General features: G+C 38.5%; 1 protein-coding gene across 1 annotated transcript; it reads right to left on the reverse strand.

Moving 5' to 3' along the window:
- Positions 1 to 8,810: 8,810 nt before the first annotated feature.
- Positions 8,811 to 39,477, reverse strand: UPRT (uracil phosphoribosyltransferase homolog). Its single transcript, XM_081223197.1, has 7 exons — positions 38,803 to 39,477; positions 19,881 to 19,923; positions 17,086 to 17,155; positions 15,966 to 16,028; positions 13,819 to 13,980; positions 12,187 to 12,285; positions 8,811 to 10,020 (listed from the first exon to the last, which is right to left on the reverse strand). Exons 1-7 carry the CDS (start codon positions 39,180 to 39,182, stop codon positions 9,914 to 9,916), a joined length of 924 nt encoding a protein of 307 aa, XP_081079323.1. The 5' UTR covers positions 39,183 to 39,477; the 3' UTR covers positions 8,811 to 9,913.
- Positions 39,478 to 71,344: the final 31,867 nt, after the last annotated feature.

Here is a 71,344-nt window from a genome sequence, read left to right on the forward strand (position 1 = left end):
ACACAAAGAGTACCAGTAAAGGTAATTATAAATATATGTAATATAAATATATACAATTAAAATTCATAATATAATTATAAATGTATAAATGCATTTTTTTTCTTTCTTAACTGATAAAAGCAATCGTACAAAACAATTTGTATACAATGTACTGTTGGACCTATAACATATAATAATATTATATATTTGGCAATTGAAGCACAAGGGAGGTAGGAGAGAGCAAAGCCATATCTGAGTAAGGAGATGATACAAGATAGTAAGTTGATCTATACAAAACAATGAAAAAAAAAGAAATGATAAATAGGAAGATTAATATAACAAACTCTGTGACTATATATTTATTCTTTCTTAGTTTGTTTAAAAGACATAAAATTATACAAAGTAACAATTGTAACTATGAACTTCTGGGTTTGTAACATTTAGATGTAATATATATAACAATAATAGCACAAAGAGGGGGAAGAGGGAATAGAGCTATACAGGAGTAACATTTCTATATGTCATTGGAATTAAGTTAGTATGAATATAAAGTAGATTCTGGTAAGTTGAGATGTATATGGTAAGCCCTGGAGTCTAAAGTAACCAATAAGAAAATAACACAAAAATATAGTGAATGATAATTAAAGTATAATATTATAAAACTTAATGCAAAAGAAAGTAGGGAAGGGAGAATGGAGGAACAAGAAAGATATAAGACATATGGAAAAGAAAAAGTAAAATGGCAGACATAAACCCAAGTATTGATACATCGATAATAATATTAAATGTGAATGAATTAATCAATACAATCAAAAGGCAGAGATTGTCAGAATGGATAAAATAATATCAAACTACATGCTGTCTACAGGAGAGACAGTTTAGATTCAAAAATAAAAATAGGCTGAAAGTAAAGACATATCGTGCAAAGAGCAACCTTAAGAAAACTGAAGTGAGTATACTATTATCAGCCAAAATAGACTTCAAACAAAACATGTTAAGAGAGATGAAGAGGTATACATTTTATAATGATACTCAATGATGAAATTCTGAAATTATCCCACCCTAAGATCAGGAACAAGACAAAGATGTCTGCTTTCACCACTTTTATTCAACATTATAATGGAAGTTCTAGCCACAAGAATTTGGCAAAAAAGAAATAAAAGGCATTCAAATTGAAAAGGAAGAAGTAAAATTATTTCTATATGCATATAACATAATCTTATATATAGAAAATCCTAAAGATTACACACAAAAACAAAAACCTTTTAGTGCCAATAAACAAATTCAGCAAAGTTGCAGGATATAAGATCAACTCAGGGACTTCCGCGGTGGTCCAGTGGTTAAGGCTTCGCCTTCCAATGCAGGGGTTGCGGGTTTAATCCCTGGTCAGGGAGCTAAGATCCCACATGCCTCATGGCCAAAACACCAAGACATAAAAACAGAAACAATATTGTAACAAATTCAATAAAGACTTTAAAAATGGTCCACATCAAAAAACTTTAAAGAAAATAAAAAGATCAACACAGAAAATCACTACTATACCTATACAGTAGCAATGAACATTCTGAAAGGAAATTAAGAAAACAATTCCATTTACAATGGCATCAAAATGAATAAAATACTTAGGGATAAATTTAACCAAGGAGGTACAAGACTTGTACAATGAAAACTACAAAACATTGTTGAAAGAAATTAAAGACACAAATAAACAGAAAGATCTCATGTTCATGAATTGGAAAACAATATTGTTAAGATGTCAACATTACTCAAAGTGACCTGCAGATTCAATGTAATCCATATCAAAATCCCAGTGGCCCATTTTGCAGAAATGGAACAGCTTATCTTAAAATTCATAGGGAATTGCAAGGGATTCCAAATAGCCAAAATAATCCTAAAGAAGAAAAAAGTAGAACTCAAACTTCCTGATATCAAATCTTACTAAAAAACTACAGTAATCAAAACTGACATAAGGATAGACATATACAACAATGAAACAGAATTGAGAGTCCGAAAGTATACTCTTACATTTATGGTCAATTGATTTTTGACAGGGTACCAAGACAATTCAGTGGGGAATAAATACTTTTTAACAAATGGTGCTGAGATAACTGGATAAACACATGCAAAAGAATAAAGTCAGGAACTTCCCTGGCAGTCCAGTGGTTAAGACTCTGTGCTTTCACTGCAGGGGGTGCAGGTTTGATCCCAGGTTGGGGAACTAAAATCCTGCATGCCACGCACAGCTCAGCCAAAAAAAAAAAAAGAGAATAAAGTCGAACTCCTTCCTTACAATATGCATGAAAATCAACTGAAAACGGATCACATATTATACGATTACGTTTATATCAAAGTTCAGAATAGGCAAATCCAAAAAGACAGGAAGTAGATTAGTGGTTTCCAGGGACTGATGGAGGGAAAATGGAGAGTGACTACTACAGTAAGTCCCCTACATACAAACCTTCAAGTTACGAACTTTCAAAGATGACAAAGCGAGAGAGTGGCATGGACATATATGCACTACCAAACGTAAAATAGCTAGCTAGTGGGAAGCAGCCGCATAGCACAGGGAGATCAGCTCGGTGCTTTGTGACCACCTAGAGGGGTGGGATAGGGAGGGTGGGAGGGAGGGAGATGCAAGAGGGAAGAGATATGGGAACATATGTATATGTATAACTGATTCACTTTGTTATAAAGCAGAAACTAGCACACCATTGTAAAGCAATTATACTCCAATAAAGATGTTAAAATAAAAAAGATGTGAATGTATGTTTGCATGTCGAATCACGTAAGTTAATTCACGTGTCTGGCATACGTTGTCACATGTGTGCATCCTCTACAAGTGGTTGTGCTTTTGTGTAGTTTATTGTACAGTACTGTATAGAGGACAGTAGTACAGTATCTTTATTTCAAGCCCAGGATGACGAGAAAAAAAGAGCTACTACCCAGACATCACTGGATTGTTTTTTCAAGAGAGTAGATAGAATTGAATCCAGCAAGGAAGCAGAACCTGTGCCATCAACATCATGTGTGAGTGAAATTGCAGCTTGCCCTCTGTCTCCTGTTGCTGACGATCCTTCAGCTCTACCATCTCCCACCTCCTCTCCCTCCTCCAGTCAGTAACTCTTCTTGCCTGTTCACTCGATGCCTGCCCCTGTATGCCAGCTGTTGTATTGGACTACTGTACTTTTCAAGGTACTGTACTGTAAGATTAAAAATGTTTTAATTTTTGTGTTTGTTTTTATGTATTATTTGTGTGAAAGGTATTATAAACCTATTACAGTACAGTACTATATAGCCTATTGTGTTAGTTGGGTACCTAGGCTAACTTTGTTGTACTTTGTTGTACAAACAAATTGGACTTATGAACAATGCTCTTGGAATGGAAATTGTTCGTATGTAGGGGACTTTCTGTAATGAATACAGGGTTTCTTACTGAGTTGATGAAAATGTTCTGGTAGGCTTGTATCCCCACAGGAAATGACCCTACCTTGAGACAAGGAGGGCCTGGGGAGGCCTTTATGGCATACTCAGAGTAAATTACATCTATGTGTGACTACTACCCATACAACCTTAGTATGGGGGAGCCAACATTTTTGGGTACAAAACATGTATCCTAATCAAACTCAGGCAATTAGTATGCAATGGCAACAACATGCCTGGTAGATTGGTCCATGAGATAGAAGACATTGGTCATGATATAGAAGAGAGCTGTAGGAGAGATAGGTGCCGGTTTAAGCATCAAAGGGCAAACTCAATTCACTTTTAATGAGTGGCAATCAGAAGAAAAAGTTGTGTTAGTGAGAACAGACCAATTAGAAGGGATACTCTTTCAGAAGAAAGGAAAAGAATGGGAATCAGCCTGGGAAGATGATGCTTTAGTGAACTAGACCAGGCAGATTCAATGAATAATGCTGGACAATGCTAGGCCTTGATGTTGGGAAAGGGCTTGTACCCTAATCCCCAACAGGGTCTCTTGACTATTTTAAAACAGATTAAGCCTGAAGTAGCAATGGAGCAATGACTCTTCACCTAGGGCACAATTATGGAAACTTTTGGACCTTCAGACGTATGGAAGTTCTCTGGGGGCAAAGAGTAATTTGCATTGATGCAACTCTGCTAGCCCTCATCCCAAGAATGGATCAAAATCAGATATACCCCGTAATGCAGTCAGCAGGAGTAAGAACCATACTGAATTACACTATTGTCCTTGCCATAGGAAAGAGATGGGCCCTGCTACACAACAGCACATAATGGAAACAGTCTCAGTAAAATCATGTAAATGCCAAAAAGATGACTAGCTTTGTCTCCCTATTAGGGACAAAATCATATGTTGAAGCCTTAACCCCCAGTAACTCTTAATGTGACTGTACAGGAGACAAGGCCTTTAAGGGGGTGATTAAGTTAAAATGGGGCCATTAGGGTGGGCCCTTATCTAATATGACTGGTATCCTTATAAGAAGAGGAAATTAGGACACACAAGGGGAGACCAGGGATATGTATACACAGAGGAAAGACCATGTGAGGACAGAGAAGACAGACATCTGCAAGCTAAGAAGAGAGTCCTCAGAAGAAACTAAACCTGACAACACCTTCATCTTGGACTTCTAGACCCCAAAACTGAGAAAATAAATTTCTGTTGTTTAAGCCACTCAGTGTATGATATTTTGTTATGACAACACTAGCAAATTAATACACATGACTTAGAACCTGGAAATAACCCAATCCTGGCCAGTTGCAACAATACCCATCCATAATAACATCTTGTAAATGAGCAAAGGTCAATTATGCTGGGAAGGTATAATAAGTACCTCTCTTGATTCTTACTGGCCTGTGGAATGAAACAAAACTGGACTATAACCATAGTGTGATACAGTTTAATATTGGCATTGCTCCTAAGATTCAATTACCTCATATGTATATTGATAAGTATATGTATTGGAAAACTGAATTAAAGCCTCGTCAGGATGTGATATCAATGGGGAATGGTTGATGTTAAGAGGAATCTGATGTAGTTAACATCAGTTAATTAATGTGCTAAATAGTTCTACACAAGTTTATCATAAAGTACAAATAACTATAGGCCAAAGATAAATTAATACAAAAATATGGAGACTTATATAATGGCTTTATAGGATGGACTAGTTGCTTCTTGTCTATCTCTATCCTGCACTGGCTCCTCCATGCTGGGCATACTCATGTTAATATATTACTACATCTTTTATATCAATATAAATGCTAAACTAAATGTAGGTACTCAGAAAAATACAATAATTTTCCTGTAAGAGAGCTAAAGGCCAAGAGGGTGAATTTTGCAGAAAGAGTTGACTTAGCAGGTCTAAGTTGCTCAAAATTTGCACATTCCCATTAAGAGTCTGTTTTCATAAATGGCCCTTGTCCAACTACCAGGAATTGAGCTCTCAGAATATTTTAATTCATAAAAGTGTTTTTGCACACTTGGAGGTTTGAAACACAGTCTATCAATATGTCTAGATAGTCTGTAACTAATGTAATTTATGGTGAACACTTGCTTTCCTTAAGGTGGTCTGTTTTGATAACTGTGATCAATCATGCAGGCATTGGGTGCCTATGTGACCAAACCTCAATAAAAACTCTGGAATCTTAAGCAAATGAACTTCCCTGGTAGACTACACTTCACACATGTTGTTACAATCTATACATAGAGGAATTAAGTGCATCCTGTGCAGTTCTACTGACAAAGGACTCTTGGAAGCTTGTACCTGATTTCCTCCAGACTTTGCCCCATGTGCCTTTCCCTTTGCTGATTGTGCTTCATATTCTTTTGCTGTAATAAATCATAACCATAATTATAATGAATTCTGAGTCCTAATGAGCCCTGGGAGTGGTCTTGAGGATACCTGACACAGGCACACTAGAAAATATCCAATTAACATAAAAGAAAGCAGTAATGGAGAAATAGAGGAACAAAATAGATATATAAGACATATAGAAAACAAATAGCAAAATGGCAGATGTAAATCCTACTTTATCAGTAATTGCATTAAACATAAATGGAAGAATAACAGCAGACCTATCAATAACATGACAAGAAAGACAGTGAAGCAACATCTTCATGGTACTAAAAGAAAAAAATCTCCCAAGCTAAAATTCCACACTGGAGAAATATCTTTCAAAAGCAGAGGTGAAATAAAGACTTTTTCATACACACAAAAGCTGAAAGAATCTCTTACTAGGAGACCTGCACTATAAGAAATGTTAAAGGAAGTCCTTTGGGTAGAAGGAAAATAATATGTGATGGAAATCTGGATCTACACAAAGAAATAGAAAGCACCCAAAATGGATAAATTAAAATTACTTCTTTTTTTCTTATTTCTTTTTACATCTCTTTAAAAGATAACTGTTGAAAGCAAAATATAATAGCGATGAATTGTGGAGTGTAACATATGTAGAAGTAAAATGTATGACAATAATAGCACAAAGGCTGGGGAGGGGGGAATGGAAGTACAATATATTGTTTAAGTTCTGAAATGTGAAATAGATTGTGATAAGTTAAAAGTGTATACCATAAGCCCTAAAGGAACCACTAAAAAACAAAGCATTATATCTAATAAGCTATTAAAAGAGACAAAATGAAATCATAAATATTCAATTAATCCAAAGAAGGTCGAAAAAGAGGAAAAAGCAAATGGGACTAATAGAAGGCAAATAGCAAAATGGTAGATTTAAAAACCAAACATATCAATAATCACATTAAATTAAAATGATCTAAACATCCCAATTACAAAAGAGACTTGGATGAAAAAGCAAGATCCAACTCTAGGCTGCCTGCAGGAAACCCAGAATAAACATAAAAACACAATAGGTTAAAAGTAAAAGGATGAAAAAAAATACCATACTAACACTATCGAAAGAAAGCTGGAATGTTTATATTATAGATTTCAGAACAAAGAATATTACTAGGGATAAAAGGAGACATTTCATAATGACAAAGTATCAATCCATCAAGAGGACATAACAATCCTAAAAGTTTATGCACCTAACAACAGAGCTTCAAAATACATGAAGGAAAAACTGATAGAACTGAAAGGAGAAACAGACAAATCCAGAATTTTAGTCAGCGATTTTAACACCCCTCTCTCAATAATTGATAGAATAAACAGAAAATTTGTAAATAAATCAAAGACCTGAACAACACCATCAATCAACATGACCTAATTGACATTTATAGAACAATCCACCCAACAACAGTAGTATACACATACTTTTAAAGCACACAGGGAAGATTTACCAAGAGAGACTATATTATGAGCCATAAGACAAATAAATTTAAAATTGAAAAGGACTCAAATTATATGATGTATATTCTCTGAATTAAATTAGGAATCAATACCAAAAAGAAATCTAGAAAATCCAATAAATATTTGAAGATTGAATAGCACACTTCTAAATAGCCCTAGATCAAAGAAGGAATCAAAAGGGAAACGAAAAAAGTATTTTGACCCAAATGAAAATGAAAACACAACATATCAAAATTTGTGGGGTATAACCAAACCAGTATTTATAGGGAAATTTGTATAATTAAATCCTTACATAAGAAGAAATGTCTGAAAGCAAGTTGTGGCCATCCAACCAGCAACATCAGTATCACCTAGGAACTTAGATATGCAAGTCCTTGGGACCTACTCCAGACCTACTGAATCAGAAACTCAGGGTGTGAGGCCCAGCCATCTGTGGCCCTCCATGTGATTCTGATGCACATTCAACTTTTGATAAACACTCATGTATACTGCTTCTTGTTTTTATTGTGTTAGGGTTTCTTTCTTCAATAAGGAATCTACAGTTTATACTGTTGTGAAGTTCATGTCATTAAAAACAATCTAGTTTTGAATAGAATGTTAATTTTGTGTCATTTAGAAAATTTCCTGGGTTCAAAAGAGTCCTGCAATTGATTAACCCTACAAATAATGCCTCATTTGCTAAAAAGATCCAAACTTCAAAAGACATAGTTACAACTGCTCTTGAAATCTGCAGAAGGGTAGAGGACAATCACCAGTGGGAAATATGACCCCACTGAATAATTCCTACTGCTTACAGTAGGAATTCCGTTTATGTGGGAACCAAATGTAGTCAATTCCCAATCATGTTCAGTGATGAAAAGGAACAGAGACACATTAAATTTAAATGGCTGATAATATAAAATTAATTTGCTTGAAATATAATTTTATACCTATACTCAAATATGAATTTGTCTAATGTTCTGGAAAGTCACTTCAAACAAAATATTGAAACCCTAATATAAGCATTAACTTAGAAGCACCGATTCCTACAGTGGTAGACATCACCTTTCCAAACTAATTCAGTGCATCACCTGAAGCAGATCTGGTCTCTATCTAAATTTGCTGGCTCACATCTTTCCTGGGACAAGGAGATAAAGATCTTGGTTTTAATGGGCTTCAGTTAGAGCTTCTGCTCATCAGGAATAAACAAAATCTACATTGTATCAAAATACTTAACTGACAAATACAGATGATAATTTCAACAAGAACATGAGAGCAACATTTGCCTTGGAAGAATTGTAATATGGGTAATCTATCAATTAATCTCAGTTTATTATGACAGTCTTCAAAAATAAAGGGAAAAGTACAGTGAAGTCCTTCTCGGCTCCAAAGGGAAAATGCAGTACATTCTACACCAGCTTTCCTTCCTTTCCCTGAATCTTTGCTGACTTCTGTCAGCTTTGGTTCTTTCTAAGAAACAGGCTTCTGTTCTTTTCTGCTTTTTTTTTTAAACAGAAGCCCACAACAGCTGCCTATGGGGCAGGATTATAATTAATCAAGTAATCAGCCAGCCACCATTGTTAAAATGTTTTAATATCAATGTAAAATGAGATCAGGGTTTTACAAGCAAGTTTCAGAACATGAACATCCTTTCCTAAAATGACTTATCTTCCTTTCAGAAGCCTAAATATGAACACATATAAATCTTAGGGATTTTTTTAATATCATGGTATTTTTCCCATTTTAATACATCTACAATTGACCAACATGTAAAAGAACTAAGTTCCAAATCAAAGGCCTCTAGTAGAAACATCCAAATTAAAAATGAAGCATTTTAATTTACTTATTGGCCATACGCCCAGCAAGAAACCATCCTTTCCCCCACACCTCAGAAAAATCACCACCAATTCATTTCTAGGGCATTGATGGCATTAACAGTATTTAGCCCTTCCTTGTCAGCATCCAGACACCCCTGGTTCAATCTAAGCAAATTAACGTTACAGTTCCAGTTGCTGGAAATGCCCCACCATCATCTTCACTGCATTACACTTGACAAGGCACCTACCAACAATGCACAGGGTAGGAAGTGAGCCATGAAGAACATAATGGCTTGAACGAAGAGCTAACTGTATACCCTGGATCTGCCAACTGAGTGAGGACATTAATGGAAACGTAAAATTCTATGAGGCATTCTTTTTTCATCCTCTCCAAGTTACCAATGTGTATTGTACTAGGAAGTAAAGAGTAGAGGAAGGTGACAACAGCCACATACATGAAATCTCCCTAGAACTAAAAGCAAACTAAACAAAATGCAAACTAGAGTGGGCCAATGAACTGACTCCCATTTGGGTTTTATTTGTGGCTGCAAGCAACCTCTAAACTGAGGTTCATAAATTAGGGAACAGTTTCAATGCACTGATGGATCAGCAATTTGCATAAGAACATTATTAAAATATTTCTGAAGAGTTGCGTGTGCTTCATTGCTGAATTTGGTGCCAACGGTCAAGAAATAACTAAATAAAAAAACAAACCTCAAGTATTTCCTTTTAATATACCTACTTCCAAAATTTACAAAGTATCTTTCACACAATTTTCTGTCATTCCTCAAGTGAATTAGTCAAACAGGTAGAAACTCATAACGGTAATATTACACAGTAGAATAATTTTCCTTCAATAACTTAGTCTGTTCCAAAGTATTTCTGTCCAAAATGTGTAGGTGCAACAGGATGAACTTCAGTAGTTAAAATTGTGATCTCTGGAAACTCTTGAATGATTGATTTGGCACCTTCAAAAAATAAAAGAGAATTGTCATTATGGCAGAATTTTTGATAACATTACTTGGAATTCAGTAATTTTATAATCAGTCACTAGGTCAAATATTGACAGACCAAGAGCAATGACCTTTGGACACATAGTCAGACTTGGTTAATCTCTTAGTTTATATAATGTCTGTATCTGAAAAGTTTTGATAGTAGTCAAACTATGTTTCCACCCACTCACTAATAAATTCTTAGAATCAAATTGTTTTCTATCCAAGATTTGAAAAGTATATTCAGTTATAGAAACTTTTCCCCTGAAGAGTCTTTTTTTTGTTTTATTTTAAAGGCAGCTGGAATACAGAGAATACAGTCCTTTCTGGAAGCAGGATCATACATAAGATGCTGGTTTCTCAACTGGAACACTGTTGAAACAAGTGCAAAGACTTCTTTGTTATGTTAGAGAAAGCTAGCTTTTGAGAAGTTATGACTCTAGCTTGGGTTGGGAGGAGATGGAGGAAGAAAGGAAAGGGACTAGCTAGGATGCCAGTCAAACTAAAAAGCCATAGCAAGGCTGCCACAGAATAAGATCTTTTCATCTATAATGTCAAAGAATTAGTATACTCTTCTAATGTATACTATTACAACTAACATGGTTACTTTTCTACTCCCAAAGACAGAAAACCCAATAATTATTTGGTTATCTCAATGTTTACAATGCCACCTCTGTTATATGGATGGATAACCAAGCAAATTACCCTTTGTCACCATCAACATTTGAACTACAGGTAATTTTTATTATGAATCAGCAAAATAATCAATGGCATACTAAACGCAGCCCTCCCAACTGGTTTCTCTGTAGCCTCTTCAGGGTTGGCTGAGACTTGGAACCTTTGGAAATGAGGAAACGTCCTAACTAGAAGCCACATATTTCTCTTTCTTTTTGATTATGAAACAAATACAAATTCATTGTAGAACATTTGGAAAATAACAAAAAAAAACTTAAAAAAGAAAATGAATCACTTAGAATCCCACCACCCTAAGACAACCACTATTAATATTATGTGATTTAAAATGAAAATTGAAATAGTATTGTGCATCTGTCTAGCCTTTCATGCTGAGGAAAGATTTATTAGGTCCCATCTTAATCCAAGTCTGATTTTGGTAGTCATAATAGTCATAATTTGTATTAGTCATCTCTAAATTTGGTGATGACATTTTATACTATTCTAATGCTGTTGTTTATCCTGCTCTTACATTTACCAGACTTTTTAATGTCATTAAATATATTTTCAAAAACATGATCTAACAGTTATATAATATTACATTCTTTGAATATACAGTTGACCCTTGAACAACATGGGGGTTAATCCACATATATAACTTATAGTTGACCCTCTGTATCTGCAGTTCCTCTGCATACATGAATTCAACCAATGATGGACTGTGTAGTACTGTAGTTTTCAGTATTGAAAAATATCCATGTATAAGTGGACCAACGCAGTTCAAGCCCACATTGTTCAAGGGTCAACTGTATATTTATTTAACCATTTCCAAGTAAGTCATTTATATACTTTCAAATTTTCTCTTACATGAAATACAGCTCTACAGTGACTATCCTAAATGCTGAATTTCTACATGCCTTTATCATTATTTTCTTAGGATACTTTCACAATCATCTTAGATTACATGGCAAAAAAAACCTAGGGTCTTAAATTAGGCTTACCTCTCTCAGGAAATGGAGGACACAAGTTCTTTCACTGTGCCCTTTGAGCAGAAGTCTAACTTTACAAACTTTTGATCTTTGCTTCACACTGCAAAGCTTACTTCAGTAAGACCACAGGGCTAGCTAGAACCTCGAGTTTCTTGCTGTTTGAGAGCAGTTTTCAGGCTCAGGTGGGGAGCCAGGAGAAATAGTGACCTTTCAGCCATTTGCAAGCTCTACTCAAACAGGGCCACCTTGAAAACAACTGCAATCCCCTTCAAGGGAGTTAGTTCATACTTCTCCATTTGAATTTGAACAACAGTAGAATGGTGTAAAGTATTACCAATAAGCTTAGAGATGACAAACACAAGTTATAACTACCAAAATTCAATTTGGATTTAATGTGGAAGCAAATGAACTTTTCCTCAGGATGAGAGGCTGGGCAGATGTACACTTAACCACCCCATGACCATCCAGAGCATGAACTCACCATGAGGAGTGGAGAACAGACTGAGTAGGATAATAACACTAGGTTGAACTCCATGTTCTATGAGAACCTTTACAGCTTCAATTACAGTATTTCCAGTGCCTGAAATAAAATGACAACCAAATGCATTGGCAACTTTAACATTCATCTCAAAATGTCTTTGAGTTTCTTCGAAGTAAAGGCAGTTTAGTAATGTAATATAAGATACTACTAGACACCCTGAGAAGACCATAATTCAAAAAGAGTCATGTACCACAATGTTCATTGCAGCTCTATTTACAATAGCCAGGACATGGAAGCAACCTAAGTGTCCATGAACAGATGAATGGATAAAGAAGATGTGGCACAACCTAGAGGGGTGGGATAGGGAGGGTGGGAGGGAGGGAGATGCAAGAGGGAAGAGATATGGGAACATATGTATATGTATAACTGATTCACTTTGTTATAGAGCAGAAACTAACACACCATTGTAAAGCAATTATACTCCAATAAAGATGTAAAAAATAAATAAATAAATAAAAATTTTTAAAAAAGATGTGGCAGATATATACAATGGAATATTACTCAGCCATAAAAAGAAACAAAATTGAGTTATATGTAGTGAGGTGGATGGACCTAGAGTCTGTCATACAGTGAAGTAAGTCAGAAAGAGAAAAACAAACACCGTATGCTAACACATATATATGGAATCTAAACAAAAATGGTTCTGAAGAACCTAGGGGCAGGACAGGAATAAAGACGCAGATGTAGAGAATGGACTTAAGGACACGGGGAGGGGGAAGGGTAAGCTGGGACGAAGTGAGAGAGTGGCATGGACATATATACACTACCAAATGTAAAACAGATAGCCAGTGGGAAGCAGCCACATAGCACAGGGAGATCAGTTCATTGCTTTGTGACCACCTAGAGGGGTGGGATAGGGAGGGTGGGAGGGAGATGCAAGAGGGAGGAGATATGGGGATATATGTATATGTATAGTTGATTCACTCTGTTATAAAGCAGAAACTAACACACCATTGTAAAGCAATTATGCTCCAATAAAGATGACAAAAAAAAAGATACTACAAGACAAAGTTTCATTTGAAGGTGCCTGTTTTTTATCAATGATGTTATTTTCAATAACAGACATAACCCATATACTTTTCAGTTTTCAAATGCACAACAAGCCCTAAATTCGTTCAGTATTTGAGATATCAAATATAACATGACCCACCACCCCCAACCCCAGGCTCTGAGTAAGCTTTGGAAACAGACTAGAATAGGAAAAAAAATATTACCTCCAAAGAGGATAAATCCTTGAGAAAATCATTGCTATACTCATTGGGCTAGAGAAGGGACATATTTCAATGTATTTTCTGTGTTCTATATATTTTGCCTCATTAAATCCTTTGCCTCAATGTGTTGATTTTAAGATAGAAGTTTTTGGAGCTAATAAAGTTTGACTAATGTGTATTCTCTTATTACACAATAAAAATTCCCCAGAGAACTGCCCAGGGCAACTCCAAATCAAACTGAGAAAAACAAAAAACACATTTAGAAACGGTTTTCGCCTTTATAGAAGGGTACCTAGAAGGCAGGCACTAAGTTGAATTTAAACCCTAACCAAAGGTTACAAATTAAACACAAGCCACTCACTGAGAATCGGATACATCAGAAGGACTTTTCTCCTATAAATGTCTGGGGGGAACTTGGCATAATATACTTTGGCTCTTTGTGTCTCCTCATCACTCTGAATCAGGATCTTTCCAATTCGTATGGATCGACAGCAGTCTCGTAAACCTTGTTCCATTGCCTCACCTTGAAGAAGGAAATAAAAAAGAAGGAAAGAGGGATTAGGAGGAGATACAGTGAAAGTCCAAGAATAGGCCAAAGCAGAGTTTTTGACTGTTATTAATACAATAAATAAAGACATTGTCAAAATGGAAGCAATTCTTCTTAAGCTAACAGCTTTTACTTCTGATATGCTCATATTTTATACTTAGTTCAGGTCAATGAAACTAGGATAAGCTAGTTTTATTGCTGGCTTGCAAGTTTTAGAGCTGTCATTCTTCCATGATTACAGTAAATAAAGTGTTTTATTAAGCTGCTCCTTGAACTTTTCTAATATCAGGAACATTTACTCCTATTATTTTAAAGAAACTGTGTTACTTTCATCTGGCAAAAATATAAAATATTTATGGAAGAATGGGGGCTACAGACAAAAGGCTCTCCATTTAGATTAAGCTGGTGTCAAGAGATATCACTTAGACCCAGCAATGACTTCAGTGGCAGAGGCTTTATTGGCAAACAGTGAAAAAGGAATATATGTTCCCTCTCCCCCCTAGAGAACCACAACCAACACCACCACCACACCCTTGGTTTCTGAACACAGAGCTATTTTTGAGTCTGAATTCCTTTAAGGAAGTGTTTGCCAAAAGTCAACCATTTTCATACCATCGTCAAGATTTTAGGCCACATCAAAATTCTACTTGTATGGTTATTTACTTAATATTTTTCTTTAAATTAACTGTTTTTGTTTACATTTATTTTAAAAGGAAACTTTATATCACTAGTGAAAATATAAAAACGGTTTCTTTCTATTAGGTATGAAAATCAACCAATAACTATTAAGGTTAAAAACACCCTGTCTAGGCATCACCCCAAGGTCATCCTGTATACACTAGGGGTGCGAGGATCATGCTGCTGCCTTTAGGGCAGAAGCTGGACTAAAACAGAAGAAATTGTGCCTTAAAAGCCCATCTCCATTGTCTTCACCAGTTTTAAAAGGTTGAACAGCATTGTCCTGAAAATCCTATCTTTGCTTAAGAGCTACCTTCTATAAAAAAGGGAGCTTAAAGCTCCTATTTTATTGGAGATATTCAATTGTTCACAAACAGAACTTCATAGCCAGAGAAGAAAAGGGAATGTTTATATGTGAAATCAAAATCCTGGGACTTCCCTGGTGGTCCAGTGGTTAAGACTCCATGCTGCCACTGCAGGGGACACAGGTTGGATCCGTGGTGGGGGAACTAAGATCCCACATGCCGCGTTGCATGGCAAAAAAAAAAAATCTGTTTCCAATGCAAGCAAGTGGGGCTTCTACCATACCTTGGCTCTTGTACAAAGAATAATTAAGGAATTAAGCTGCTGAATGGAAATAATCATCTCCATGTAACAGGTATAGGTCCTAATTACAGGCATGTGATTTTGCTGCACAAAGGTTGGTTCAGAAGGACAATCGGTTGGACTCAAACACAAATATTTATAAGACTAGCAATTGGAAATACCTAGAGTTAATCACAGTTAAGTTCTTTTGCCTACATAGTCACATACTCATCAAATATAAAACTAAAAGTATTAAACAAGCCATTCAGTCCAGCTCCTGACAGGTTAGGGCTGTTCCTCACAAAAGAAATTAAAAAAACAGAACGAAGATTTTCTCTAGTTGGGTGCTCAGAGTTCTGCAGGCCTGAATTTGTGCTGTATTCCCTCAAAATTCAAGCTGCCCTGTTCTCTCCAAGATAGCATCATTGCATCCTCTTGTTCTCCCACCCTCCTCTGAATCTTTCAAAGCTGGCTTGCCCATGGGGATAGGCCACTAGGGAAAATGCTCTGCAGTTAAAATTAGCCAAACTCGGCAATACATAGGCTATGATTCCAAGGCACCATGAGGATAGAAAACACAGGTGGTGAGATTTAAGCTAAGGAAGGCTGCAATTGTGACAGACAAGACCGCCTCTCCTGGAAAATAGCAACTGCATCTATGCACGCAAAGAGACAAAGTCACACATATGCAAACCTACCGCTTCTCATTATGCTGACCCCACAGTTTCCCTTCTCAAATTTCACTCCTTCATACTTGTACCCTGTTGGGGAATAAAACCGAAGAATTTATCTTTCAACATTGGAGTGACCTACTTATTTAATAAAGTATCTAAGCTTTAAAGCAGATGGGTACAGAGCAACTCTTGTCCAGACATACTGTATAACATCTTAGGTTCCCTGTGAGAGTAATAAGAAGAGTCATGATTTTTCATATTTAATTTTTAATTCTTCATAAAAAACCTGTGGGAATAATTGGGAGAAGTAGACTTCATCGAGTGGGAACAGGCCTTATGATAGAATGATATTCACATACATGTTCCTCTAACTGAATTCAGATAAGAATTGTACTCCAAGAATGCTAGAAAGCCCATCAATTCAAACTGGGACCCCACTGTGAGCCACAGCAGAGAGCCTCCTCATTCCGGTCCCTTTTTATGAGCCTCCATTCTGCATTAAAAAGCAGAAGAGAAAGGTTGAAGTAATTATCAAGACATGTTCATGCCTTGGTCTCATCCTGAATTTGTATCAATTATGATGCAGCAAGTTCAGCCCCCAATTTTCATAAAATCAACCTTTGGATATAACAGTTTCCATTATTTACTAAAGAACCAAATCAGAATTTCAAATCCCTAAAATAGGGATCCTTGGTTTCTTTCTATTAGAGCAGAACAAAGCCCCTTCTCTAATCCTCATCATTTTTAGTTTTTCTTTTTTACTTTTCATCCTTTTACCTGGTGTTTCAATGCCAAACCAGCCCACCCATTTGTTAACACCAGAAGCTTCCCTACAGAAGTGAAGATAAGCTGCCAGCAATTCTTAGCTCTGGTCCCAATGTGCCATCATCAAAGGCAACACCTGCATACTGAAGAATATTTATTAACCTTTAACTTGAACTGACCAGCAAGCCATTAACAAAAGGTCATCCACATAAATTTCTTTGCTAAATATCTCCAAGTTTATTAAGTTGTTTAAAAGAACAGCTCCACATAGACTCCTCATTTTGCATACTGATTTACTCAGATTGCTTTTTTCCCATTTTCCCCCAATTCTATCTCAGAATTTTTATGAGGTGAATATGAGAGTAACAGCCCTGGTTACCTGTTGGAGTGGTCACCATGCATTCTTTATATGGTAGCTGATTCAATCCCTCTTCCACAACAAGTCTGATCTAGAGAGTCAAAGGAAGAATAAGTTGAGAACTTGCTAAGAATCTCCTGTTAGCTCTTAGCCTCAGGAGCTGAAAACTAGGCAAAAAGTCAGTAACATACTAGGCAAGGACTTAGCTTAAGGCAGTAGGAAGGGGGCCCCTATCATGTGTTAGATACAGAGATAGAAACAAATGCCAGGCTGCTTGCTGCTAGGTATCCAACCTCGGTTAGGCACATGATTGCCACTAAAAGGCTCAAGTATGCTTTCTGATTCTCATTCAGTCAGTCCAGGCTATATTATGAGAAATGCAAAACTACAGCAAGTGGCAAGAGTCATGGCAGGAACACTTGGAAGTAATATACTTCTCGCTACCCCAGAAATAGTGCTCACTGGCAACTTCTTTGCCTCGTTTAGTACTCTGGAATTGTTAAGTTGGATACTTTTTAACAAAGGCCCACCATAATGCAAAATAAAGCCTGAATTTCTTAGAAGGAAATAAATGAGTGGATGGGGCTGAACCAATTTACTGAACTTGAAGAAGGATCCAGTCGAATGCATTGAGACTTCCCAGCTTAAAAAAAAAAAGGCTCCTAATGATCTTAATATGTGGTACAGAGGAAAGAATCCATCAGAACTACTAGGAATAGCCTCCAAAAACCACCAGTTATGGTATTTCTATGACTACCCAGAGCCCACTACAAAAAGGCAGTGCTGAGTCTGCAAAGCACATTTTCTCCAATCAATATTACATTACTGATTAAGAATCAGGAACATCAGGGAGAAATGCCAGGCCCCATGCTCTGTTATCACAACAAAACATCCTGCTGCCATTAAAATGATCAATGCTAAATGGGCCAGCACTTTGCCAACCTGCAGCACCAGAGGGTCAAGGAAGCTCATGAATACTGTGTGTGTGTGCATACTCACCTCTAGCCACCACCTTCTGTGGAGGTTAATGTTTCTTATGAGCAAAAGGTACAAGGGAAGAAGAGGATCATTTTCTTTGAAGAGCCTAGTTCTCCTCCTAGTAACACTCCTCTAAAGAGTCTTACCTCCTGCCCATCTCCTGCAACTCTGGGACAGAAATTAGTGTGTCCAAGCCTTACAGGAGAACATAAAACCAGAAGAAGGGTGACTAAAATATAAAGAACTCAAGATCTGAGCGCCAGGAGAGCCAATCCTGACAAATTCAGGACAAAATTAATGTCCACTATAACAGGACCCTTGTGCTAGAAGAGACAGTGTACTAGAAATCCTCAACACTAGAAACCTCAACAGCTCCTGTCCCTACCACAATCACAACTGACCCTCCACACCCCCCACCCCCAATATCAGGACCTTCAAATCCAACTGCAGAGAACAGAGAGGTCCTAATTACCATCCTCTGAGGTGAATTATGCCCTGGGTCCTTATTATCTCATTTGACTAAGATATAATGCTTGCCCTTTCGGACAAGCATTTTACAATAACCATGAACTTAATTCCTATGTTCTCCAGAAAAATGGCACAAGGAGAGCAAAAGAAAGAGCAATCATTTTCTACCAGTGAACACAAGACCTCTGTTTTCCCCAGAGCAGCCACTGACACAATTGCCTTGAACCTGTCCCTTTGGTTTGATAAAAGCATAAACACAGAATAACCTAACTATCACTCCAAGAATGTCAACTACATTTATCTTGATGCAATCCAAGGATTATTACTGCCCCTGGAAGCTCAAATAGAAGTGGCCTTTGAACCAAGAATACTTAAAGTCAAAAATAGAACAGGAGTTGTCTACACTCTTTTGGAATAAAGATTTCCCTAGGGAAAAGGTAAATAAAGAGTTTCATGCCTGCTCCCACCAACACCATCACATTCCCTTTAATAGTCTATCTTCTACTATCTGATTATACCTATAAGCTTAATAAGTCACTTTTCTTTCTTTCCCAAACTAAATACTGAGAACAGTATTTAGATTGTAAACCCCGCGAGATCAGGGACCATGCTATATGCTTTACCACTGTATCTCCTCCCCCCACAACACAGTCTAGCACAGTGTCTGACTCACATGAGTTTAATGTATATTTCACGAACAGATGAATACTAATAACCACAACAGAATATGTCAACCTCATTCTAAGCACTGAACAAATTTAGATATAAACACAAGAAGTAAACAGGGCTTACCCAAGACAGCCCAATTTGGCCTGAGATCCTCTCAGATGACACTAGCCAAACAGAATTGGGCTTGATCAATCCTTAACAGGAAGTCCCTGAGCGTAGATAGTACAACTTAGTATCTCACGTGTGAGGATACTACAGAAAAGAAGAGGCAAAATAGATATCCAACCCCATGTAAACTACAAGCTAGGTATTAGTTTTTCTGCATTCGATGGATCCCATAAGGGTAACTACTAGGTCTTTTACATCTTTGGTTCCCTTTTAATTTACTTCAGTTCACTGCCCTAAGAGGAGGCATTTAAGGCCCAGGATCAGGTTACCAAGATCCACTTGAAAGGTAGTGAGTGGTACCTCAGAACTACAGAGAATGAGTTCATGGACAATGCTTTGAGGTGAATGGGACTGAAGCAGAGCTTTAATGAAACAGTAGAAACAACACTTGCAAAGCCTAGCAAGATGTGGGTTACTTGGTAAAATCTCTCTCGACCCCAGAATGCTCTAGAACAAAAAAGCCCCTTGGCCTACTATGATTGTATCAATAGGAACAACAATTAAATGAAAATGGAAAGCCTCCATCCACCTACCAAACGATCCGCAGAAAACATGAAGTCCCCTCTACTGGCTGTCCTAAAAAAAAAAGTACAAGTTTTAGTCTAGATTAGAGCTTTAAAGTGAAATATTACTTAATATATATAGTAACTCTGATATTAAAACATATTACATGCTAAAATCTTAAAAGCTTACCTGTAACAGACCATTACTGAGACAAGATATTTTTCACTAGGTGTAGCAGGGTAACTGAGGACATGGGAAAAGACGTGACCCAACAGTCGGCTCACCTAACAAGCTGGGTGCGTGAGAATGTTTCAGGACTGCAAGCAGTACTGATTGCCCTGGGCACTGATCCACGCATGTCCTTGGTATAATTGGAAACATAAGAAAGTAAGGAGGTGCATTGCTTAGATGTTCAAGGATGACACAGCCTGTGAAAGAACCTTTTTGTTTTGGATAAAACTTAAATAAATATGCTATAGTGGACTGAGGGCTTTGCTGTTTTGCCTGAGCGAGCTGCAGCCCGCTACCACTGTGCTTTAATGCATACATCTCATGTGTTGGACTCATTTTCGTCCCTGACTGAACAACTACAACAACTAGGATACAGGAACCTAAATGGAATGACTTGGTAAATATTATTGAAAATGCTCATTTGATATTAACACTAGAGAGAGTAATTGAAAAGATCATGTAGCCTCCCACTGAACTGCCCAAGTATATACTCTTCAACAAGGAGATGAACAAGTTCCCCCTGGAAGATGGCAGCAAGTCCAGAGCTCAAGTTAAGAAAAAAACCTTGCAGTGAGAAAACCAGGTTCTCCCCATTCTTGCGCACCATTCACCTTGATCTAAAACCCTATTACCAATATTAGTAACCCATCTATTGATGCTTTGTCGCTAATCCTTTTTTCTTAACATCTTTATTGGAGTATAATTGCTTTACAATGGTGTGTTAGTTTCTCCTTTATAACAAAGTGAATCAGTTATACATATACATATGTTCCCATATCTCTTCCCTCTTGCGTCTCCCTCCCTCCCACCCTCCCTATCCCACCACTCTAGGTGGTCACAAAGCACTGAGGTGATCTCCCTGTGCTATGTGGCTGCTTCCCAAAAGCTATCTATTTTACTTTTGGTGGTATATATATGTCCATGACACTCTCTCACTTTGTCACAGCTTACACTTCCCGCTCCCCATATCATCAAGTACATTCTCAAGTAGATCTGTGTCTTTATTCCTGTCTTACTCCTAGGTTCCTCATGATATTTTTTTTCTTAAATTCCATATATGTGTGTTAGCATACGATATCTGTCTTTCTCTTTCTGACTTACTTCACTCTGTATGACAGACTCTAGGGCAATCCACCTCATTACAAATAGCTCAATTTCATTTCTTTTTATGGCTGAGTAATATTCCATTGTATATATGTGACACATCTTCTTTATCCATTCATCCGATTATGGACACTTAGGTTGTTTCCATCTCCTGGCTATTGTAAATAGAGCTGCAACGAACATTTTGGCACATGACTCTTTTTGAAATATAGTTTTCTCAGTGTATATGCCCAGTAGTGGGATTGCTGGGGCATATGGTAGTTCAATTTGTAGTTTTTTAAGGAACCTCCATACTGCTCTCCAAAGTGGCTGTACCAAATCACATTCCTACTAGCAGTGCAAGAGGGTTCCCTTTTCTCCACACCCTCTCCAGCATTTATTGTTTCTAGATTTTTTGATGACAGACATTCCGACTGGTATAAGATGATACCACATTGTAGTTTTCATTTGCATTTCTCTAATGATTAATGATGTTGAGCATTCTTTCATGTGTTTGTTGGCAGTCAGTATATCTTCTTTGGAGAAATGTCTATTTAGGTCTTCTGTCCATTTTTGGATTGGGTTGTTTGTTTTTTTTTTTTGTTATTGAGCTGCATGAGCTGCTTATAAATTCTGGAGATTAATCCTTTGTCAGTTGCTTCATTTGCAAATATTTTCTCCCATTCTGAGGGTTGTCTTTTGGTCTTGTTTATGGTTTCCTTTGCTGTGCAAAAGCTTTGAAGTTTCATTAGGTCCCATTTGTTTATTTTTGTTTTTATTTCCATTTCTCTAGGAGGTGGGTCAAAAAGGATCATGCTGTGATTTATATCATAGAGTGTTCTGCCTATGATTTCCTCTAACAGTTTGATAGTTTCTGGCCTTACATTTAGGTCTTTAATCCATTTTGAGCTTATTTTTGTGTATGGTGTTAGGGACTGATCTAAACTCATAGTTTTATATGTACCTGTCCAGTTTTCCCACCACCATTTATTGAGGAGGCTGTCCGTTCTCCACTGTACATAGCTGCCTCCTTGATCAAAGACAAGGTGACCATATGTGCGTGGGTTTATCTCTGGGCTTTCTATCCTGTACCATTGATCTATCTTTCTGTTTTTGTGCCAGTACCATACTATCTTGATTACTGTAGCTTTGTAGTATAGTCTGAAGTCACAGAGCCTGATTCCTCCAGCTCCGTTTTTCATTCTCAAGATTGCTTTGGCTATTCGGTGTCTTTTGTGTTTCCATACAAATTGTGAAATTTTTTGTTCTAGTTCTGTGAAAAATGCCACTGGTATTTTGATAGGGATTGCATTGAACCTGTAGATTGCTTTAGGTAGTAGAGTCATGTTCACAATGTTGGTTCTTCCAATCCAAGAACATGGTATATCTCTCCATCTATTTGTATCATCTTCAATTCCTTTCATCAGTGTTTTATAATTTCTGTATACAGGTCTTTTGTCTCCTTAGGTAGGTTTATTCCTAGATATTTTATACTTTTTATTGCAATGGTAAAAGGGAGTGTTTTCTTGATTTCACTTTCAGATTTTTCATCATTAGTGTATAGGAATGCCAGAGATTTCTGTGCATTAATTTTGTATCCTGATACTTTACCAAATTCATTGATTAGCTCTAGTAGTTTTCTGGTAGCATATTGAGGATTCTCTATGTTTAGTATCATGTCATCTGCAAAGAGTAAAAGCTTTACTTCTTCTTTTCCAATTTGGATTCCTTTTATTTCCTTTTCTTCTCTGATTGCTGTGGCTAAAACTTCCAAAACTATTTTGAATAAGAGTGGTGAGAGAGGGCAACCTTGTCTTGTTCCTGATCTTAGTGGAAATGCTTTCAGTTTTTCACCACTGAGGATGATGTTGGCTGTGGCTTTGTCATATATGGCCTTTATTATGTTGAATAAAGTTCCCCCATGCCTACATTCTGCAGGGTTTTTTTTTTTTTTTGCGGTATGCGGGCCTCTCACTGTTGTGGCCTCTCCCGTTGCGGAGCACAGGCTCCAGATGCGCAGGCTCAGTGGCCATGGCTCACGGGCCTAGCCTCTCCGCGGCATGTGGGATCTTCCCGGATCGGGGCACGAACCCGTGTCCCCTGCATCGGCAGGCGGACTCTCAACCACTGCGCCACCAGGGAAGCCCTCTGCAGGGTTTTTATCATAAATGGGTGTTGAATTTTGTCGAAAGCTTTCTCTGCATCTATTGAGATGATCATATGCTTTTTCTTCTTCAATTTGTTAATATGGTGTATCACGTTGATTGATTTGTGTATATTGAAGAATCCCTGCACTCCTGGAATAAACCCCACTTGATCATGGTGTATGATCCTTTTAATGTGCTGTTGGATTCTGCTTGCTAGTATTTTGTTGAGGATTTTTGCATCTATGTTCATCAGTGATATTGGCCTGCAGTTTTCTTTCTTTGTCACATCCTTGTGTGGTTTTGGTATCAAGGTGATGGTGGCCTCATAGAATGAGTTTGGGAGTGTTCCACCCTCTGCTATATTGTGGAAGAGTTTGAGAAGGATAGGTGTTAGCTCTTCTCTAAATGTTTGATAGAAATCGCCTGTGAAGCCACCTGGTCCTGGGCTTTTGTTTGTTAGAAGATTTTTAATCATAGTTTCAATTTCAGTGCTTGTGATTGGTCTGTTCACATTTCCTATTTCTTCCTGAGTCAGTCTTGGCAGGGTGTGCATTTCTAAGAATTTGTCCATTTCTTCCAGGTTGTCCATTTTATTGGCATAGAGTTGCCTGTAGTACTCTCTCATGATCTTTTGTATTTCTGCAGTGTCAGTTGTTACTTCTCCTTTTTCATTTCTAATTCTATTGATTTGAGTCTTCTCCCTTTTTTTCTTGATGAGTCTGGTGAAAGGTTTATCAATTTTGTTTATCTTCTCAAAGAACCAGCTTTTAGTTTTATTGATCTTTGCTATTGTTTCCTTCATTTCTTTTTCATTTATTTCTGATCTGATCTGTATGATTTCTTTCCTTCTGCTAACTTTGGGGCTTTTTTGTTCTTCTTTCTCTAATTGCTTTAGGTACAAGGTTAGGTTGTTTATTCAAGATGTTTCCTGTTTCTTAAGGTAGGATTGTATTGCTATAAACTTCCCTCTTAGAACTGCTTCTGTTACATCCCCTAGGTTTTGTTGTCGTGTCTCCATTGTCATTTGTTTCTAGGTATTCTTTTATTTCCTCTTTGATTTCTTCAGTGGTCACTTCATTATTAAGTAGTGTATTGTTTAGCCTCCATGTGTTTGTATTTTTTACCAATCTTTTTCTATAATTGATATCTAGTCTTGTAGCATTGTGGTCGGAAAAGATACTTGATACAATTTGAATTTTCCAAATTTAACAAGGCCTGATTTGTGACCCAAGATATGATCTATCCTGGAGAATGTTCCATGAGCACTTCAGAATAATGTGTAGTCTGTTGTTTTTGGATGGAACGTCCTATAAATGTCAATTAAGTCCATCTTGTTTAATGTATCATTTAAAGCTTGTGTTTCCTTATTTATTTTCATTTTGGATGATCTGTCCATTGGTGAAAGTGGGGTGTTAAGGTCCCCTATTATGACTGTGTTACTGTCGATTTCCCATTTTATGGCTGTTAGTATTTGCTTTATGTATTGGGATGCTCCTATGTTGGGGGCATAAATATTTACAATTGCTATATCTTCTGGATCGATCCCTTGATCATTATGTAGTGTCCTTCTTTGTCTCTTCTAATATTCTTTATTTTAAAGTCTATTTTTTCTGATATGAGAATTGCTACTCCAGCTTTCTTTTGGTTTCCATTTGCTTGGAATATCTTTTTCTATCCCCTTACTTTCAATCTGTTTGTGTCTCTAGGTCTGAAGTGCGTCTCTTCTAGACAGCATATATATGGGTCTTGTTTTCATATCCATTCAGCCAATCTGTGTCTTTTGGTGGGAGCATTTAGCCCATTTACATTTAAGGTAATTATCGATTTGTATGTTCCTATTCCCATTTTCTTAATTGTTTTTGGTTCGTTATTGTAGGTCTTTCCCTTCTCTTGTGTTTCTTGCCTAGAGAAGTTCCTTTAGCATTTGTTGTAAAGCTGGTTTGCTGGTGCTGAACTCTCTCAGCTTTTGCTTGTCTATAAATGTTTTAATTTCTCCATCAAGTCTGAGTGAGATCCTTGATGGGTAGAGTAATCTTGGTTGCAGGTTTTTCTCCTTCATTGCTTTAAATATGTCCTGCCAGTCCCTTCTGGCTTTCAGAGTTTCTGCTGAAAGATCAGCTGTTAACCTTATGGGGATTCCCTTGTGTGTTATTTGTTGTTTTTCCCTTGTTGCTTTTAATATGTTTCCTTTCTATTTAATTTTTGACAGTTTGATTAATATGTGTCTTGGCATATTTCTCCTTGGATTTATCCTGTATGGGACTCTCTGTGCTTCCTGGAGTTGATTAAATATTTCCTTCCCCAAATTAGGGAAGTTTTCAACTATAATCTCTTCAAATATTTTCTCAGTCCCTTTCTTTCTCTCTTCTTCTTCTGGAACCCCTATAATTCGAATGTTGGTGTGTTTAATGTTGTCCCAGATGTCTCTGAGACTGTCCTCAGTTCTTTTCATTCTTTTTTCTTTATTCTGCTCTGCAGTAGTTATTTCCACTATTTTATCTTCCAGGTCACTTATCTGTTCTTCTGCCTCAGTTATTCTGCTATTGATCCCATCTAGAATATTTTGAATTTCATTTATTGTGTTGTTCATCATTGCTTCTTTCATCTTTAGTTCTTCTAGTTCCTTTTTAAATGTTTCTTGCATTTTTTTATTCTATTTCCAAGATTTTGGATCATCTTTAGTATCATTATTCTGAATTCTTTTTCAGGTAGACTGCCTGTTTCCTCTTCATTTGTTAGGTCTGGTAGATTTTTATCTTGCTCCTCCATCTGCTGTGTGTTTTTCTGTCTTCTCATTTTGCTTATCTTACTGTGTTTGGGATCTCCTTTTTCCATGCTGCAGGTTCGTAGTCCCATTGTTTTTGGTGTCTGTCCCCAGTGGCTAACGTTGGTTCAGTGCGTTGTGTAGGCTTCCTGGTGGAGGGGACTAGTGCCTGTGTTCTGGTGGATGAGGCTGGATCTTGTCTTTCTGGTGGGCAGTTCCACGTCTGGTGGTGTGTTTTGGGGTATCTGTGGCCTTATTATGATTTTAGGCAGCCTCTCTGCTAATGGGTGGGGTTGTGTTCCTGTCTTGCTAGTTGTTTGGCATAGGGTGGACAGCACTGTCGCTTGCTGGTCGTTGAGTGAAGCTGGGTGTTGCTGTTGAGATGGAGATCTCTGGGAGATTTTTGCCATTTGATATTATGTGGAGTTGGAAAGTCTCTTGTGGACCAGTGTCCTGAAGTTGGCTCTCCCACCACAGAGGCACAGCACTGACTCCTGGCTGCAGCACCAAGAGCCTTTCTTCCACATGGCTCAGAATAAAAGGGAGAAAGGAAAGAAAGAAAGAAAGAAAGAAAAGAAAGAAGAAAGAAGGAAAGAAAGAAGGAAAGAAGGAAGGAAGGAAAAGGGAGGGAGGGAGAAGGAAGGAGGGAAGGAAAGAAAGAAAGAAGATAAAATAAAATAATTAAGATAAAAATAATTATTAAGAAAAAAATTTTAAAAACACGAAAAAAAACGGACAGACAGAACCCTAGGACAAATGGTAGAAGCAAAGTTATACAGACAAAATCTCACACAGAAGCATACATATACAAACTCACAAAAAGAGGAAAAGGGGAAAAAATCATAAATCTTGATCTCAAAGTCCACCTCCTCAATTTGGGATGATTCATTGTCTATTCATGTCCTCCCCAGATGCAGGGTACATCAAGTTGATTGTGGAGCTTTAATCCACTGCTTCTGAGGCTGCTGGGAGAGATTTCCCTTTCTCTTCCTTGTTTTCACAGCTCCCAGGGCTCAGCTTTGGATTTGGCCCCACCTCTGCGTGTAGGTTGCCAGAGGGCGTCTCCTCTTTGCTCAGACAGGACGTGGTTAAAGGAGGAGCTGCTTCGGGGGCTCTGGCTCACTCAGGCCGGGGGGAGGGAGGGGTACTGAGTGCGGGGCTAGCCTGCAGCGGCTGAGGTTGGCGTGACATTGCACCAGCCTGAGGCGCACCGTGTGTTCTCTCAGGGAAGTTGTCCCTGGATCCTGGGACACTGGCAGTGTCGGGCTGCACAGGCTCCCCGGAAGGGGCCGTGTGGGTAGTGACCTGTGCTCGCACACAGGGTTCTTGTTGGCGGCAGCAGCAGCCTTAGCGTCTCATGCCCGTCTCTGTGGTCCGCGCTGATAGCCACGGCTCACGCCCGTCTCTGGAGCTCCTTTAAGCAGCGCTCTTAATCCCCTCTCCTCATGCACCAGTAAACAAAGAGGGAAGAAAAAGTCTCTTGCCTCTTTGGCAGGTCCAGACTTTTCCCTGGACTCCCTCCCGGCTAGCCATGGTGCACTAACCCCCTGCAGGCTGTTTTCACGCCACCAACCCCAGCCCTCTCCCTGCGCTCCAACCAAAGCCCGAGCCTCAGCTCCCAACCCCGCCCATCCCAGCGGGTGAGCAGACAAGCCTCTCTGGCTGGTGAGTGCCGGTTGGCACCCATCCTCTGTGCGGGAATCTCTCTGCTTTGCCCTCCGCATCCCTATTGCTGTGCTCCCTCCGTGGCTCCAAAGCTTTCCCCCTCTGCCACCAGCAGTCTCCACCCATGAAGGGGCTTCCTAGTGTGTGGAAACCTTTCCTCTTTCACGGTTCCCTCCCACTGGTGCAGGTCCTGTCCCTATTCTTTTGTCTCTGTTTATTCTTTTTTCTTTTGCCCTACCCAGGTACGTGGGGACTTTCTTGCCTTTTGGGAGGTCTGAGGTCTTCTGCCAGCATTCAGTAAGTGTTCTGTAGGAGTTGTTCCACATGTAGATGTATTTCTGGTGTATCTGTTGGGAGGAAGGTGATCTCCACGTCTTACTCTTCCACCATCTTCCCCTCATCCCCCTCTAATCCTTTTTGGAATGAGAATGGCACAAACAAGTAAATCCTCTGTTTCTGACATTGCTTTCAAGAACACATAACCTAATTTCCAAGACCTCTTTCTCAAACTATTGATAAATTTTTCCCTTTGCTTATTTTTCAATCAAATAGTTTATTCCATAGATCTTTCTACCAACTTCCTGTACACTTCCTTCTGGTCAGTTCTTTCAAGATCCTGAGGTACCCAAGTAATAATAATCGAGGGTTGTACCTACCCACAAACTGTTAACCAGCCAAAAGAAGAATGTTTATAAGACCGACATTTTTTCTGTACATAAAAACCTAGTATTGTTCCTCCTCTTTCTCTCATGTAAGTTAAATGATCTGACAGATTTACAGTTTATGTACTTAAAAATACCCATCTGCCTATCCATAGCATACCTAAAATATTCCCCAACACAGCATCGAAATGGCATATGCAAGCATATATTATCTCACTACACCATTAATCATGACTCTTTTTCAAGCTTCATTTACTTTCTCTGACAGGGAAAAGTAATGAAATACCCCTGACACAAATGGCATTAGGTTTCTTAGAGTAACCACAGTTCTATCATTATTACAGATACTAACTCTCTAAAATATGGACCATAATTGAGCAATAGGAAGAATATAGGTCTGTATTCTTTATATATAAATGCTCCCTAAACTCAGAAAACTCTATCCACACACCTACACATAGACAGCCTATTTAAAACAGGCTTTACGTACTGTGGTTTTCAAATGAAACTATACTAATGATTTTACACTTGCACCTTTCATTTCTATAATTAATATTCACAACATGCTTGTCAAAGAAATAAAAGTCAGCGAACTACAAAAAAAAAGAGAAAAAGACTGAAGCCTACTGCCCCATTTGCTAGACCTACATAAACTTGTCTAAGTAGCCAGAACACCATTTTTCAATAGGGAAGATAAGTCTGGATTTGTCTTAAAGAAATATCCAGTAGTATATCTTGGGAACACATCTGAAATGTTTGTCTTTAATTTTTAAACAGTTGCACAAATATATTACAGAGAAAAGTTAGGTTAATTGATCAGAGTTGCCCAAATTCATTATTTTACATAGGACGTGTATACACTACCAAACGTAAGGTAGATAGATAGTGGGAAGCAGCCGCAGAGCACAGGGAGATCAGCTCGGTGCTTTGTGACCGCCTGGAGGGGTGGGATGGGGAGGGTGGGAGGGAGGGAGATGCATGAGGGAAGGGATGTGGGAACAGATGTATATGTATGACTGATTCACTTTGTTATAAAGCAGAAACTAATTAAAAAAATAAATAAATAAACTTTAAAAAAAAAAAAAGAATCAGACATTTTAACATCTTTACACTCTCCTCAAAAATGTCAGCCTCATCTGATGACTTCTGCATGATAAGCACTCTCTACATTCCAAAAAAGGTACACACTATGAGAACCTAATGTGAACTGTTATCCCTTGATAGCTATTTGACTTCCAATTAAAGCAGTCACTGCTCCAGGTCATCCCACTACAAACAGTAATTACTAATTTATCCTCTGCTGTTTTTGACAAGCTTCAGACTGACACTGTTTACTTTAAGTCAATTTAGAAATTAAAGTACAGTTAGAATACAGTAAGTTGGTTGCATTTTTTAAAAACACACAGTGGTCTGCAATATCCACATCTAAATTCCTTACACTGTTAACACTAGAGTTTCATAAGGCAGATATTTGCTTGTTGGATCAATCAAGTTGCACATAATCTTTGGGCCCCTACTTTAGGCCCAACACTGGACTAAAGTATGTGCTAATAAAGACGTTTTAATGTAAACCAGACCCCAGGTCTTATTGACTCCATAGACTTTGTTTCAAATCATAACTCTATTCACTTTTGTCTCAAAACCATTTTAAAAAACTCTATCATACTGGAAACAAAGTTTTGAAAGACATTTTAATCATCTTGTATCTGATAACTGTCCCAAATAAAATCTAATGCAAAATTATCACAAAGCAACAAACACACTGACACACAACCCTGGAATATTCTAAAATATATTCAAATATTTAAACAGTGATATCCAGGTGCTCATAATTCAGAGCATAGAAATCAGACTAATGTTAAGCAGAGTATCTTTTAAATTGTGCAAACCCCAAACAGGATTAACAATGCAGACCTAACCATATCTGAGAATACACTTTTCTTGACACTCCCCCCAACAAATGTGTCACACATCTATAGTAACAAAATGAAAGCCAAAGGTAGCCATTTTTAAAAAAAATGATCTTCACACAGAAACAACAAAAGAATGAGAATCATACCAGAAGCCAAATCCTCATTTTAATGTGGATTTGGTAAACCAGACTATTCCCTACTTAAGACTGTCTATAAAGCAGTTTAAAATTTCCAGAGAGGCTACAGCAATTGCATATGTATATATTTTAAAACACGTACATCTCATAGTAAACCCAAACCAAGATGAAATCAAGAGAAATCTCTGACCTTTCTTCCAAAAGGCTAATAGGTATTTACTTATCAACCATAACATATGGAACTATGAGAGGAATGTCTTTATAATATTAAAAAATTAAGACTTCAAGTAGAGATCCTCTCCCCTCTTCTTACTAGACCTCACTACTACTGCTGCTGCTGCTGCTATTACTACTACCACCACCACCATCACCACCACCAGAGGGATTCTCTAGTGTGTTGGAAGACATCCTCTCCTGGGGCAATTACACTTCAATTTCTACAGCAGAAACTTCCATTTGATCACTATCTGCTACTTCTCTCTATTTAGAATAAACTTGACAACCTCTCCTCTTCTTTTTTAAAGAAAATTCATTTAATAACTGTACACACACACACACACACCCAAGAGTACAAGATTTATTTAGTAGGTTTTTCTTAAAAGGTCCAAAAGTTACAGCAGGTATGTAATATTATACATATATTACTCCCTTCATTCCCACAGGTCATCATTTATTAAAAGCTTCCTTGGTGCCAAGTATTAAGCATTTTTCATGCATTATCTGGTCTAATCCTCACATAATCTTAAAAGGTAGATTCTATTCTTACCACCTCTTTAGTGAAGAAAGTAGTGAGGCTTACAGAAGTGAAGTATTCCAAGGTTCTTCCCAGCCTGAAGCTCTCTTAAGTCCCTGAGTAAAGTCATTATCTATATTTTGCTCTAATAAGGGAATGTTTACTAAAAGGTAACCAGTTTTTAGGTGTATTTTAATGACATTTCTCTCCCTGTCAATCAGACTGGCATGTACATACAATGCAAATAATGAAATAAAGAGACTGGCAGGCAAATAAAACATCATTAAAATGTTCCTTCTCAAGATGAAGAAGCTGCTATTATAATGTGGCTTGTAAAGAGTATGTAATTAAGGTTAAAATAAGAATACACCCTTTTCAAGTGATTAAATTAAAACCTCTGACTCATAACTTAAAAAGCGATTTAATTTAAATCAAATCCCAGTAGTACTGAATTAGGTGTCTTTTTTTTTCCTCTAAGTATTTTTTGATTTCCTCTTTGATTTCTTCAGTGATCTCTTGGTTATTTAGTAATGTATTGTTTAGCCTCCATGTGTTTGTATTCTTTACATTTTTTTCCCTGTAATTTATTTCTAATCTCATAGTGTTGTGGTCAGAAAAGATGCTTGATATGATTTTAATTTTCTTAAATTTACCAAGGCTAGATTTGGGACACAAGATGTGACTTATCCTGGAGAATGTTCCATGTGCACTTGAGAAGAAAGTGTAATCTACTGTTTTTGGATGGAATGTCCTATAAATATCAATTAAATCCATCTGGTCTATTGTGTCATTTAAAGCTTGTGTTTCCTTATTAATTTTCTGTCTGGATGATCTGTCCATTAGTGTAAGTGAAGTGTTAAAAGTCCCCCACTATTACTGTGTTACTGTCGATTTCTTCTTTTATAGCTGTTAGCAGTTGCCTTATGTATTGAGGTGCTCCTATATTGGGTGTGTATATATTTATAATTGTTATATCTTCTTGGATTGATCTCTTGATCATTATGCAGTGTCCTTTCTTGTCTCTTGTAACATTCTTTGTTTTAAAGTCTATTTCATCTGGTAGGAGTATTGCTACTCCAGCTTTCTTTTGATTTCCATTTGCATGGAGTATCTTTTTCCATCCCCTCACTTTCAGTCTGTATGTGTCCCTAGGTCTGAAGTGATTCTCTTGTAGACAGCATATATATGGGTCCTTTTGTATCCATTCAGTGAGTCTGTGTCTTTTGGTTGGAGCATTTAATCCATTCACATTTAAGGTAATTATTGATATGTATGGTCCTATAACTATTATCTTAATTGCTTTGGGTTTGTTTTTGTAGGTTCTTTCCTTCTCTTGTGTTTCCCACTTAGAGATGTTCCTTTAGCATTTGTTGTAGAGCTGATTTGGTGGTGCTGAATTCTCTTAGCTTTTGCTTGTCTGTAAAGCTTTTGATTTTTCCGTTGAATCTGAATGAGATCCTTGCTGGCTAGAGTAATCTTGGTTGTAGGTTCCTCCCTTTCATCAAATATATCATGCCACTCCCTTCTGGCCTGTAGAGTTTCTGCTGAGAAATCAGCTGTTAACCTTATGGGAGTTTCCTTGTGTGTTATTTGTTATTTTTCCCTTGTTGCTTTTAATAATTTTTCTTTGTCTTTAATTTTTGTCAATTTGATTACTATGTGTCTCGGTGTGTTTCTCCTTATCCTGCCTGGGACTCTCTGTGCTTCCTGTACTTGGGTGGATATTTCCTGTCCCATGTTGGGAAAGTTTTCAACTATAATCTCTTCAAATATTTTCTCGGGTCCTTTCTCTCTCTCTTCTCCTTCTGGGACACCAATAATACGAATGTTGGTGCATTTAATGTTGTCCCAGAGGTCTCTTAGGCTGTCTTCATATCTTTTCATTCTTTTTTATTTATTGGTTCTGTAGCATTGAATTCCACCATTCTGTCTTCCAGGTCACTTATCCATTCTTCTGCCTCAGTTATTCTGCTATTGATTCCTTCTAGTGTATTTTTCATTTCAGTTATTGTATTGTTCATCTCTTTGTTTGCCCTTGAATTCTTCTAGGTGTTTATTCTTGAATTCTTCTAGGTCTTTGTTAAACATTTCTTGCATCTTCTCGATCTTTGCCTCCATTCTTTTTCCAAGGTCCTGGATCACCTTCACTATCATTATTCTGAATTCTTTTTCTGGAAGGTTGCCTATCTCCATCTAGTTGTGTTTCTAGGGTTTTATCTTGTTCTTTTTATCTCGTTCCTTGTTCATACATAGTCCTCTGCCTTTTCATTTTGTCTATCTTTCTGTGAATGTGTTTTTTGTTCCACAGGGTGCAGGATTGTAGTTATTTTTGCTTCTGCTGTCCTAGGTCTCATTTTTGAAAATGAGGATTATACACAAAGATTTTCTTTAGCATTGGGGGTGGGAGAAGTTAAGTCTGGGCATAAAGTTGCCAGATTTAGCAAATAAAAATACAGGACACCCAGTTAAATTTGTATTTCGGAAGTATGTCCCATACAATGTTTAGGATATACTAAGAAAAGTATGAATTGTTTATCTGAACTCAAATTTAACTGGGTGTCCTGTACTTATCTAGCAACCTAAGCTAAGGAGGAAGAACTAAATGGACTCAGTTTTAGCTCTAATATGTTCTTGTTTGTTTTTTTAAGCAACAGTTTAAAGGGAAGTAAAAAATAAAAGCTTTTCTGGCAGGTTTAAACCAAAGGAATGTTTCACTTAGAGTTAATGTTTAGTGGAAGCTCTGAAAACATAAGCTCTACTTCCATAGCTACTTTGTTATGTGATCATTAAAATAAAGAAGCTCTAAGGTTTGTCATAGTATGCAGATGATTTATAAATGATTTTCCTCCTCCTTCCTTCCCCCTCAAAAAAACAAAACGCAGTGAAGTACTTGCAGCAAACCTAATCTGATGTGAAAACCAAAACAACCAACAAACAAAAATGAAAATAGCTTTTACTGCGTGCCAGGTGCAAGTCATCAGGGCCACAGATCTTCGGCACCTTCTTAAGAATCTCATAAAATAGTGTCATTAATTATTTATTTGTACCTCAAAGCAGAGTTCAATGTAAACATTTGAGATCAGGTAGAAAAAGAAGAGAAGCTATCATTTTCCTTTAGAACCCAGGCCTCAGTCATTCAAGTTGATTTATTAATTTTTTTTCTTTTCTTTTGATTTATTAATTTTTATAATGATTGGAACATTAATTCCCCTATGTGCCAGGTACTGTGCCAGGCCACACTTTCTTTCTGCCTCCCCAGAGTCCAGACTAGCTGGTAAGAGATTACTAGGATATGCCCAATAAATATTATAACAGGAGTATGTATAAAGAGTCGACTTCCTCACTCCTGGCCTAAAAGCCAATTAGAAAATTCACATGGAAAACCAAAACCACGTCCATGATTTATTGATAAATAACTTGCATGTCATAGTGTTATCTGTGGTGGACATTTTGGTTTTGTATAAGTTGAAGGGAACAGTTCTGAGATTCCTCCAGTCTCAGGGTGATGCCAGGCCAGGTTCTCTAGGCTGGTTCTGTTTAGTTTAGAATCCTTGGCTCAGCCTATACCCTAAATCCAAAACTAGCCAAATCACCACGCAAGGGAGTATGGCCATTCTCCCATGGGCAGTGGCCCAGCCTGAGCACAGCACAATCACCTGTGGTGTTTAAAAAGCTACAAGTGCTCAGGTTCCACCCAAGACTACTCTACTACTCCACTCTAAGGATGGGTTCCAAAAAAAAAAAAGACTCCCCAAGCAATTCAAATGTACAGCTTTGGTTAAGAACACTACCTAGCCAAATGACGCAAATCACATCAGGCTACGCTCATATTAGGGCTGCACAGGATGTTCATCCATCCTGAGGTTAATTGTCTCCCCACCAGGTGACTAAAAAAAAGTCACAAGAATGAACGTGTTCTTTCTTTAGTGCTATTTCATGGACTAAAATACTCTAAGATGGCTCAACTTTCATCCAAGCTGCCTGCTGAGGCCATGGTGAAACCCCTTTGAGGGCAAATATACAGGAAACATTCAATAGCTCATGAAAGAGCTTTACTTTAATGTTTCAGAAGACGAAAGAAAACAAAAACTGGGGAGAGGAGATGATCTTTTAAATACACTGCACTGCCTTATATATGAGGTCATGAACTGTGTTCAAGGGAACAGTGCATTACACTCAGATTTTGCTGGGTTTAGTATATAAAGGAGGCAGAAAGGGAAGGATGTGTGGTTTAAATCCACTGCAACAACAAAAACTGCAAATGAAGCAGTCATTTCTTCCTGAGTTCACCAGTGACCCCTGTGTGACAGAGTAAATTATCTGATCATTTGATGTTTAGATTACTGCATACTCAAATAGAGAAAAAAACATTTCCTTGAAATTCAATAATACCATCAACATTTTATGCTGCAAATACAGCACATTTCAAAAAAATAAGTAAAAAGATATTTTAAATCAGTCCAATGTTCTCAATCTTGCCTGCTTTATGTATTTACAACAACATGCAGTCCTCTGGCTCAACCCCATTTCCCCATGCCAAAGTCAATTCAGAAAGCAATCCCTTCACTAGATAGACACTAAGGACCAGGAACAATAAAAGGAATAACAAGTACTTCAATGGCTTCTATCATCAGACAGTTCCATAGTGCACATATATAATGTCACATCAAAATAGAGAAGAGCATAAGGGTACAAGGAAGACAGACTGATAACTGATGGCACCTTCCATAACTAGACCCCTGTAAATATAGCTCCTCTAACCACAAGCACTCCACACCAGTCCCGGATAAAACAGGTCCTGTTTGTGTGAGGGGATGCCAATTTTTTAAGATAAAGGAACAGAGGCCTCCATTAACAGATTTGATTAACAGAAACAAAACTAAAACTCTGTCTCCACCCTAAATAACTAAGCATCAATTAGTTATTAAAAATTGTAGTGAGTTTTTCTATTCTGTATCATAGCAGGATAAAAATAATCTAGGATCTCTCAGTGTTGTTTTTTAAAATAAGAATGTGCATTCTATGTAGTTAAATTCCTTTTACTGTCTCCCAAAAGCTGAAGAAACCAGCATTTATGGATACAATCTGAACCATGCACAAATCTAAACATAAAGGCTTGAAATGCCATAAATATGCATACTGTTCACAGTTTACAACAAATGTTCATAGACAGTATCTTGTTTTAGCCTCCCAGGAGCTTCATGAGATATTAGGAACATCCTCATTTTACAAATGATAAAGCTGAAACACAGAGATGCTAAACATCTTGCCTAAGATGACTCTGGATCCTGCTGTCTCCTTCCAAACTCAGAAAAAAAAAGAAAAAAAAAAGATTTTGCTTACACCCAGGTTTACTACACCATCCAGGCTTTTCTGAGTAATGCAGTAAAATCAGGTATTGATACTGTCATATATGAATGCTGAATGTCATGCCCTCTCCAAGTTATATAGCAACTGTTCACTTTTACATGGTTAGGAAGACCCCTTTGTGAAATCTAATGAAAGCGAAGGAATCCCCACCCCATAAAAAAGCACATATGCAAATGTTCATAGTAGCATTATTCATAATAGCCAAAAACCGTAAACCAAACCACCCAAATGTCCATCACCTGATGAATGGATAAACAAAATGTGGTATAGCCATACAGAGGAATATCATTCAGCCAAAAAAGAAATGGTGTACTGACACAAGATAGATAAAGCTTGAAAACATTATGCTAAATAAAAGAAACTAGCCACAAAAGGCCACATGTCGTATGATTCTATTTACATGAAACGTCCAGAATAGGCATATCAATAGACACAGAAGGTAGATTAGTGGTTGTCTAGGGCTCTTGGTGGGTTGGAGGGAAATGGGGAGTGACTGCTCATGGGTGTGGGCTTTCTTGTTGAGCTGATGAAAATGTTCTAAAATTGTGTGGTGGTGGCTGCAAAGCAATAAACATACTTGAAAACCACTGAATTGTACACTTTAAAAGGAGCATTGTATGGTATGTAAATTATAGCTCAATAAAGATGTTATGGGACTTCCCTTGTGGTGCAGTGGTTAAGAATCTGCCTGCCAATGCAGGGGACATGGGTTCGAGCTCTGGCCTGGGAAGATCCCACATGCCCATGGAGCAACTAAGCCCGTGTGCCACAACTACTGAAGCCCGTGCACCTAGAGCCTGTGCTCCACAACAGAAGAAGCCACTGCAATGAGAAGCCCGTGCACCACAACGAAGAGTAGCACCAACTCGCCGCAACTAGAAAAAGCCCGTGCGCAGCAACCAAGACCCAATGCAATATCTTTGTATTTATTTACAAAAATAAATAAATAAATTTATTTAAAAATACTAAAAAATAAAAATGTTATTTTAAAAAACCGTTAAAAATGCACATACAAATAACATTTCCCAAATAATTTCTGAGGGTTTGCTAAAGCCCAGAAGCCCATCTACAGGTACAGCACAAGGTCCAAGGCAGCACAGGTCCAAAACACAAGGTCAGTAACTCTTGCTCTATAGAAACAAGAATCATTCTATTTTCTTTGTTTTACAGATTAAGTTTTATTTCAGTTCCCCCCACCACAACTACCAAGCCTATGTCTCCTACTTTTTAAGATCACTACTTCATTTATTGGTTCACATGACCACAGTTTTCAATATTGATTCATTAAAAACCATTAAATACTTTCATAAATATAACTTTAACAGCTACAAAGAACTTTTAGTAATTGAATGACTATTGCTTGCAAGGCATAGTTGGAATTCAAAAATGTAAAAGATACAACGTCTGCCCTCAAGGAGCTTAAAATCTAACAAGTGCAATAACAGCGAAACGAATAACAATACACAAAACAGAAGGTGAATCTTGCATTAAAAAGGCCAGGGAAGATCAGTGAGGAAGAATGATTGAAGGAAACCTTCTTGGCAGAGGTGGACATTTAATGCAGACTGTAGAAGAGTAGGTAGTGTTTGAACATGCAGAGGAGTAAAGTGAATTTGAGATGCGAGAAGTAGGGATGTTTCAGAATAGTTCCTAGGAACCACGAAGATGGGACTTAATGTCAAGCTAAGGATCCTGACTTTATTTGGTAGGCTCAGAGAAGCCAAAGAAGGCTGCTGAGTAGGGTAGTTAGCAAATCAAAGCAGTATATTAAGAAGATTAATTGTTCAGTAATGTGTGGGTACACGTAGAAGAGAGAAATGGAGACAAGGAAACAAACTGGGAGTCTATTAAACAGTATGAAGTGAAAGGGCTACGCTCTCTGCTCTGTGTCTGTTCACGTGGTAAACCTACAACCCAGAAATGGTTACTGCCCACGAGAACAGGCACAGGGCAGATCAGCACGTTTACCTAATTGGAATGCCTGAGTATTCCACTCATAAGAGACAAAGACGAAACAGGAGGTTACCTAAAATGCTTCCTCCCTACACAAAGCGATGTTAAACACAGGTACTGGGAAAGAGGGTAGGAGGCCTGAGTCAAGTGACACCGCCCCACAAAGAAAATGCCCTGCCAAAATCTCCACAGACCAGCTTCCCTAGGCCAAGAACCTTCGCCCTTTTACTTCCAATCCCCGCCCACCCCCTGAGAGACCCTCCACCTCCCCTTCCCCTTCCGCTCTGGCTCACTTGTCCCGGATGATGGTTTGCAGCTCCCGGATCTGATCATTCATTGGCAGGAGCTTAAGCTGCGCCCCGATCTGCGGGGAGAGTTCGCAGTCCCCTAGGAGGGAGTAGCTGGCTGGCGCGTCAGAGTTGCCAGTGCCACCGTTGCTCTCTGAGTTGAGGGTTGCGCCGCCGTAGGCCTGAGAGTCCCGCTCAGCCGGTACGCTAGAAGAGCTTACTCTCCCCGTGAGGAGAGTCAGCTTGGCCGCGGAGTCGCTGTTTCCCCCGGCATGGTCCGCGATCAGTTCGCCAGGTTGCTGCGGCTCGGGGTTTTGGGTCGAGGCACAGTTTACTTGCTGGTTGTGACAGGGCATGGAGTCCGGACACCGTAACTCCGTGGCCATACACCGGGCACCGGGCCGTCCCCGACCCCTAAGGATAAAGGAGAGCAGGGAGAACGGACCAAAGCTCCTATGCTCTCCCGGTCGCCCCGCCTCCTCGCAACCTCTAACCGCCGCTACCCTCTCACCCCTTTGGCCTCCATCGCTTCCCTTTCGCACGTTACGTCCCGGCCCCGCCCACACCAGACTTACCGCCCGCCTAGACACTCGATTGGCTTCGCTCCCTGCCACTCTGCAGCGAACGGCCTGTTAACCCTTTGCGTTGCCCCGGCTGCGTGGGGTCCCACACGAACTTGGCAGACAAGGTGAGGCCAGGGATATTTGGTTTCTGGGTCTCCCGGGAGCCGCTAGGGATTCTGCATGCAGAACTTTGAGTGAGTGATAGAGCCGGGAGAAAACTAGGGTTGGAGAGTGCTAAAATGATGACACACAAAGACCCATGTTTTCAGACTTTGTGTCTTGGCAGAAAAGTTAAACTTCAGTAACTGCATCTACTGTATGCTTGTCTGTGTAGCCCAAAAAGGAAGTTTAAAAATGCCTAGCAGCATGCTGAAGAGCCTGCCTTCTACTAGACTGTTGTACCAGCTGCAGCTTCCCAAGTGTGCTTGACTACTAGAGCTTTCCTTATCTTTATTGGTTGGACCCTACACTGTACAGTTACCGTGAGGATTCTGACAGCATTTCAGACCCACTACCGCTTTGCTTCTTTTAAATACTTGGAAAGACAATTTTTTTTTTTTTTTTTTTTAGCGTGCGGACATAGTATAAAGGCTTGAGCTAAGAATGTCTAGGGCAGTGCTTTTCAACACCTTTGTGTATTAGAACAATTGTAAAGTTTGTTAAAATGCAGGTTGTCATGGCCTACCTTTGAGATTCTGATTCAGTAGATCTGAGATGGGACCCAAGAATCTTTATTTTTAACACGTAACCCAACGATTCTGATTTTTTTTAAATGGTAGCTTTTGAGAACAGTGGCTTACAGGCTCCCTTTTGAAGAGCTACAAAGTCAGAAACCTGCAAATTCTACTAAAAACTTATTGAGCAGCATTTAACAAGTTCCCTCCCGTCTCTGGACTTGACTTTGTCCATCCATAAATGAGATGCATTAACTAGTTGACCCCTAGATGTTCTTCCAATTTTGACATTCTGTAATTCTATTTTGCCTTCCAAAAGCCAATTCTTAAAATTCCCTGTTCCACACCGGAACATAACCAGCATATGCAGAGATTCAAACAAATATGAGTAACGGATAACAGGAATATCGAGGCCTTTGGTGAGACTTGAGCCTTGATCTGGCTCTCTTTTCCATTTTTTTCTTTGTTCCTTTGGTTGTTGTTTTGGTATCAGTATTAATGGTATTTTTCTCCCTTTATTCTCTCCCATATTCTCTGCTTTGTGTCTTACCCTCTAGGTCAGTACACTATTAGCTGGAATTATAGAGAGTTTAAATTTGATTGGATGATAAAAATTGCAGCCTCAAACTGTAATCCCCCTCATTTTTGAAAGCCTGTGCATCTTTTCTCCTAGCACACAATGTGACTCAAAGGATCTCTGTGTTTAAAAGCTGAATCTGATAACATGAAGTGGGCAGGAGCAATGAAATGGCTAATTTGCCAAAGAATACTCTAAGGAACACAATGAAATACAGTATTTTTCATTATTGGTACTTTAAATCCAGTAATGAATTTAAAATGGTATTGTGAGACATACCAGGACCAAAACTGTACTGAAGTCATTTTTGTCTAGTGTTTCATCGGGCAAATGACCTAGTTCTCAGTGTCATAGAATATGAATTAGAAGAGTACAACCACCAGTGTGTCTTGTGTTTTCACTCTTATAGGAAGCACCCATGCATATACTTACCTATATTAACCAATAATCATCAGCAAATCTATTTATCTAGTCAATTTAATTATTTAAGATGCTACTGAAGTAAAATTCACTGATGATTAACGATAACACCTTAAATTTGGTTGTTTATTTATTTTTTTACAACTTTATTGGAGTATAATTGTTTCACAATGGTGTGTTAGTTTCTGCTTTATAACAAAGTGAATCAGTTATACATATACATCTGTTCCCATATCCCTTCCCTCTTGCGTCTCCCTCCCTCCCACCCTCCCTATCCCACCCCTCCAGTCAGTCACAAAGCACCGAGCTGATCTCCCTGTGCTATCCAGCTGCTTCCCACTAGCTATCTACCTTACGTTTGGTAGTGTATATATGTCCATGCCTCTCTTTCGCTTTTTCCCAGTTTACCCTTCCCCTCCCCATATCCACAAGTCCATTCTCAAGTAGGTCTGTGTCTTTATTCCTGTTTTACCCCTAGGTCCTTCATAACATTTTTTTCTTAAATTCCATATATATGTGTTAGCATATGGTATTTGTCTTTCTCTTTCTGACTTATTTCACTCTGTATGACAGACTCTAGGTCTATCCACCTCATTACAAATAGCTCAGTTTCATTTCTTTTTATGGCTGAGTAATATTCCATTGTATATATGTGCCACATCTTCTTTATCCATTCATCCGATGATGGACACTTAGGTTGTTTCCAGCTCCGGGCTATTGTGAATAGAGCTGCAATGAACATTTTGGTACATGTCTCTTTTGGAATTATGGTTTTCTCAGGGTATATGCCCAGTAGTGGGATTGCTGGGTCATATGGTAGTTCTATTTGTAGTTTTTTAAGGAACCTCCATACTGTTCTCCATAGTGGCTGTACCAATTCACATTCCCACCAGCAGTGCAAGAGTGTTCCCTTTTCTCCACACCCTCTCCAGCATTTATTGTTTCTAGATTTCTTGAAGATGGCCATTCTGACTGGTGTGAGATGATATCTCATTGTAGTTTTGATTTGCATTTCTCTAATGATTAATGATGTTGAGCATTCTTTCATGTGTTTGTTGGCAGTCTGTATATCTTCTTTGGAGAAATGCCTATTTAAGTCTTCTGCCCATTTTTGGATTGGGTTGTTTGTTTTTTGCTATTGAGCTGCATGAGCTGTTTATAAATTTTGGAGATTAATCCTTTGTCAGTTGCTTCATTTGCAAATATTTTCTCCCATTCTGAGGGTTGTCTTTTGGTCTTGTTTATGGTTTCCTTTGCTGTGCAAAAGCTTTGAAGTTTCATTAGGTCCCATTTGTTTATCTTTGTTTTTATTTCCATTTCTCTAGGAGGTGGGTCCAAAAGGATCTTGCTGTGATTTATGTCACAGAGTGTTCTACCTATGTTTTCCTCTAAGAGTTTGATAGTTTCTGGCCTTACATTTAGGTCCTTAATCCATTTTGAGCTTATTTTTGTGTATGGTGTTAGGGAATGATCTAATCTCAAACTTTTACATGTCCCTGTCCAGTTTTCCCAGCACCACTTATTGAAGAGGCTGTCCTTTCTCCACTGTACATTCCTGCCTCTTTATCAAAGATAAGTTGGCCATATGTGCATGGGTTTATCTCTGGGCTTTCTATCCTGATCCACTGATGTATCTTTCTGTTTTTATGCCAGTACCACACTGTCTTAATTACTGTAGCTTTGTAGTATAGTCTGAAGTCAGGGAGCCTGATTCCTCCAGCTCCAGTTTTCGTTCTCAAGATTGCTTTGGCTATTCGGGGTCTTTTGTTTTTCCAAACAAATTTTGAAATTTTTTGTTCTAGTTCTGTGAAAAATGCCAGTGGGAGTTTGATAGGGATTGCATTGAATCTGTAGATTGCTTTGGGTAGTAGAGTCATTTTCACAATATTGATTCTTCCATTCCAGGAGCATGGTATATCTCTCCATCTATTTGTATCATCTTTAATTTCTTTCATCAGTGTCTTATAATTTTCTGCATACAGGTCTTTTGTCTCCTTAGGTAGGTTTATTCCTAGATATTTTATTCTTTTTGTTGCAATGGTAAATGGGAGTGTTTTCTTGATTTCATTTTCAGATTTTTCATCATTAGTGTACAGGAATGCCAGAGATTTCTGTACATTAATTTTGTATCCTGCTACTTTACCAAATTCATTGATTAGCTCTAGTAGTTTTTCGGTAGCATCTTTAGGATTCTCTATGTATAGGATCATGTCATCTGCAAACAGTGACAGCTTTACTTCTTCTTTTCCAATTTGGATTCCTTTTATTTCCTTTTCTTCTCTGATCGCTGTGGCTAAAAGTTCCAAAACTATGTTGAATAAGAGTGGTGAGAGTGGGCAGCCTTGTCTTGTTCCTGATCTTAGTGGAAATGGTTTCAGTTTTTCACCATTGAGGACAATGTTGGCTGTGGGTTTGTCATATATGGCCTTTATTATGTTGAGGAAAGTTCCCTCTATGCCTACTTTCTGCAGGGTTTTTATAATAAATGGGTGTTGAATTTTGTCGAAAGCTTTCTCTGCATCTGTTGAGATGATCATATGGTTTTTCTCCTTCAACTTGTTAATATGGTGTATCACATTGATTGATTTGCGTATATTGAAGAATCCTTGCATTCCTGGAATAAACCCCACTTGATCATGGTGTATGATCCTTTTAATGTGCTGTTGGATTCTGTTTGCTAGTATTTTGTTGAGGATGTTTGCATCTATGTTCATCAGTGATATTGGCCTGTAGTTTTCTTTCTTTGTGACATCCTTGCCTGGTTTTGGTATCAAGGTGCTGGTGGCCTCGTAGAATGAGTTTGGGAGTGTTCCTTCCTCTGATATTGTTTGGAAGAGTTTGAGAAGGATGGGTGTTAGCTCTTCTCTAAATGTTTGCTAGAATTCGCCTGTGAAGCCATCTGGTCCTGGGCTTTTGTTTGATGGAAGATTTTTAATCACAGTTTCAATTTCAGTGCTTGTGATTGGTCTATTCATATTTTCTATTGCTTCCTGAGTCAGTCTTGGCAGGCTGTGCATTTCTAAGAATTTGTCCATTTCTTCCAGGTTGTCCATTTTATTGGCATAGAGTTGCTTATAGCAATCTCTCATGATCTTTTGTATTTCTGCAGTGTCAGTTGTTACTTCTCCTTTTTCATTTCTAATTCTATTGATTTGAGTCTTCTCCCTTCTTTTCTTGATGAGTCTGGCTAATGGTTTGTCAATTTTGTTTATCTTCTCAAAGAACCAGCTTTTAGTTTGGTTGATCTTTGCTATCGTTTCCTTCATTTCTTTTTCATTTATTTCTTATGTGATCTTTATGATTTCTTTCCTTCTGCTAACTTTGGGGGTTTTTTGTTCTTCTTTCTCTAATTGCTTTAGGTGCAGGGTCAAGTTGTTTACTCGAAATGTTTCCTGTTTCTTAAGGTGGGATTGTGTTGCTATAAACTTCCCCCTTAGAACTGCTTTTGCTGCGTCCCATAGGTTTTGGGTCATCGTGTCTCCATTGTCATTTGTTTCTAGGTATTTTTTAATTTCCTCTTTGATTTCTTCAGTGATCACTTCGTTATTGAGTAGTGTATTGTTTAGCCTCCATGTGTTTGTATTTTTTACAGATCTTTTCCTGTAATTGATGTCTGGTCTCATGGCATTGTGGTCGGAAAAGATACTTGATACAATTTCAATTTTCTTAAATTTACCAAGGCTTGATTTGTGACCCAAGATATGATCTATCCTGGAGAATGTTCCATGAGCACTTGAGAAAAATGTGTATTCTGTTGTTTTTGTATGGAATGTCCTATAAATATCAACTAAGTCCATCTTGTTTAATCTATCGTTTAAAGCTTGTGTTTCCTTATTTATTTTCATTTTGGATGATCTGTCCATTGGTGAAAGTGGGGTGTTAAAGTCCCCTACTATGATTGTGTTACTGTCGATTTCCCCTTTTATGGCTGTTAGTATTTGCCTTATGTATTGAGGTGCTCCTATATTGGGTGCATAAATATTTATAATTGTTATATCTTCTTCTTGGATCGATCCCTTTATCATTATGTAGTGTCCTTCTTTGTCTCTTCTAATAGTCTTTATTTTAAAGTCTATTTTGTCTGATATAAGAATTGCTACTCCAGCTTTCTTTTGATTTCCATTTGCATGGAATATCTTTTTCCATCCCCTTACTTTCAATCTGTATGTGTCTCTAGGTCTGAAGTGGGTCTCTTGTAGACAGCATATATATGGGTCTTGTTTTTGTATCCATTCAGCCACTCTGTGTCTTTTGGTGGGAGCATTTAGTCCATTTACATTTAAGGTAATTATTGATATGTATGTTCCTATTCCCATTTCTTTAATTGCTTTGGGTTCGTTATTGTAGGTATATTCCTTCTGTTGTGTTTCTTGCCTAGAGAAGTTCCTTTAGCATTTGTTGTAAAGCTGGTTTGGTGGTGCTGAACTCCCTCAGCTTTTGCTTGTCTGTAAAGGTTTTAATTTCTCCATCAAATCTGAATGAGATCCTTGCTGGGCAGAGTAATCTTGGTTGCAGGTTTCTCTCCTTCATCACTTTAATTATGTCCTGCCACTCCCTTCTGGCTTGTAGAGTTTCTGCTGAGAGATCAGCTGTTAACCTGATGGGGATTCCCTTGTGTGTTATTTGTTGTTTTTCCCTTGCTGCTTTTAATATGATTTCTTTGTGTTTAATTTTTGACAGTTTGATTAATATGTGTCTTGGCGTATTTCTCCTTGGATTTATTCTGTATGGGACTCTCTGTGCCTCCTGGACTTGATTAACTATTTCCTTTCCCATATTAAGGAAGTTTTCAACTATAATCTCTTCAAATATTTTCTCAGTCCCTTTCTTTTTCTCTTCTTCTTCTGGCACCCCTATAATTTGAATGTTGGTGCGTTTAATATTGTCCCAGAGGTCTCTGAGACTGTCCTCTGTTCTTTTCATTCTTTTTTCTTTATTTTGCACTGCATCAGTTATTTCCACTATTTTATCTTCCACCTCACTTATCCGTTCTTCTGCCTCAGTTATTCTGCTATTGATCCCATCTAGAGTATTTTTCATTTCATTTATTGTGTTTTTAATCGATGCTTGATTCATCTTTAGTTCTTCTAGGTCCTTGTTAACTGTTTCTTGCATTTTGTCTATTCTATTTCCAAGATTATGGATCTTGGAAATAGAATCTTGGATCAGCTTTACTATCATTATTCTGAATTCTTTTTCAGGTAGACTGCCTATTACCTCTTCATTTGTTAGGTCTGGTAGGTTTTTATCTTGCTCTTTCACCTGCTGTGTGTTTTTGTGTCTTCTCATTTTGCTTATGTTACTGTGTTTGGGGTCTCCTTTTTGCAGGCTGCAGATTCGTAGTTCCCGTTATTTTTGGTGTCTGTCCCCAGTGGCTAAGGTTGTTTCAGTAGGTTGTGTAGGCTTCCTGGTGGGGGGGACTAATGCCTATGTTCTGGTGGTTGAGGCTCGATCTTGTCTTTCTGGTGGACAGGTCCACGTCTGGTGGTGTGTTTTGGGGTGCCTATGGCCTTATTATGTTTTTAGGTAGCCTCTCTGCTAATGGGTGGGGTTGTGTTCCTGGCTTGCTAGTTGCTTGGCATAGGGTGACCAGCACTGTAGCTTGCTGGTCGTTGACTGAAGCTGGGTGCTGGTGTTGAGATGGAGATCTCTGGGAGATTTTCGCTGCTTGATATTATGTGGAGCTGGGAGGTCTCTTGTGGACCTGTGTCCTGAAGTTGGCTCTCCCACTTCAGAGGCACAGCACTGACTCCTGGCTGCAGCACCAAGAGCCTTCATCCACCCGGCTCAGAATAACAGGGAGAAAACGTAGAAAGAAAGAATTAGTAGAAGAAAGAAAGAGAGAGGGAAAGAAAGGAAGAAGGGAAGAAAGGAAGGAACGAAGGAAGAAAGAAAGAAAGGAGGGAGGGATGGAGGAAGTATGGAAAGTAAGAAGGAAAGAAAGGAGGGAGGGAGGGAGGAATGAAAGCAAAAGGAAGAGTGAATGGAAGAAAGGAGGGAGGGAGGGAGGAAGGAAAGAAAGAAAGAAAGACAGGAGGGAGGGAGGGAGGGAGGAAAGAAAAAGAAAGTGGAAAGAAGAAGGGTGGGAGGGAGGGAGGGAGGAAAGAAAAAGAAAGAAGGAAAGGAGGAGCGGAGGGAGGGAGGGAGGAAGGGAAGGTAGGAAAAAAAGAAAGAGCAGGTAAAGTAAAATAGAATAAAGTATGAAATATAGTAGCGTTATTAAAATTAAAAAGTAATTATTGAAAAAAAAAACGGACCGATAGAACCCTGGGAGATATGGTGGAAGCAAAGCTATACAGAGAGAATCTTACACAGAAGATTACACATACACATTCACAAAAAGAGAGCGGGGGGAAAATCAAAAATCTTGCTCTCCAAGTCCACCTCCTCAATTTGGGATAATTCGTTGTAAAAAGAGGAAAAGGGGGAAAAGTCTTAAATATTGTCCTCAGAGTCCACTTCCTCAATTTGGGATGATTCGCTGTCCATTCATGCACTCCACAGACGCAGGGCACATCAAATGGACCGTGGAGCTTTAATCCGCTGCCTCCGAGGCTGCACAGAGAGATTTCCCTCTCTCTTCTCTGCTCTCACAGCTCCCGGGTCTCAGCCTTGGACCTGGCCCCGCCTCTGCGCGTAGGTCGCTGGAGGGCGTCCGTTCTTCGCTCAGACAGGACGGGTTTAAAGGAGCCGCTGATTCGGGGGCTCTGGCTCACTCAGGCAGAGGGGAGGGAGGGGCGCGCAGTGTGGGGCGGGCCTGCGGCGGCAGAGGCCGGCATGACGTTGCAGCAGCCCGTGGCGCTCCATGCGCTTTCCCGGGAAAGCCGTCCCCGGGTCCCGGGACCCCGGCAGTGGCGGTGTGCACAGGCCCCCCGGAAGGCGGGGCGGACAGTGACCCACGCTCGCACACAGGACCTGCGGCGGGGGCGGCGGCGGCGGCGGCGGCAGCAGCAGCGGCAGCTGCAGCAGCAGCCCCAGCGTCCCACGCCCGTCTCCGAGGTCCGTGCCTTACCCGCGGCTCGCGCCTGTCTCCGGCGCTTCCCCAAGCAGCCCTCTTAATGCCCTCTCCTCGCGCACCAGGAAACAAAAGGGAAAAAAGTCTCTTGCCTCTTGGGCAGCTCCAGACCCTCTCCCCGGACTCCCTCCAGGCTAGCCGTGGTGCACTAACCCCTTCAGGCTCTCTTCCTGCCGCCAGCCCCAGTCCTCTCCCTGCGCTCTGCCTAAAAGCTGATACCCAAGCCTCAGCTCCCAGCCCTGCCTGCCCCGGCGGCCGAGCAGACAAGCCTCTCGGGCTGGTGTGTGCCTGAGGGCACCGATCCTCTGTTCCGGAATCTCTCCGCTTTGCCCTCCGCACCCCTGTTGCTGTGCTCTCCTCCACTACTCCGAAGCTTTCCCCTCCGCCACCTGCAGTCTCCGCCCGCGAAGGGGCTTGTAGTGTGTAGAAACCTTCCCTCCTTCACGGCTCCCTCCCACTGGTGCAGGTCCCCTCCCTATCCTATTGTCTCTGTTTATTCTTTTTTTTCTTTTGCCCTACCCAGGTATGTGGGGAGTTTCTTGCCTTTTGGGGGGTCTGAGGTCTTCTGTCAGCGTTCAGTAGGTGTTCTGTAGGAGTTGTTCCACGTGTAGATGAATTTATGATGTATCTGTGGGGAGGAAGGTGATTTCCGCGTCTTACTCTTCCGCCATCTTCCTCCGGGGTCTGCTTTTATATCTTGGCTATAGCATTTCTTATAAGGCAGGTATAGTGGGGATGAACTTCCTCAGCTTTTGTTTGGGAAAGTCTTTATCTCTCCTTTATTTTTGAGGGACAGTTTTACTACATATGGTATTCTTGGCAGTTTTTGTTTTTCAGCAATTTGAATAGTTCATCCTACTTGCTTCTTGTCTGCATGGTTTCTGCTGAAAAATCCACTAATATTCTTATGGAGATTCCCTTGTATGTGGCCAGTCACTTTGCTCTTGATGCTTTCGTATTTCTCTCTTTGTTTTGACTTTTGACAATTTGATTATAAAGTGTCTCATGTATTTGGGGGGAATTCATCTTATTTGATGATTTTGGGACTTTTGCATCTGGATATCTGTTTCCTTCTCCATATATGGGGAGTTTTCAGCAACTATTTCTTTGAAGAACCTTTCTGGTACTTTCTCTCTCTCTTCTCCTTTTGGGACTCCCTTAATGTGTATATTGGATGTCGTGATGGTCTCCCATAAGTCCCTTAACATTTCTTCACTTTTTTTCATTCTTTTTTCTTCTCATTACTCTGACTGGATTATTTCCAATGACTTGTCTTCAAGTTTACTGATCATTTCTTTGTTTGATCTAGTTTGCTGTTGAATCCCTATAGTGATTTTTTCACTTAATTATTGCATTCCTTAGCTCCCTAATTTATATTTGGCTTTAAAAATATATTTTCTAGCTCTTTGTTGCAATTCTCACTTACAATTCTCTTGACCTTAGTGATCATTTTTGTGACACCTATTTTGAATTCTCTGTCAGGTAAATCATATAGCTTCATTTTATTAGGGTTGATTTCTGGAAACTGATCTTGTTCCTTTGCTTGGAACATCTTTGATTGATTTTTCATTTTTATTGATTCTCTATGTTGATATCTTTGTGTTAGACAAAGTAAGCACCTCTCCTGGTCTTCACACTGACTTGTACAGGAGACAACTCCTACCAATCAGCCCAGCCTGAGATTCTGGGGTCCTCTATCAACCACTTCCCTCCCCAGGGAGAAGGACGAAGCTGTGGTTTTTGTCAGGTCACTTTGTGGTGAGCCAGCAGGGTGACCTATGGTGTCTTCCAGCCCAAGCTGCCATTTCCATTCTCCCCCCAGGCTGCTTGACTATGGTGGACCTGGCTGAGACTGGCAGGACAGAGGTCTGTACTCTGGGAGTGAGGTCTTGGAGAAGTTGGGGCATTGTACTCAGAGCTTGACTCTTTCCCTCCCCAGGGGGAAGCAGAGAGCTCAACCCTTTTGTCCACATGCTCTGTACTGGGCAGGAGTGGGAGCTATGGTGTCTGCAAGCTACAAGGATCATATACCATGACTAAGTGGGATTTATCTCTGGAATGTGAGGGTGGTTCAATATGCTAAAATCAAATAATACATCACATCTAGAGAATAAGGGATAAAATCAGATGACCATATCAATAGATGCAAGAAAAGTATTTGTCAAAATTCAACAGTTTCCTGTTAAAAACTTCCAGCAAAATAGGAGTAGATGGAAAATACCTCAACATAATAAAGATCATATATGAAAAACCTACAGATAACATCATGCTCAATGGTAAAAACCTGAAAGCTTTTCCCCTAAAATCAGGAACAAGACAAGGATGCCCACCTCTCACCACTTCTATTTAACATAGTATTGGAAGTCCTAGCCAGAGCAGTTAGGCAAAAAAAGAAATAAAATCTATCCAAATTGGAAAGGAAGAAGTAAAATGATCCCTGTTTGCAAGATGGTATGATCTTATATATAGAAAACCCCAAAGACACCATTTTAAAAAAACTATTAGAACTAACAAATGCGGACTTCCCCGGTGCTTCAGTGGTAAAGAACCCACCTTCCAATGCAGGTGACATGGGTTTGATCCCTGGTAGGGGAACTAGGATCCCACATGCTGTGGAGCAACTAAACTCGCACGCCACAACTACTGAGCTTTTGTGCCTCAACGAGAGAGCCCATGTGCTGCAAACTACAGAGCCCACACACTCTGGAGCCCACGGGCCACAACTACAGAGCCCATGTGCCCTGGAGACCGTGCAGAACAACTAGAGAGAGAAGCTACATGCCACAACTAGAGATGAGCCTGTATGCTGCAACGAAAGATCCCACATGCCGCAACTAAGATGCGATGCAGCCAAAAAAGTAAAGAAAATAAATAAATTAAAAAAAATAACCATAGGTTCCTTTAAAAAAAAAGTAACAAATGAATTAAATAAAGTTACAGGATACAAAATCGACATACAAAAATCATTTGCATTTCTATACATTAGCAACAAACTATCTGAAAAGGAAATTAGGAAAATAATCTTTTTTTTTTTTTTTTTTTTTTTTTTTTTTTTTGCGGTACACGGGCCTCCCACTGCTGTGGCCTCTCCCATTGCGGAGCACAGGCTCTGGACATGCAGGCTCAGCAGCCATGGCTCACTGGCCCAGCCGCTCCATGGCATGTGGGATCCTCCCAGACTGGGGGACGAACCCGTGTCCTCTGCATTGGCAGGCTGACTCTCAACCACTGCACCACCAGGGAAGCCCGAAAATAATCATTTTTTATAACAGTACCAAAAAGAATAAAATACTTAGGAATAAACTTAACCGAGGAGGTGAAAGATTCATATACTGAGAACAACAAAATATTGATGAAAGAAATTAAACAAGACACAAACAAATGAAAAAACAACTTGTGTTCATGGATTGCAAGACTTAATATTGTTAAAATGTCCATACTCCCCAAAGAAATCTATGAATTCAATGCAACCCCTATCAAAATTCCAAAAGTATTTTTTAGAGAAATAGAAAAAACAATTTTATAATTCATATAGAACCACAAAAGACCATGAATAGCCAAGCCTATCCTAGAAAGAAGAAGAAAGCTAGAGGCATCACACTTCCTGACTTCAAAATATAGTATGAAGCTACAGTAATAAAAACAGTATGGTACTGTCATAAAGACAGACATATAGACCAATGGAACAGAATAGAGAGTGCAGAAATAAACCCATGCATATATGGTCAACAAATCTTTGAGAAAGCTGCCAAGAATACACAATGGAAAAAGGATTGTCTTTTCAACAAATGGTGTTGGGAAGACTAGATATTCACTTGTAACAGAATGAAATTGGATCCTTATCTTATACCATACACAAAAGCCAACTTAAAATGGATTAAAATCTTAAATATTTTTAATAACATAAGCTACAAGTATATATTGTACAACATGGGGAATATAGCCAATACTTATAATCACTATAAATGGAGTATAACCTTTAAAAATTGTGAATCACTATATTGCACATCTGTAACATATAATATTGTACCACTATACACTTCAATAAAAAAATAAAATTTAAAAAACCTTAAATATAAGACCTGAAAATGTAAAACTCCTGGAAGAAAATATAGGAGAAAAGCTTCATGACATTGTTTTTGGCAATGATTTCATGGATATGATACGAAAAGCACAGTCAAGAAAAGCAAAGGTAAACAAATCATACTACATTGAATTAAAAAGCTCCTGTACAACAAAGGAAACAACAGAATAAAGGCAATCTGTGGAATGGGAGAAAACATTTGTAAAGCATATATCTGATAAAGGCTTAATCTCCAAAATATAAGGAATTCATACAACTGAATAAACTAATAACCCCATTTAAAAATGAGCTAAGAAATTGAATATACATTTCTTCAAAACACGACTATGACTGACCAACAGGTATATGAAAAAAATGTTCATCAGCACTAATCATCAGAAAATGCAAATCAAAACCAAAATGAGATACCACCTCACACCTGTCAGAATGGCTATTAAAAAAAAAAAGACAGGGCTTCCCTCGTGGTGCAGTGGTTGAGAGTCTGCCTGCCGATGCAGGGGACACGGGTTCATGCTCCGGTCCAGGAAGATCCCACATGCCGCGGAATGGCTGAGCCCGTGAGCCATGGCCGCTCAGCTTGTGCGTCCAGAGCCTGTGCTCTGCAACAGGAGAGGCCACAACAATGAGAGGCCAGCGTACCGCAAAAAAAAAAAAGACAACGAATGTTGGTGAGGATGTGGAGAAATTGGAACCCTTGCACACTGTTGGTAGAAATGAATAATTGTGTAGCTGTTATGGAAAACAATATGGATGTTCCTCAAAAAAAATTCAAAATAGAACTGTATGATCCAGCTATCCCACTCCTGGGTATATATCCAAAATAATTGAGATCAGTATCTCAGAAAGATATTAGCAATCCCATGTTCATTGCAGCATAATTCACAATAGCCAAGATATAGAAGCAACCTAAGTGTCTGTCAATGGATGAATGGATAAAGAAAATGTGGCATATACATACAGTGGAATGCTATTTAGCCTTAGAAAAGAACATCTTCATTGGAGTATAATTGCTTTACAATGGTGTGTTAGTTTCTGCTTTATAACAAAGTGAATCAGCTATACATACACATATATCCCCATATTTCTTCCCTCTTGCATCCCACCCTCCCTATCCCACCCCTCTAGGTGGTCACAAAGCATGGAGCTGATCTCCCTGTGCTATGTGGCTGCTTCCCACTAGCTATCTATTTTAAGTTTGATAGTGTATATATGTCCATTTTTAATTGAAGCATAGTTGATTTACAATGTTGTGTTAGTTTCAGGTGTATAGCACAGATTATAAAACTGAATCACTGTGTTGTACACCTGAAAGTAACACAGTGTTGTTACTCATTAACATATATATATGTATATATTTTCTTTTTTCAGATTCTTTTCCCTTATAGGTTATTACAAAATATTGAGTATAGTTCCCTGTGCTATACAGTAGGTCCTTACTGGTTATCTGTTTTATATATAGTAGTGTGTGTATGTTAATCCCAACCTCCTAATTTATATCCCCCCTTTCCCCTTTGGTAACCATAAGTTTGTTTTCTATGTCTGTGGGTCTATTTCTGTTTTGTAAATAAGTTCATTTGTCTCTTTTTTTTAGATTTCACATATAAGTGAAGACATTTGTCTTTCTCTGCCTGGCTTCCTTCACTTAGTATGATCATCTCTAGGTCCATCCATGTTACTGCAAATGGCATTATTTCATTCTTTTTTACAGCTGAGTAATATTCAATTGTATACGTATACCACATCTTCTTTATCCATTCATCTGTTGATGGACATTTAGGTTGCTTCCATGTTGTGTATTTCCCTTCCCCCACATGGAAGGCTAGAGAGGGCTAAATTTAGGTATTTTCTCTCCCTCAGGTCAGTTAGTCTCTGAAAAAGCCTTAATAGTTTAGAATATGGTTAAAAAAAAGTTTCTCTTGAGGACAGACTTTGTTAAGAAGAACAGTATGTTCTGGCACATTTTTAAATGTTTACCTTTTCCCTCCCCCTGCTGGAATTATGAGGAGATTTTTCTCCAGTATTCATTTGGAGGACTTGGTTTGGCCTTTGGAGGTAAAACTCACAAAAGCATGCCCCCCCCACCCCATGGCTGTGTCTCCCTGGAGTTTTTAACTATCAGACTTATCCACATTGAGCCTCCAACAATTCATCAATTATAGTTCAGGTTTTCCTACCTAAATACTGGTTCTTGCATAGGTTTCTGCTCATGGGTTTCTGCTCTGGTTAAGTTGGATTCTTTGGATTTGCCTCTCCATCTCTCCAATTTGGTGGGCAGTGGTTTGCCCTGTGACTTCACTTCTCTAAAGTATCTAAGAAGACTTGTTGAATTTTCAGTTTATTCAGCATTTAACTTGTTTTTAGGATGGAGTGACTACCTCCAAGTTCCTTATATGCCGGACTGGAAATTGCTAGTGTTTTTAATTCTATTGCTTTGTATTTTAATCATTTCCCTAAGGATTACAATATCTAACTTTACATAGTCAAATTGAGTTAATATTTAACCACTTCTAGTAAAATGTAGAACACTTGCAGCCATGTGTCCCTTCATCGACCTATTACTGACCTTTTAAAAAATATATAGTTGTCATATGTTTGACATCATTATACATTGAAAATCCCATAAAATGATAAGTATGGCTTTCAACATCATATGTATTTTTTAAATCTTAAAAGGAAAAGATCGTTTTAATATTTACTTAGATGTTTATTACTTTGCTCTTCCTTGATGCCTTAGAACAAAATCCCTTTGGTATCATTTATATCCCTTTAACCCAAGTAACTTCATTAGCATTTTTGGGAACAGGTCTGTTATCAATGATTTCTCTTAGTTATTCTTCCCCTGAGAATTTCTTTATTTTACCTTCATTTCCAAGTATCTTCCCTGGATATAGAATTCTGTATTGACAGCTCTTTTCTTTTAGCACTTTAAAAATATTGTTTCACTCTCTTGTGGCCCCTATGAAAAGCCCAGTTATTCAAATCATGATTCCACTGCATCTAATGTGTCCTTTTAAACTAGCTGCTTTCCATATTTTTTCTTTTTTTTTTTACTTTGTATGAACATTTTGCATTTCTTTTTCTTTTTTTTTTACATCTTTATTGGAGTATAATTGCTTTACAATGGTGTGTTAGTTTCTGCTTTATAACAAAGTGAATCAGTTATACATATACATATGTTCTCATATCTCTTCCCTCTTGCATCTCCCTCCCTCCCACACTGCTTATCCCACCCATCTAGGTGGTCAAAAAGCACCGAGCAGATCTCCCTGGGCTATGCAGCTGCTTCCCACTAGCTATCTATTTTATGTTTGGTAGTGTATATAGGTCCATGCCACTCTCTCCCTTTGTCACAGCTTACCCTTCCCCCCCCCATATCCTCAAGTCCATTCTCTAGTAGGTTTGTGTCTTAATTCCTGTCTTACCACTAGGTTCTTCATGACATTTTTTCTTTTTCTTAAATTCCAAATATATGTGTTAGCATACGGTATTTGTCTTTCTCTTTCTGATATACTTCACTCTGTATGACACACTCTATGTCTATCCACCTCATTACAAATAGCTCAATTTCGTTTCTTTTTATGGCTGAGTAATATTCTATTGTATATATGTGCCACATCTTCTTTATCCATTCATCCGATGATGGACACTTAGCTTGTTTCCATCTCCGGGCTATTGTAAATAGAGCTGAAATGAACATTTTGGTACATGACTCTTTTTGAATTATGGTTTTCTCAGGGTATATGCCCTGTAGTGGGATTGCTGGGTCATAAGGTAGTTCTATTTTTAGATTTTTAAGGAAACTCCATACTGTTATCCATAGTGGCTGTACCAATTCACATTCTCACCAGCAGTGCAAGAGTGTTCCCTTTTCTCGACATCCTCTCAGGCATTTACTGTTTCTAGATTTTTTGATGATGGCCATTCTGACTGGTGTGAGATGATATCTCATTGTACTTTTGATTTGCATTTCTCTAATGATTAATGATGTTGAGCATTCTTTCATGTGTTTGTTGGCAGTCAGTATATCTTCTTTGGAGAAATGTCTATTTAGATCTTCTGCCCATTTTTGGACTGGGTTGTTTCTTTTTTTGATATTGAGCTGCATGAGCTGCTTATAAATTTTGGAGATTAATCCTTTGTCAGTTGCTTCATTTGCAAATATTTTCTCCCATTCTGAGGGTTGTCTTTTGGTCTTGTTTATGGTTTCCTTTGCTTTGCAAAACCTTTGAAGTTTCATTAGGGCCCATTTGTTTATCTTTGTTTTTATTTCCATTTCTCTAGGAGGTGGGTCCAAAAGGATCTTGCTGTGATTTATGTCATAGAATGTTCTGCCTATGTTTTCCTCTAAGAGTTTGATAGTTTCTGGCCTTACATTTAGGTCTTTAATCCATTTTGAGCTTATTTTGTGTATGGTGTTAGGGAGTGATCTAATCTCATAATTATACATGTCCCTGTCCAGTTTTCCCAGCACCACTTATTGAAGAGGCTGTCCTTTCTCCACTGTACATTCCTAGCTCCTTTGTCAAAGATAAGGTGACCATATGTGCGTGGGTTTATCTCTTGGCTTTCTATCCTGTTCCATTGATCTATCTCTCTGTTTCTGTGCCAGTACCACACTGTCTTGATTACTGTAGCTTTGTAGTATAGTCTGAATGCAGGGAGCCTGATTCCTCCAGCTCCGTTTTTCGTTCTCAAGATTGCTTTGGCTATTAGGGGTCTTTTGTTTTTCCAAACAAATTTTGAAAATTTTTTTTCTAGTTCTGTGAAAAATGTCAGTGGTAGTTTAATAGGGATTGCACTGAATCTGTAGATTGCTTTGGGTAGTAGAGTCATTTTCACAATATTGATTCTTCCATTCCAGGAGCATGGTATATCTCTCCATCTATTTGCATCATCTTTAATTTCTTTCATCAGTGTCTTATAATTTTCTGCATACAGGTCTTTTGTCTCCTTGGGTAGGTTTATTCCTAGATATTTTATTCTTTTTGTTGCAATGTTAAATGGGAGTGTTTTCTTGATTTCACTTTCTTATTTTTCATCATTAGTGTACAGGAATGCCAGAGATTTCTGTGCATTAATTTTGTATCCTGCTACTTTATGAAATTCATTGATTAGCTCTAGTAGTTTTCTGGTAGCATCTTTAGGATTCTCTATGTATAGTATCATGTCATCTGCAAACAGTGACAGCTTTACTTCTTCTTTTCCAATTTGGATTCCTTTTATTTCCTTTTCTTCTCTGATTGCTGTGGCTAAAACTTCAAAACTAAGTTGAATAAGAATGGTGAGAGTGGGCAGCCTTGTCTTGTTCCTGATCTTAGTGGAAATGGTTTCAGTTTTTCACCACTGAGGATGATGTTGGCTGTGGTTTTGTCATATATGGCCTTTATTATGTTGAGGAAAGTTCCCTCTATGCCTACTTTCTGCAGGGTTTTTATAATAAATGGGTGTTGAATTTTGTCGAAAGCTTTCTCTGCATCTATTGAGATGATCATATGGTTTTTCTTCTTCAATTTGTTAATATGGTGTATCACGTTGATTGATTTGCATATATTGAAGAATCCTTGCATTCCTGGAATAAACCCCACTTGATCATGGTGTATGATCCTTTTATGTGCTGTTGGATTCTGTTTGCTAGTATTTTGTTGAGGATGTTTGCATCTATGTTCATCAGTGATATTGGCCTGTAGTTTTCTTTCTTTGTGACATCCTTGTCTGGTTTCGGTATCAAGGTGATGGTGGCCTCGTAGAATGAGTTTGAGAGTGCTCCTCCCTCTGCTATATTTTGGAAGAGTTTGAGAAGGATAGGTGTTAGCTCTTCTTTAAATGTTTGCTAGAATTCGCCTGTGAAGCCATCTGGTCCTGGGCTTTTTTTTGTTGGAAGATTTTTAATCAGAGTTTCAATTTCAGTGCCTGTGATTGGTCTGTTCATATTTTCTATTTCTTCCTGATTCAGTCCTGGCAGGTTGTGCATTGCTAAGAATTTGTCCATTTCTTCCAGGTTGTCCATTTTATTGGCATAGCGTTGCTTGTAGTAATCTATCATAATCTTTTGTATTTCTGCTGTGTCAGTTGTTATTTCTCATTTTCCATTTCTATTTCTATTGACTTGAGTCTTCTCTCTTTTTTTCTTGTTGAGTCTGCCAAATGGTTTATCAATTTTGTTTATCTTTTCAAAGAACCAGCTTTTAGTTTTATTGATCTTTGCTATCGTTTCCTTCATTTCTTTTTCTTTTATTTCTGATCTGATTATTATGATTTCTTTCCTTCTGCTAACTTTGGGGTTTTTTGTTCTTCTTTCTCTAATTGCTTTAGGTGCAAGGTCAGGTTGTTTACTTGAGATGTTTCCTGTTTCTTAAGGTGGGATTGTATTGCTATAAACCTCCCTCTTAGAACTGCTTTTGCTGCATCCCATAGGTTTTGGGTCGTCGTGTCTCCATTGTCATTTGTTTCTAGGTATTTTTTTATTTCCTCTTTGATTTCTTCAGTGATCAGTTCGTTATTAACTAGTGTATTGTTTTGCCTCCATGTGTTTGTATTTTTTAATAGATCTTTTACTGTAATTGATACCTAGTCTCATAGCATTGTGGTCAGAAAAGATACTTGACACAATTTCAATTTTGTTAAATTCACCAAGTCTTAGTTTGTGACCCAAGATATGATCTATCCTGGAGAATGTTCCATGAGCACTTGAGAAAAATGTGTATTCTGTTGTTTTTGGATGGAATGTCCTATAAATATCAATTAAGTCCATCTTGTTTAATGTATTATTTAAAGCTTGTGTTTCCTTATTTATTTTCATTTTGGATGATCTGTCCATTGGTGAAAGTGGTCTGTTGAAGTCCCCTACTATGAGTGTGTTACTGTCGATTTCCCCTTTTATGGCTGTTAGTATTTCCCTTATGTACTGAGGTGCTCCTATGTTGGGTGCATAAATATTTACAATTGTTATATCTTCTTCCTGGATTAATCCCTTGATCATTATGTAGTGTCCTTCTTTGTCTCTTCTAATAGTCTTTATTTTAAAGTCTATTTTGTCTGATATGAAAATTGCTACTCCAGCTTTCTTTTGGTTTCCATTTGCCTTGAATATCTTTTTCCATCCACTTACTTTCCATCTGTATGTGTCTCTAGGTGAAAATTGGGTCTCTTGTAGACAGCATATATATGGGTCTTGTTTTTGTATCCATTCAGCCAATCTGTGTCTTTTGGTGGGAGCATTTAGTCCATTTACATTTAAGGTAATTATCGACTTTTATGTTCGTATTCCCATTTTCTTAATTGTTTTTCGTTCGTTATTGTAGGTGTTTCCCTTCTCTTGTGTTTATTGCCTAGAGAAGTTCCTTTAGCATTTGTTGTAAAGCTGGTTTGCTGGTGTTGAACTCTCTCATCTTTTGCTTGTCTGTAAACCTTTTAATTTCTCCATCCAATCTGACTGAGATCCTTGCTGGATAGATTAATCTTGGTTGTAGGTTTTTCTCCTTCATCACTTTAAATATGTCCTGCCAGTGCCTTCTGGCTTGCAGAGTTTCTGCTGAAAGTTCAGCTGTTAACCTTATGGGGATTCCCTTGTGTGTTATTTGTTGTTTTTCCCTTGTTGCTTTTAATATGTTTTCTTTGTATTTAATTTTTGACAGTTTGATTAATATGTGTCTTGGCATATTTCTCCTTGGATTTATCCTTTATGGGACTCTCTGTGCTTCCTGGACTTGATTAACTATTTCCTTTCCCATATTAGGGAAGTTCTGAACTATAATCTCCTCAAATATTTTCTCAGTCCCTCTCTTTTTCTCTTCTTCTTCTGGAACCCCTATAATTCGAATGTTGGTGCATTTAATGTTGTCCCAGAGGTCTCTGAGACTGTCCTCAGTTCTTTTCATTCTTTTTTCTTTATTCTGCTCTGCAGCTGTTATTTCCACTATTTTATCTTCCAGGTCACTTATCCGTTCTTCTACCTCAGTTATTCTGCTATTTATCCCATCTAGAATATTTTTAATTTCATTTATTGTGTTGTTCATTGTTGCTTGTTTCATCTTTAGTTCTTCTAGGTCCTTGTTAAATGTTTCTTGCATTTTCTCTATTCTATTTTCAAGATTTTGGATCACTTTTACTATCATTATTCTGAATTGTTTTTCAGGTAGACTGCCTATTTCCTCTTCATTTGTTAGGTCTGGTGGGTTTTTATCTTTTTCCTTCATCTGCTGTGTGATCTTCTGTCTTCTCATTTTGCTTATCTTACTGTGTTTGAGGTCTCCTTTTTGCAGGTTGCAGGTTCGTAGTTCCCGTTGTTTTTGGTGTCTGTCCCCAGTGGCTAAGATTGGTTCAGTGGGTTGTGTAGGCTTCCTGGTGGAGGGTACTAGTGCCTGTGTTCTGGTGGATGAGGCTGGATCTTGTCTTTCTGGTGGGCAGATCCACGTCTGATAGTGTATTTTGGGGTGTCTGTGGACTTATTATGATTTTAGGCAGCCTCTCTGCCAATGGGTGGTGTTGTGTTCCTGTCTAGCCCGTTGTCTGGCATAGGGTGTCCAGCACTGTAGCCTGCTGGTCACTGAACGAAGCTGGGTGCTAGTGTTGAGTTGGAGATCTCTGGGAGATTTTCGCCGTTTGATGTTATGTGGAGCTGGGAGTTCTCTTGTGGACCAGTGTCCTGAAGTTGGCTCTCCCACCTCAGAGGCACAGCACTGACTCCTGGCTGCAGCACCAAGAGCCTTTCATCCACACGGCTCCTCAATTTAGGATGATTCGTTGTCTATTCATGTATTCCACAGATGCAGGGTGTATCAATTTGATTGTGGAGCTTTAATCCATTGCTTTTGAGGCTCCTCGGAGAGATTTCCCCTTCTCTTCCCTGTTCTCACAGATCCCGGGGCTCAGCTTTGGATTTGGCCCCACCTCTGCTTGTAGGTCACCGAAGGGCACCTGTTCTTCTCTCAGACAGGACGGGTTTAAAGGAGCAGCTGCTTCGGGGGCTCTGGCTCACTCAGGCCGGAGGGAGGGAGGGGTACTGATGCGGGGCGAGCCTGCGCAGCAGAGGCTGGCGTGACATTGCACCATCCTGAGGTGTGCCGTTCATTCTCCCGGGGAAGTTGTCCCTGTATCTCGGGACCATGGCAGTGTCGGGCTGCACAGCCTTCCCGGAAGGGTGGTGTGGATAGTGACCTGTGCTCTCACACAGGCTTTTTGGTGGTGGCAGCAGCAGCCTTAGCGTCTTATGCCTGACTCTGGGGTCCACGCTTTTATCCATGGCTCGCGCCCGTCTCTGGAGTTCCTTTAAGCAGCTCTCTTAATCCCCTCTCCTCGCGCACCGGGAAACAAAGAGGGAAGGAAAACTCTCCTGCCTCTTTGGCAGGTCCAGAATTTTCCCCGGACTCCCTCCCGGCTAGCCGTGGTGCACTAACCCCCAGCAGGCTGTGTTCACGCCGCCAACCCCAGTCGTCTCCCTGCACTCCGACCGAAGCCCGAGCCTCAGACCCCAGCCCCGCCCGCCCCGGCTAGCATGCCGACAAGCCTTTCGGGCTGGTGAGTGTCAGTCGGCACCAATCCTCTGTGCGGGAATCTCTCCGCTTTGCCCTCCACACCCCTGTTGCTGTGCTCTCCTCCATGGCTCCGAAGCTTTCCCCCTCTGCCACCCGCAGTCTCTGCCCACGAAATGGCTTCCTAGTGTGTGGAAACCTTTCCTCCTTCACGGCTCCCTCCCACTTGTGCAGGTCCTGTCCCTATCCTTTTGTCTCTGTTTATTCTTTTTTCTTTTGCCCTACCAAGTTACGTGGGGAATTTCTTGCCTTTTGCGAGGTCTGAGGTCTTCTGCCAGCGTTCAGTAGGTGTTCTGTAGGAGTTGTTCCACGTGTAGATGTATTTCTGGTGAATATGTGGGGAGGAAGGTGATCTCCACGTCTTACTCCTCCGCCATCTTCCCCTAATCTGAGATTTTTCTCCATATCTTTTTATATGTGGTTTTCACTAGTTTGATTATGATGTGGATATGGTTTTCTTTGAGTTTATCCTGTTTAGAGTTTTTTGAGCTTCTTGAATCTATAGATATACTCACCAAATTCAGGGAGTTTTCAGCCATATTCTCTTCATACATTTTTTTTCTCTGCTTGTTTACTCCTCACCTCACAGACCCAAAGACATGAATATTAAACTTTTTATATGTCTTATAGATCCCTAAGCTTTCATTTTTTCCTCAAAATATCCTCTTTTCTTCAAATTGGTTAATTTCTTTTGATCCAAATTCAAGACCATTGACTCTCTACCCTGTCATTTGCATTCTGCTAATGAGTCCACCTAGTGAGTTCTTTTTTCAGATACTATATTTTTCAGTTCTAAAATTTACATTTGGTTATTATTTTATAATTTCCATTTCTCTGCCAAGAGTGTGTGTTTACCTTTATCTCACAGAGTATTGTTAAAATATCTGTTTTAAGGTATTTGTCTGTTTACTCCAGCATTTTGGTAATCTCAGGATTGGCATTATTGGATTATCATTTATGTTGAAAGTTGGTTATGTTTTCCTGTTTTTTTATGTTGCATAATTTTGGATTATATCTTGAACTTTTTAATATTATGTTGTGTGGACTGTATTATGTTTTAATCATGTGGAGGTTGTTATTTTTCTTGCTGTTCTTTTATAGACAATCAACCATGTTATGTTCAAAGTCCAAGTTTTGTCATGCATTCTATGAGCATGGATCTAATCTCAGTTCAATTGTCAAGGCCTTTCCTATGTTACTTTGGTTCTGTCTCGTGCATGTATCACTCAGGGGTTAGGATGAGACTTGGACCATGGTTTAAAACTATTCTATTTTCAAGGCTTTTGTTAAGCTGCTTTCATTCTGTCCCAATTATGTGCAGTTTAACAGTAAGCCCAAGATTATACTGGTTTGTGTACAGAATTAAAGGATTCTTGTCTTTTGTTTTTCCCTTCTCAGAATCTCAACTCTTCCAGGCCCACAAGGTCCCTTTTTTCAATTTCCTCTGACCCAAAATATGGGCTTTTAATTGAGATTTTAGCTGTGCATGCCACTGCTCTGTCATGCATCTCCTTGACTTTGGTTTACTTTTGTTTTCTTTTCAGAGTTCTTGGATAGTTGACTTATGCATTCATCCTGAAGTTTTAGTTGTAATCAGGTAAAGAATTTTGCTGCCTATTATACCCTGCCATGCTAGATGAAGAATTCCTGAATGACCGTTTAAATCACTTAACCTCTCTGAGACTTCATTCCATTATCTGTAGAATGTGAATAATAATCCTTGTTCTATTATTTTCATAATTGTTGGAATAGTAAGGCGAGCTAATGTGTATGAAGAGATGATTATACATTAACCTTTTTCCCACTGACTTGGTTCCCACTCAGTATCACTGCTACGTAATGGGAAAATCTTCTGAAAAAAATAATTTTTAACTTTTTATTTGAAAATTATTTTATACTTCTAGAAAAGTTGCAAGAATAGTACAAGGAGCTTACATATATCCTTTACCACATTCCTCCAATATTAATAATTTACATAACCAGATCATAATTATCAAAATCAGGAAATTAATAGTTAATTTGATGCTATTAACTGAATTACAGATGTTATACCAATTTCTTTGGTATAACATTTTTTTCTTTGAATGTCCTTTTTCTGTTCTAGTATCTAAGTCAAGGTCCCACATTGCACTTAATTGTTGATCCTCCTTAGTCTGCTACAATCTGTAGCAGTTCCTTTCATGACATTGACACTTTTCATGAGTACTTGTCAGTTGTTTCATAGAATGTCTCTCAATTTGAGCACATCTGATATTTTCTTTCGATTAGATCAAAGTTATAGATTTTTGGCAAGTATACCACAGAAGTGATGTTATGCATCATATCACATCATATCCACATGAAGTTGGCACATTTTATTTGCTGGGGATGTTACCCTTGATCTCTTGGTAAGGATGATATCTACTGGGTTTCTCCACTGAAAATGTACTAATTTTCCCCATAGAAATAAATATAAGTGGTATGTATATTGTATAGATACCTTGAGCCTATGCAAATATCCTATTTTTCTTCAGACTTTCACCTGCTAATTTTAGCATGCATCAATGTGTCTTGTCTACAATTATTACTGTGATGTTTGTCTAATTGTGATTTTCTATTTTTCTTATTTCTTATACATTTATTAATTGGAATTCTTCTCTAAGGAGGAGCTCTCCCCGTCTCCCACTTATTTATTTATTTGATTATTCAATTGTTTATTTATATCAGTATGGATACATTAATATCTATTTTATGGATTGGTAATTCAATATTATCATTATTTATTTTGTTGCTCAAATGGTTCTACCTTTGGCCTTAAGAACTCCTTCATGTTGGCTTCTTGTCCCTTCAATAGACCCCCATTCTATTTCAATATGTCCTATTTTCTGGTACCCAAAGTGTGCTAGGCTTATCTTATACTTCTGCTGCTCCAATCCTGGAATCAACCACTTCCTTAAGATGTCCAGTTCCTTCTTTGGGAGACTGTTATTTAGAAAGCAAGATTTGGGCCCTAGGTGTGCTTGCTGCTAATGGAATTTCATTACTCCTGGGCCCTCTCAGTGGACAGAGCTAGGAAATATATGTATGTATACTAATACACACATCTATATTTATTTCTACATTTAGCTATCTATCTATTATCTTTAAAAACATGAGTTCATACTGACATCTCTGATTCCAATCCAACATATTTTGTTCATTCTAACCTCCCCTCTATCTATATTTGTAACTGCTTCTTCTGGCTGTAAGAAATCTAACTATAATTATCTCTCCCCTGTGAGAAACAAATTTACAAAGTAGGTTATAATATTTGTATATAATTATTTTTGTCTTTAGCCTTACAGCATCTAGTCAAAATGCTGTTTTCCAAAGTTACTTGCTGTATTAGTTTCCTAGGGCTGCTGTAACGAAGCACAAAAAACTGTGTGGCTTAAAATAGAAATTTATTGTTTTACAGTTCTAGAGGCTAGAAGTCCAAAATCAAGGTGTCATCAGAGTTGGTTCCTTCTCAGGGGTGTGAAGTAGAATCTGTTCCATAGCTTTCTCCTAGCTTCTGACGGTTTGCTAGCAATCTTTGGCTTTTAGATGCATCACTCCAATCTCTACCTTTATCTTCACATGGTATTCTTCCTTTGCATTTATCTCTTCATATTGTCTTCCTCTGCGCATATGTCTCTATGTCCAAATTGCCCCTTTTTATAAGGACATCAGTCATATTGTATTAGAGCCCAACAGAATGACCTCATTTTAATTTGATTACCTGTTTAAAGATCCTATTTCCAGATAAAGTCACATTCTAAGATACTGGGTGTTAGTGCTTCAACATATCTTTTTGGAGAGACACAATTCAATCCATAATACTTAGTTCTTTTCTTCCCCACCTGCTTCAGTTATATTGTGATTATATCATGCATTTTAGTATAGTCATGTACACTTGTTATTGTTTTTATTCAATATTTATTTATTTATTTTTGAGATATGTGAAACATTCCTATGGTACCAAGAGTCAAAGTTATATAAAAGGCATACTCAGATAAGAGTCACTCCTCCCTCATCCTTACTACCTTATTCCCATTTCCCCATTCTGTTCCCCCCTTTCACAGCCACCCCATGTAAGTAGCCCCATTTAGTTTCTGGTTTATTCTTCCTGTATTTCTTTTACACAGGTGAGCAAATACACATTGATTTTCTTATATTTCCTTTCACATAGGGTAATATACTATAGATACTCTTTTATACGTTGCTTTATTCACTTAACAGTGTGTCTTGGAAATCATGCCAAGTCAGTTCATAGCTTTCTCATACTTTTTTACAGCTACATAGTATTTGTAACAAGACAGACTCTGAAGGTACTCTGTGATCTCTGCCTCCTAATGCTCATGTCCTTGTGTAATTCTCTTCTCTTGAATGTGGACATGATTCATGACTTGCCTCTAACCAATAGAATATAGCAAAGGTGACGGGATGTTGCTTCCATGATTATGTTGAATAAGATTGTAACATCTGTCTTTCTAGGAGACTGTATTGAGTCTCTCCCTTGTTGGCTTTAATGAGGGAAGCCACCATATGGAGAGGTCCACAAGGCAAGGAACTGTGGGAAGCCTCTAGTTGCTGAGGACAATTTCCAGTTGACAGCTAGCAAATAGGTGAATCTCTCAGTCTAACAATCCACAAGGAACTGAATTCTGCCGACAACCATATAAGCTTGGAAGTGAATCTTTCCCCAGTTTAGCCTCAGGTAAGTCCCAGCACTGGCCAACACTTTGATTGCATCTTGTAAGAGTCTCTGAAGCAGAAGACCCAGCTAAAACATGCCAGGATTGCTGACCCAGAGAAACTTTGAAATAATAAACATGTGGTTTTAAAGCCACTAAGTTTGGTAATTTATTTCACTGAAATATATAACTAATGCAGTTATTCATTGTTTAGATATACCATAGTTTATTTGACCACTCTCCTATGTGTGAACATTTAGGTTGTTTCCCAGTATTTTGCAATTGCAAAAAAAGTGTTGCAGTAAACAATCTTGCACATACGTATTTTCATGTTGTTGGAGGTGTATCTTCAGATTAGATTCCTAGAAATAGGGTTGCTCAGTCAAAATAAAAGTGCATGTATGGTTTTGTTAGATATTGTGTCACATTTCATTCCAGAAGAGTTGTACCAATTAGAATTCCCACCAGTGATATATCAGAATATCTGTTTTCCTACAACCTAACAAACAGAATGTGTTGTCATACGTTTTATTTTTTATACATGTGTTTATTTAATTTATTTATTTTTGTTTGTTTTGGGTCTTCATTTCTGCATGTGGGCTTTCCCTAGTTTCGTCAAGTGGGGCTGCTCTTCCTTCCGGTGTGGGGGCTACTCACTGCAGTGGCTTCTCTTGTTGCAGAGCACGGGCTGTAGGCATGCAGGCTTCAGTAGTTGTGGCTCACAGGCTCTAGAGTGCAGGCTCAGTAGTTGTGGTGCACGGGCTTAGTTGCTCTGTGGCATGTGGGATCTTCACAGACCAGGGCTCAAACCTGTGTCCCCTGCATTGCCAGGCAGATTCTTAACCACTGCACCACCAGGGAAGCCCCTGTCATACTTTTTTATAATTTTTGCCAATCTGAGAGTTGAAAAATGTATCTCAGTGTGGTTTTAGTTTGATTTTATCCAATTATGAGTGATTTTATTTTCCCCTTAGGTAATTAGGTATTTTCCCCTTTGAAAGCCATTTTATTTATTTATTTATTTATTTATGTTTTTGGCTGCACTGCATGGCTTGTGGGATCTTAGTTCCCCCACCAGGGATGGAACCAGGGTCCCCTGCAGTGGAAGCACTGAGTCCTAACCACTGGACAGCCAGGGAATTCCACATTTTTTCTTTGGGGTTGGATAAATAGTTTTGGGGGAACTCAGAGAATGAATCTATTCTATATGTAAGGATCATCAGAGCTCAAGATGAGGTTCAAGAATTATATTCAAGGTACCAAAGGTTTTGAATAAAGCTTATTGAATAAAAGATCCATGTGAATGAGTTGGTTAGTTCCTAAACTCTAAAATTTTATCTGAGGACCCTTGTTGTTATTCACATTGAAATGAAGTGAGAAGAATGTCTTCAGAAAGCATGCTAACTGGAAGTGGCATAGTAGTGGAAGGAACAACGGTTTTGGAGTTAATAAGATCTGATTTTTATTCCTGGATCTGTTTTCATACTAGGAAAATGAACTTGGGGAATTTACCAGACCTCTCTGTGGCTTGGTTTTTTTTCATCTGTAAAAACAGAAATAATAATACCCACTTCTGGTGGTTGTTGTGAAGGTTAAATATGATAGTATATGTATAGTTCCTAGCATATGGAAGCCTCTTCATAAATGTAAGTTATATTTCCTCCATTCCCTTTCCCTTATCCCTCTCACCAAGCAAGGAGAAAGATACCAAGACTAAAAATCACAAAACAAAGTAATAAAATAATGACCCATATTTTGGGCCTTTAGGAACCATCTCACAAATTTATCCCAAAACTCAAAGTTGAACACAGAAGTGACATTCTTGGTATTCCAACCCTTTACTCTCTGCTTCTCTGAACCTTCTCTCTGAATTTCTTCAGCACTTACAACCTATGCTACAAACTCAAGTGCTTAATGATTTTTACCCAATGTGTTCAATAAGAGTTTGTTGAGCACCTACTGCTTTGCTGGGTTCATTACCATTGTCACATCCTACACAATGTCAAAGCATGAAAGGACTTTAGACATGATCTGGTTGAACTTCATCCTTTTACAGACTTTGCATGCTGGCTCCTCTAACCCTGTGTGATGCACGTGCTTATTTTTCTCAGCTCTTATGCTTTTTAAAATTCATGCTTAACTACTGTGGGAGAAAATAAATGTAAAATATTTAATTAAATCATGCTAACAGATTTTTTTCTTACACTACAATTTATGCTTTTTTTTTTTTTTGCGGTACACGGGCCTCTCACTGTTGTGGCCTCTCCCGTTGCGGAGCACAGGCTCTGGACGTGCAGGCTCAGCAGCCATGGCTCACGGGCCCAGCCGCTCCGCGGCATGTGGAATCTTCCCAGACCAGGGCACAAACTCGCGTCCCCTGCATCGGCAGGTGGACTCTCAACCACGGCGCCACCAGGGAAACCCGCTTTTGGTATTTTTGATCTTTAAAAATTAAATGGCCTTTGCCTGAAAGCCAAAGCAATCTTGAGAAAAAGGAACAGGCTGGAGGCATCATGCTCCCTGATTTCAAACTATATTACAAAAAACAGACACACAGATCAATAGAATAGAATAGATAGCCCAGAAATAAACCCATGCATATATGGTCAATTAATTTACAACACAGGAGCCAAGAATATACAATGGAGGATGGACAGTCTCTGAAATAAATGATGTAAAAACTGGACAACCACATGCAAAATAATGAAACTGGACCATTATTTTACCCATACACAAAAGTTAACTCAAAATAGATTAAAGACTTGAATGTAAGATCTGAAACCATAAAACTCCTAGAAGAAAACATAGGTGGTAAGCTCCTTAACATAGGTCTTGGTGATGAATTTTTGGATTTGACACCAAAAGCATCAGTCTTAGCAATAGTATTTTGAATCTGTGTCCTCAGACAAAGCAGCAAACGCAAAAATAAACAAGGGACTACATCAAACTAAAAAGCTTCTGCACAGCAAAGGAAACCACCAACAAAACGAAAAGGCAACTTACTGAATGGGAGAAAATATTGCAAATCATATATCTGATAAGGGGTTAATATCCAAAATATACAAAGAACTCATACAACTTAATAGCAAAACCCCACAAACAATCCGATTAAACAATGGACAGAGGATCTGAATAGATATTTTCTAAAGTAGACATACAAATGTCCAAGGGGTACATAAAAAGATGCCCAATATCACAAATAATCAGGGAAATGCAAACCAAAACCACAATGAGATATCACCTCACACATTTGAGAATGACTATTATCAAAAAGATGAGAAATGGCAAGTGTTGGCAAGAATGTGGAGAATAGGGAACACTTGTGCACTGTGGGTAGAAATAGAAACTTGTTTAGCCACTATGGAAAACACTATGGAGATGCCACAAAAAATTAAAAATAGAATTACCATATGATCCAGCAATTCGACTTCTGGGTATTTACCCAAAGAAAATGAAAACACGACCTCGAAAAGATATATGCATCCCTATGTTCACTGCAGCGTTATTTATAACAGCCAAACTGTAGAAAAAAACCTAAGTGTCCATCAACAGATGAATAGATAAAGAAAATGTGATATATATATATGTATATATATGCATATATATATATACACACACACAATGGAATGTTATTCAGCCATTAAAAGAATACATGTGTACAATGAAAGGTTATTCAGCCATAAAAAAGAATGAAATCTTGCCATTTATGACAACATGGATGGATCTTGAGAGCATTATGCTAAGTGTAATAAGTCAGACAGGGAAAGCCAAATACTGTTATGATCTTACTTAAATGTGGAATCTTAAAAAAAAATCAAAGAAGCTCATAGATACAGAGAACACGTTGGTGGTTGCCAGAGGCAGGGGGTGGGAGGTGGGCAAAATAGGTGAAAGGAGTCAAACTGTATAAACTTCCAGTTATAAAATAAATAGCTCATGGGATGTAATATACATCATGGTAACTGTGGTTAATAATAGTGTTGCATATTTGAAAGTTGCTAAGAGTAAATCTTAAAAGTTCTCATGTCAAGCAAAGAATTCTGTAACTATGTATGGTGAAAGATGTTAACTAGACTTACTAGGGTGATTATTTCACAATACATACAAATATCAAATCATTATGTTGTACATATGAAGCCAATATAATGTTGTATGTCAACCATATCTCAATTAAAAATTAAATGGTCTTTGATAATGGGTCTATCTTGTATTGCTTTATTAAGACCAAATACTTCTTGTCATCCCATTCTTTATCCTCTCCTTTTGTGGAATTGCTATCTTTAATTAAAACTGTTTTAAACACTGAAAAAAGATTGCAGATTAGATTACAGATTAAAAAGAAAAAGTTTTTTTTTAATTTATTTATCTATCTATTTATTTATTTTGGCTGTGTTGGGTCTTTGTTGCTGTATACCGGCTTTCTCTAGTTGTGGCGAGCAAGGGCTACTCTTCGTTGCGGTGCACAGGCTTCTCATTGTGGTGGCTTCCTTGTTGCAGAGCACAGGCTCTAGGCATGTGGGCTTCAGTAGTTGTGGCACATGGGATCAGGAGTTGTGGCTCAGGGGCTTTACAGCACAGTCTCAGTAGTTGTGGCACACAGGCTAGTTTCTCTGTGGCATGTGGGATCTTTCCAGACCAGGGCTCAAACCCATGTCCCCTGCATTGGCAGGTGGATTCTTAACCACTGCGCCACCAGGGAAGCCCCAGAAAAAGATTTCTCTCTCTCTCTCTTTTTTTTTTTTTTTTTGGATTGGAAGAATTACTATTGTTATTCTTTGTTTGGCTTTTCTTTAATTTTTAAATTTTTTTAACATCTCTATTAGAGTATAATTGCTTTACATTGTTGTGTTATTTGCTGCTGTATGACAAAGTGAATCAGCTATACGTACACATATATCCCCATATCCCCTACCTCTTGCATCTCCCTCCCACCCTCACTTTCCCATTCTTCTAGGTGGTCACAAAGCACCAAGCTGATCTCCCTGTGCTAT

Source organism: Mesoplodon bidens (genome assembly GCF_964165515.1).
Source record: "Mesoplodon bidens genome assembly, chromosome: X".
Classification (NCBI taxonomy): domain Eukaryota; kingdom Metazoa; phylum Chordata; class Mammalia; order Artiodactyla; family Ziphiidae; genus Mesoplodon; species Mesoplodon bidens.

Coding starts and splice junctions, on each gene's coding strand:
- UPRT (XM_081223197.1), bottom strand. CDS start 39,182: ATGGCCACGGAGTTACGGTGTCCGGACTCCATGCCCTGTCACAACCAG. Junction 13,981..15,965: donor GGTCAGCATAATGAGAAGCG/GTAGGTTTGCAT, acceptor TCCTTCTTCAAG/GTGAGGCAATGGAACAAGGT. Junction 12,286..13,818: donor TCTGATGTATCCGATTCTCA/GTGAGTGGCTTG, acceptor ATTTTATTTCAG/GCACTGGAAATACTGTAATT.